At 38.6% G+C, this 72089-nt stretch overlaps 2 protein-coding genes across 12 annotated transcripts; one reads left to right on the forward strand and one right to left on the reverse strand.

Annotated features, from left to right (window-relative positions):
* Positions 1-13040: 13040 nt before the first annotated feature.
* Positions 13041-15595, reverse strand: Spaca5b (sperm acrosome associated 5B). Its single transcript, XM_034635254.2, has 4 exons — positions 15451-15595; positions 14875-15033; positions 13246-13324; positions 13041-13145 (listed from the first exon to the last, which is right to left on the reverse strand). Exons 1-4 carry the CDS (start codon positions 15593-15595, stop codon positions 13046-13048), a joined length of 483 nt encoding a protein of 160 aa, XP_034491145.1. The 3' UTR covers positions 13041-13045.
* A 5038-nt stretch (positions 15596-20633) lies between these two features.
* On the forward strand, positions 20634-56790 carry Znf182 (zinc finger protein 182). Of its 11 annotated transcripts, XM_071606617.1 has the most exons (7): positions 20634-20761; positions 21026-21171; positions 22020-22078; positions 29563-29639; positions 41147-41273; positions 41523-41615; positions 53944-56790. In XM_071606617.1, exons 4-7 carry the CDS (start codon positions 29592-29594, stop codon positions 55569-55571), a joined length of 1896 nt encoding a protein of 631 aa, XP_071462718.1. In that variant the 5' UTR covers positions 20634-20761; positions 21026-21171; positions 22020-22078; positions 29563-29591; the 3' UTR covers positions 55572-56790. The 11 variants fall into 11 exon arrangements, with proteins under 11 accessions (XP_071462718.1, XP_071462721.1, XP_071462722.1 ...); XM_071606620.1 differs by lacking the exon at positions 21026-21171 and having other exon boundaries at positions 20634-20756; XM_071606621.1 differs by lacking the exon at positions 29563-29639 and having other exon boundaries at positions 20635-20761.
* The last annotated feature ends 15299 nt before the right edge of the window (positions 56791-72089 follow it).

Consider the following 72089-nt stretch of genomic DNA (forward strand, 5'->3'; position numbering starts at 1 on the left):
GCCACTTGGTGAGACCCTGTCTCTAAATAAAATACAAAGTACGGCCAAGGATGTGGCTCAGTGGCTGAGTGCCCCTGAGTTAAATTCCTGGTGCCAAAAAAAAAAAAAAAAAAAAAAAAGGTAGAAACAACCCACATCTAATCTAGTAACTGAAGAATGCATAAGCCAAATGTGGTATATTCATATAATGGAGTTTTATTCAGTCATGAAAGGAAGGAAATATTAATACCACATGAATGATCCTTGAAGACTGCTGTGGTTTGAATGTCCTCTCTGAAATTTAATTGCTATCATGACCATATTAAGAGATGGGACTTTCAGGAGTTGGGTGTGTAGGTTAGTTGTGGAGCACCTGCCTGGCATGCTGAGGGCTTTGGGTTCCATCCTTAGCACTGGGGGAGAGAGATAGAGATAGAGATAGAGATATAGAGATAGAGATAGAGATAGAGATAGAGATAGAGAGGTGTGGTGTTTGTGGATCTTTTAAGGGGTGATTAGGTCAGAAGGGCTCTGTCAATGGATTAGTGCCATTATTGAGAAAATGGGTTATTCTTGGGAATGAGTTCCTGATTTTACAAAAAGGATGCATTTTTCTAATTTCTCTAGCTCTGAATTGAGCATGCTTGTTTGTCTTCTTGCCATGTTATAATGCAGCATGAAGGCCCTGGAAAGATTCTGGGGTTTTCCAGTCTCCACAACTGTAAGCCAAATAAAATTCTATTGTTTAAAAATTATCCACGGGTTGGGGATGTGGCTCAAGCGGTAGTACACTTGCCTGGGTTTGATCCTCAGCACCACATAAAAATAAAATAAAGATGTTGTGTCCACCGAAAACTAAAAAATAAATATTAAAAAATTCTCTCTCTCTCTCTCAAAAAAAGTGTCACTCTTCATAAAAAAAATAAAAAAATTATCCAGTCTGTGGTATTCTGTTTTAGCAGCACAACAAGGATTAAAACAATGTGATAAGTAAATGAAGCTAGACATAAAACGTCACATAATATTTTTCAGGTGTTTTTTTTTTTTTTTTTTTTTGGTGATATTGGGGATAGAACACAGGGCTTTGTGAATACTAGGAAAGCATAGTACCATTGAACTACATCCCCAGCCCCAAAGCCACACAGTGTTTGATTCTATTTATGTGAAATATCCCCAATAGGCAAATCCACAGTGACAGCATATTAAGTGGTGGCCAGCACTTCAGAACAGAAGGGAACGGGGAATGATTACTTAATGGCTATGTAGTTTCCTTTAAAGGTGATGAAAATGGTCTGGAACTACATAGTGGTAATAGTTGCACAACATTGTGAATGTAGTAAATGACACTGAATTGTAACTTTAACATGGTTAAAATAGTAACTTTCATACTACATGTGTTTTACTACAATAAAAAAGAAGTCTTAAAATCATAGAATTTGCAGGGAAATGGATGGCATTAGAGCAGATTATGCTAAGTGAAGCTAGCCAATCCCTAAAAAACAAATGCCAAATGTCTTCTTTGATATAAGGAGATCAGAGTAGGGACGAAGAGCAGGAGAAGAAGATTAACATTTAACAGGGATGAGAGGTGGGAGGGAAAGGGGGAGAGAAGGGAAATTGCATGGAAATGGAAGGAGACCCTCAGGGTTATACAGTGGAGGGGGTAGAGAGAGAGGAGGGGAGGGGAGGGGAGAGGTGGGGAGGGGGGAGGGTGGAGGATGGGAAAGGCAGCGGAGCACAACAGACACTAGTATGGCAATATGTAAATCAATGGATGTGTAACTGATGTGATTCTGCAATCTGTGTATGGGGTGAAGGTGGGAGTTCATAACCCACTTGAATAAAAGTGTGGAATATGATATGTCAAGAAATTTGTAATGTTTTGAACAACCCACAATAAAAAATTAAAAAAAAAAAAAAAAGAAGTCTTACCCCCCGCCCAAATCCACAGTGACAGCATATTAAGTGGTGGCCAGCACTTCAGAACAGAAGGGAATGGGGAATGATTACTTGTTGAATTGCTTCTATAATATCCTGGTCCCCTTCCTTGTCTTAGGGATGTTTCTTATTAATGAAAGTTTTCCCAATTGCAATAGCCTGAAAAGAAGCATCTCCTTAGTTGTCTTGTGCATTTTGTCTTTCACATCATCAAGTGATAGAGTGTGACTAATGGCGTAGGGTGTTTGGAAGTCCAGAACCTGAGCACTTTCCGTCTCCTGTTCGTTCCTCCACACCTCAAAGAGATTCTGAGCAGGGCCTGATAGGAGTGGGACCTTGGCATCTTGGCCTTCTCAAATCTCTGTGGCAGGTTCCCAGGAATGTGGGCAGGGCGGGGTTACCGTCAGGGCTGTGTGAATTCTCCTCTAGTCTCCGACTAATATCCCTTCTTGCCCAGTCTCATCTCTCCCTACGCTTCTATCTCCATCTCTCCCTGTACCCGTGTTTATCGGTGTCACTTTCTTAAAAAGTCTTTTTTTCTGGGACCAGAATTGTACCACCCCTAGTCTTCCCCGCATTTGCACTTTGGTATCTTCCACAGAGGACTATACCAACTCGTGTCTTCTTCATAGCTAGCCCAACAGTACCTATTCCCCTAGCGTTACTTCCTCTAGAAGTCTCCTCCACACTTACTCCGCATTTTCACACTGTAGAGGAATGTATCGTTCTCTGCTTCGATTCTCTTCTGACCGGCAATAGTTCCCAGGGAGAACTGTACTATTCCAGGCCCTACCCCTTTTTAGCAGTGGTATCTCCCCGCGGAGGCGCGGTAGCCGCGGGTGCTGTGGTTCTCAGCTCTAAATTTGTAAAAAACATGTATATGATTCACTCATCATTAGCCTGCTTTTGCACAAAGGGCCCCACTCTTATCGCCAAGTTTCCATATTCCTCCCTAAATTCCATCTCTTCCAAACTTTAAGAGGATCCTTTTCCCCGCTGTACGGAACGATAAACGTTGTAAAGATGTCTGCTCCCTTGGCAAACCGGCTCACTGGCGCGGCCATTTTTTTTGCCAGCCAAATAATGATCATTGTGGTAACCAAAATAATTTTGGCTACTAGCGCCGATGGCTTCAGGAAAGGCTACTGCGCATGAGCAAGTATAGTGACTGACAGTAACCAAGGCGGGGTAAAGGACTAAAAAGTGGCTGTCGGAGGAAGTTATGACTGATTTTAGAAACATCAAGGGGACTTTACCAGAATAAGAATTCGAATTTTAAGATCAGAGCAGGGGATGAAGGAGGGCAGAGTTCACTCAGAGCGGAAGTGAAAGGGCTGATAGTCTGCAGGCGGAGTGACACCAGCGAGTGTGGACTCTCTAAAGCCGCGATTTACTCGGTGAGTACTTGGGGAGGGGCTCTGAGATGAGAGATGAGTGTCTGGGGAGGGAGCTGTAAACGGAGTGATGGGAGTCTGTGGAATGAGTGATGGAGTCTGTGGAGTCGGTGACGGAGGGACTGTGGGGTGAATGATGGGTGTATTTGGGGTGTGAGATGAGGGGATCTGTATAATGAGTGATGAGAATTGTAGTGTAAATGTTGGGGGGGTACTGTGAAATGTGTGATGAGGGTCTCGGGTCAGCGATGGGGAATTTGTGGTAGTGAGTGTTGGATGGCCTATGAGATCCATGATAGGGATGTGTTGTTGAGTGATGGGGATCCGTGGGGAAAACAAATGTCCTTTCCCTTTTTTTTTTCTTAGCCATTTCGTGGCCATTTTACCAGCTGGCATTTGTGTATTTCTGATCTGGTGATTTGGTGAACTTTCAATCTGGGTGTTCCTTGCCATCTGCAACTCTTTTCTTTTCTTCTCCTCCCTCTCAACAGCTCTGCCTTTTTAGGCCTTTGCCTTCTCTCCACAACAGTCAGACATGACTAAGTTCCGGGTAAGTTCTTACTTGCTTCTCCCCTCCCCCTCCCCTTGTTAGGATACTTAGAAGCAAGGAAGCACTATTGTACAGTGGTTAAGACTAAAGACTTTGAGATTAAACTCCTCTTAACAGCTTTATGAGCTTAGGCAAGCCATTTAACCTCTCTGTGCCTTAATTTTCCTAAGTATAAAATGGGGGTGATGATGATGCTAACAATAACAATAATAATACTTACCTTGTATGGTTGTTGTGAAGATCAATTGAATTAACATGTGTTTAGAACAATTCCTGGTATATACATAGTATGCATTATATATGAGCTTGATGTTAATTACTGTATTAATATTTATACCATAAAATGGATATGTATAAAAATATACAGTTAGGGTTAGAGAAGTAGAGCAAGTCCAAGGCAAGGTTGAAATGTGTATGCATAGATCATAGGATTCTACACATTTATGTTAAGCTACAGTTACCTTTCTAGCTTCCTAGAAGCCACAACACAGAGGGAAGTAAACACACTTGCTTTATTTATCTCACCCATCAGAGAAAGTGAGCTACTTCCTGAGAAGTAAAGTTTTCCTGATGTTGATCAGATAGTTCTCTGATCAATCATCCAAGTCCCCATCAGCAATCTTTTGATAAATGCAGGGTTGGGATTGCTCTGCTGTGACTTAGAATATATCCCCATGTTAGCCAAATGTGTCCTGCCAGAACAGAAGTAAGGAATGCAATTCTTCAGGAAACCAAAGCCATCTCTGCACAATGAACTCTCTTATGTTCTGGATCAACACTGGATTAAAACTTTGATGGTTAAGAACAATCAATAAACCTCATGCCCTTCAAATTCTTTTCGAATACATTTTCTCTCATCTGTGATTTCAGTACAGCCTGAGAATCCTTGCCCTTTCCCTTTTTAGGCTCAGAAATCATAATGTCCCTGACCATTTTCAGTTCTTTCCTTTCTGCCCTTCTTTAAAAGTCTGAAAATCTGAAATAATTTTGTCATTTTTTTTTTCCTCTTCCTACAGAAGTGAGATAGGAATGGCACCCAAAATTCAAACTCTTGAGGAATGTACAATCCCAAAAGGGGAACTATCTCATGATCTCATATCACCATTCATTTCAGATAACAATTCTATGATGAATTTCGTTAATTTTTGCCTGTATACCCCACTCTCTTCCTTGTCCTTGTTCTTTATATTTACATACATTTAAAACATATAGTTAAGGTATGTCTTCTTTTTATTTATTTATTTTTGGTACTGGGGATTGAACCCAGTGGCACTTTACCACTGAACTACATCCCCAGCCCTTTTTAATTTTTATTTTGAGACAGGGTCTCTTTAAATTGCTGAGATTGGCCTCAAACTTTCAATCCTCCTGCCTTAGTCTCCTGAGTTGCTGAGATTATAGGCTTGTGCCACTGCACCTGGCACATATATTCTTTTGCTGCAATTTGCTCATTAGGTAATACTGTTTTGCAACTTTCTGCTTTCCCTTTACAGAATGATATAATGCAAGTTGAACATCCCTAATCTGAAAATCTGAGATCCACAAAGCTCTAAAATATGAAACTTTTTGTGTTAGAGGTATAATGTCACAAGTGGAAAATTCCACACCTGATCTTGTGTGATGGGTCATAGTCAAAATGCAGGCACAGTAAAAATATTGCATAAAATTGCATCCAGGGTATGATTATAGGGTATTATATGAAACATAAATGGATTTTGTGTTTAGACTTGGATCTCATCTCTAAAATATCTTAAAACAAGAGCCAATTTGTAGTGAGCTTACACTATGCATGATACAGTACTAAGCACTTTATATGCATGGCCATCTTTAATTCACAATAACTGTATGAAGTAGGTACCATTATTATTCACATCCTACAGATGAGGAACTGAGTACCAGAGTGGATAAACAAGTGGCATGGGATTGCACAGTTGATCACTGGCACAGCTGATTACTGCTACAGCTGGGATAGTGCATTGTTGGTAGAGGATGTTTTTGGTGTTGTTGTTTTGTGTTTTTTGCAGTGCTGGGGATAGAACCCAGGGCCTTGTGCATGCTAGGCAAGTGCTCTACCACTGAGCTATCACCCCAGGTCACAGAGATATTTTTAACAGCTACATTTTTCTCTTGAATGCATGTACCATGATTTATTAATCAGCTCCATATTGAAGGACTTCTGTGTAATTTCTGTTTCAGTGTGGCAGTGATCTCTCTTGTCATCTATCTTTGTATTCAGTGATGACCATTTCTAGAATGTCTGGTTCAAAAGGTGGGCACGTTTTGAACTTGCATAGACATTGCCAAGTTGCCTTTTGAAATGTTAGTACAAGTTGATACCTCTACTAACAACGAATGAAAATACCCTTTTGAATTCTCTTGTCATGATTTTAAGCCTTGCCATTTGACAGTTGAAAGTCTCTATTTTTTCATTTATGTTTATTTAATTATCAATGTTTTTGAGCATATTTTAATAATTTTTTCTCTTTTTTACATTTCTTCTGTGAATTGTTCCTTTATATTCACTGCTCTTTTTCCTTTGGAGTTTTTGAATCTTTGTCTTACATTTTTTTTTAAAAAATTATACCTTTATTTTAATTTATTTTTATGTGGTGCTGAGGATCAAACCCAGTGCTTCGAATGTGCTAGGCATGCACTCTACCACTGAGCTACAACCCTAGCACCTTTGTCTTATATTTTTTATTTTTATTTTTCACAGTGCTGGGGATCAAACCCAGGGCCTCATGCATGCTAGGCAAAACCTCTATCACAGAGCTACATATCTCTGGCCCTGTCTTACTATTTTTAAAACATTTTATGGAAATATGACACAGAAAAAATCTTTTGGGGTAGATTTATTAAAGCACAATATTTAGAGGAGATATATATCATACAATTTTAAAAAAAAAATGTCTGCAAATTGAAAACCCCTGTGGAACCAGTACCTGTAACAAAAAGGAGGGAATGACAGGCCTCCCATTAGCCTCCATTCTACTTCCAATCATGGTCTCTTGGCTTACTGGTAATCACTTACTGATTTGTATCACTCTAGATTATTTTGGCCTGTTCTTGGATGTCATATAAATGGAATCATACATTATTACTCTTTTGGGCCCAGCTTCTTTCACTCATCGTAATTTTTTTTAAATTTATTGTTTTGTTTTTGTAGTTCAAAGGATCAAACCCAGGGCCTTACACATGCTAGGCAAGTGTTTTTGACACTGAGGTATACCCCAATCCCATTATAATATTTTTAAGATTAACCCTTGTTATTTTATCAGTAGTGTGTTCTCTTTCTGTTACTGTGTACTATTCCATTGTATAAATAGATCACAATTGTTCATCTATTCTACTGCTAATGGATATGACCATTTTGGATTCTATAAATAATATTTTAGATACTTACAAATAATACTTGTATGAATATTTTTATACATGTCTTGGTGAACATATGTGCATTTCCACTGGATATATATATTTGAGAATGGGGTTGCTAGGTCCTAGGCTAGGGTTATTTTTATCTTTACTACATCTTTTTCTTCTTTTTTAAACTTTTTAATTTGTTCTAATTAGTAGCTTTACTATATTCTATCAAGTTGTTTTCCAAAGTGGCTATACCACTTTACTCCCACCAACAATGTATGAGAGTTTCAGTTGCTCTACATCCCTGCCACCATTTGGGTTGTTGGTCTTTACTTTATCCATTCTGTTTGTATACATTTGTATCTCCTTGTGGTTTCAGTTTGCATTTCTCTGATGACTAATGATATTTACCACCTTTTCATTTGTGTTTTGACCATTGGGAGAGCCTCTTTTGTGAAGTATCTATTCAAATATTTTTTTCTCTAGTTTTTCTGTTGTCTTATTGATTAATAGGAGTTGTTTATAGTTCATATAGTATAAAAGTCCTTAGGTATTGCAGATATCTTGCATAAGATTTTTTTTGGCAGTGCTAGGGATTGAATTCAGGTCTTTTCAGATACTAAGCAAATGTTTTACCACTGACCTACATGGTCAGCCCCCAAGAAGGCTTTTTTGAAATGATTAAATTTTAAACAGTAGCTTCTCTCTGAAGAATATTCCCCTTACCTTAAAAAACCATCTCTCCAATCACCCTGGTCTGATCACTACGTATTGTATACGTATATTGATATATCATACTGTACCCCATAAATATGTACAATTAATATGTGTCAATTAAAAATATTAAAAATAGATTTACTGATATTTTGGGAAAGTACCATCACTTTAATTTTTATCAAACTGATTGAACAAAAGTATGCAATTACAGGGATCAGTGTCATTCGAGGATGTGGCTGTGGACTTCACCCAGGAAGAATGGAATCGACTGGACCCTACTCAGAGGACCCTATACAGAGATGTGATGCTAGAGAATTATAGCCATCTTGTTTCTCTGGGTGAGGATGGCTTCCCTTAGTAATCACAGTGTCCCTAGCAGAATAACTTTCCATCTCTGAATGAAGTACTTCAATTCTTTGAACTCAAGTGGTAGGGGTTAAAGGTTCTTATTCCCTTTAAACTGATCAAGGCGTTTGTATTTTCATCTTCCATGTGAAATTTACCCTCATTAAAATGTACCTTCCTAATTTTTTGAAGCCCTGAAAGCCACACAGAGGCTCCCAAATCTTGTATCATTTCCCATTACAGGGTATCCTATTACCAAACCAGATGTGATTGCCTCTTTGGAGAATGGAGTTCTTGAGATCATAAAGAGAGAAATCCCAAGTTCAAGTTGTACAGGTAAGAAGTGAGAGATAAGATATTGTGAGATAATACTCTTTAGGATCTCTGAATGCTGACCATTTTTGAATGCTCTGAAATATCTTCCTAAAGAATATACACTATTGTTGCTTATTCCATATTATTAGTTTTGTGAGATATTGTCTCAAAATAATCTTGGAATAAGATGGCAAGGAGCTGGATTATACTCTAGCTTAGTCCTTCTGCTTCTCTCAATAACCTCAATTGTTTTTAGCCTTTCTGAAAAGTCCTTTGCAATTAGAGTCTTTTTTCCCCCAAATCCTGGATCTGCTACCTTCCAATATCCATTTTCCTATTCATGACTCCCTAGCCTATTTTTACATTCTCTTCCCATTTTAAGCTATTTTCTTAAACAATCTTGTCACTTATTGTTACTTCTGTCTCAATGTCTATTGAATCAACTTGTTTTTCTTTTTTTTTTACTCCTTGAGCTCTGAGTGTAGCACAGACATATACTTGGAATTTCTTTCTGACTGGTATATAGACTTAAAAGAAATTAAAATTCAACCCCATCAGAGGCCTGCATCTTTCAAAGGTGTATTCACAGAGTATGGTTTATTATTCTTTCTAGAAGATGAACAAGCTGAAGACCAGCTGGAGAACCACCAGGAAAACCAAAACAGACACCTGAGGCAAGCTATATCCATTGATGAGAAAAATGTGTCTAAGGAAAGAGCTCATGAATTTGATGGCTTTGTAAACCCACTTCCTCAGAGCACATGGGTAGTTTCTTCAGGACACACACCCTATATAACTGACTCATATGGGAAAAGTTTTAAAGATAATTTTGGCTTACTCAGTCCTAATAGTCTGAGCTTGACAGCTCAGAAATGTTATGAATGTAATCGATGTGGGAAATTATTAATTCATGGCAGGCATGAAAAAAATAATGGAATGATACCCCTTGACTATAATACATATGAGAAAGGTCATAGTCTTAACTTTGTTCAGCATAATCTGACTCAAGTTGCAGAACCAACCTATGAATGTCCTGAGTGTAGAATACCCCTCAGCACGAATTCACTCCTTATTGTTCATCAGATCACTCACATAGGAGAGAAACCTTATGAATATACAGAATGCAGAGAGGTATTCAACAAGACTGCACACCTCAGTATACATCAGACCATGCACACAGGAGACAAACTTTTTGAGTGTAATGAATGTGGCAAATCCTTCAGAGAGGAATCAACCCTGCATATACATCAAAGAACTCATACAGGTGAAAAACCGTATGTATGCACTGAGTGTGGCAAAGCTTTCCAAGAAAAGACAAAGCTCATCATACATCGACGAACTCACAAAGGAGAGAAACCCTATAAATGTTCAGAATGTGAAAAAACCTTCAACCAGAAGGCACACCTCAGTGTTCATCAGAGAACACACACAGGAGAGAAACCCTTTGAATGCAGTGATTGTGGCAAATACTTCAGAGAGAAATCAACACTGAATATACATCAAAGAACTCATACAGGAGAGAAGCCGTATTTATGCAATGAGTGTGGCAAAGCCTTCCGAGAGAAGACGAAGCTCATCATACATCAGAGAACTCACACAGGAGAGAAACCCTATGAATGTTTAGAATGTGGGAGAGCCTTCAATCAAAAGGCACACCTCAGTGTACATCAGAGGACACACACAGGTGAGAAACCTTTTGAATGTAATGAATGTGGCAAATCTTTCAGAGAGAAATCAACACTGCGTAGACATCAAAGAATCCATACAGGAGAGAAACCTTATGTGTGTTCAGACTGTGGAAGAGCATTCACCCTTAAGCTGAGCCTCAGTGCTCATCAGAGAATTCATACAGGAGAAAAAACTGATGGATGTACTGTATGTGGAAAAGTCTTCTCCCGCAAGTCATATCTTATGCTACATCAGAGAGCTCATACAGGAGAAAAATTTGAGAAATCCTATGAATGCAATGAATGTGATAAAGCATTCTTCCAGAAATCATATCTCATTATTCACCAGAGAGTTCACACAGGGGAGAAACCCTACGAGTGTAATGTATGTGAGAAAGCTTTCTCCCAAAAATCATATCTCATTATACATCAACGAACTCATACAGGAGAGAAACCCTATAAATGTGATAAGTGTAATAGAGCCTTCAGAGAAAAGTCTAAACTCACTGTACATCAGAGAACTCACATAGGAGAGAAGCCCTATGACTGTCCTGAATATGAGAGAAACCTTCTAGAAGTCAAAGATCAGCAAGGATTAGAGAACTCTCAGAGAGGAGAGACCAAAGAACTGAAAATGGAAAATCCTTTGTAGGAAAGTCAAAGAAAAAGTGAGGTGGGGGAATCCTGCTTTAGGGTGATCAGGGATGGCTTTTCTGAGGACATGACATTTGATCTTAGATCTGAAAACAAAGCACCAGCCATACTGGGGGAAGAGCATTCCAGGCAGAAGAAATAGCAAGGGCCAAGGTCCTGAAGCAAAAACTGGGCCTTTCATGATTATATCATGGATGTATATTGAATGACTTTACACCAAAAAGGTTGTTCAACATTAAAATCTTTTGAAGCTTTGAATCTATGAGAGATGTCATTAGGAAGCCAAACCTCACCATAAATCTGGGCAAAGATATCAAGGGAAGCCCAATTTAATTAATTTCAATAATCATAGTCCCTTGGAAATGAAATAAGGGAAACATGTTTCCAAATTTAATATCCAACTCTCACAAAAAATTAAGAAAAGCTATTATTAAGAACACTCATTTTGTCATCTTTCATCATGGGTAATAAAAGCTATCTCCAAGAAAAACAGAGTTCACCAAATGATATGAAATTACATAATTAAAGATAACCACAAAAGGAAAAACAATGAAGAATATACTATAAATGTTCAGATATTAGAAAGGACATTTAAGCAGAACAATGTAAAGAAAACAACACTACAGCATCAAATCCAGTTTCCAAAAGTAGCAACAGTTGATAATGCTTGCATTTTCACCACAGCCTGTTGGGTAAGATTTTTGGCTATGTTTCTCTGTGTGGATCTTCCTCTTCTCTGAGACTCATCCTACAGCCTTCCCCAAAAGACTATAAGCGGCATGACAGGTTTTTAGAAGATCCGTTTTTGACTCAAATTCACCGGCGTTTATTTCTGCTGCTTTTGATGAATAACTATCACATTCAGAAGTCAGTACCCAGAGTAAAAGCACCTTTTATGGACACCCAGGGAAATGTGAACTTTGGTTATCTATGTTGTTTGGGGCTGAGCACAGGGGAAATCCTTTAAAGGAAGGGAGCTTGAGTTTTCTTTGGCATGCAGTGGCCACTAGCTGTTTCAATGATCATCTGCTCTGGATGTAATGAATATTGAAAGCAAGGCTTTGAGTAGTTGAGAATCCACCCTCAACCAAAGAATACAAAGGAAATGATTAACTGCTTCTTCGTGGGAGTGGGTGCTTCCAGTGGGGCTGGCCAATGAAAAGAAAAGAATGGTAAGTTCAAATTCCTAAATGCTCTGCTGAAGACACAGACTGAACCCTGGGCATTGTGTAAAAAGAAATTATTACCTGTGCATTCATTGAATTCCTTCTTAAATTCCCAGTGTGTCATTTGCAATTTAGGTTTTGATTTTGAAAGAGATGATGGGGGGCTGAGAATTAGAATGATGACATGTGGGAGAATGTGAATATTTTAAACTCCCAGTTCCCACTGAGCTTCCTGTGTAAACTGAGTTTAATCCCATTCTCCTCTGATGAGACTGTATCTGTCGAAAATAAAGACCCTGTAGTGACCTCAACTGAGACTGATACTTCTTCGGGGAAGCCAACTTTCATATACTTCCATCCTGGCTCTATCTCTATACCTGTAATTGTCTTTTTAAAAATATTTATTTTTTTAGTTGTAGTTGGACACAATACCTTTATTTATTTACTTTTTATGTGGTGCTGAAGATCGAACCCAGGGCCTTGCATGTGCTAGGTGAGCTCTCTACTGCTGAGCCACAACCACAGTCCCTGTAACTGTCTTTTGCACCAAGCACTTTATATGCTTTACATATGTTAATTCACTTAATCCTCCCAATAACCTCATAGGGTCACTAATATCATTATCATCCTCATTTTCCAGATCAGAAGACTGAGGCACAGAGAAATTAAGTGCCTCGTTTAAGGCAATACATCCAGTAAGTGGTAGAGATGGTATTTGATTCAAGGAGCACCTATGCTCTTAATAACTACACTATCCTTTCTCCTACCCCAAGTCATCTGGTGTCTCTTGATTACAGTTGTGAAGATATGGGGGAAGTGACTGAAAGGTGGTACCTCCAGGGATTGGAAAAATGAAGAATCAGGCAAAGGCTTTTGCACTGCTTGTAGATATCATCTTTATTAAATCCACAAAAGAAAAAAAAGACAGGAAAGGATAATCTCTATCCCTGTGAATTCCAGTCATGATTCAGGTTTCCTTGGGTTCTCTTTTACATATATTTCACACCCCTTGAGCCATTCAGATAAATCATGGCCAGAGCAATGCCGGGTCCAAGAATCCCTGGGAGATGAAGGGAGGGAGGAAGGATGAAGTGGATAACTTGATGAGGCAATACCCCTATCTCTGGCTGTCCAGGGTTCAGACCATCCCATGAACTTACCAGGCCTTCATACTTCCTGGTGCATTCACAACCCGCTTGGCACACAAGATGTCATCCAGAATATGGCGGTTGAGCAGGTCTAGGGGGTGAGAGAGGAACATGATGATCTGGTGCACTTGGCAGAGGGTGACAGCATATGGAGGGCCCAGGGTTTCTGGATTCCTTGGGGCCTGAATTACATCAACCACTACATTGGCTGATTGTGGATGACCTCCACTCTTTTGTTAGCTGGTTATAAATTACCTCAAGTGCCCTGTTGACTGGTTCTGTACAACCTTAACTCTGGTTGGCTTTAAGTATCACATTGGCAGGTTATGAGTAACCTCAGTCACCATTATTGGCTCATCCCAGACTCCCTCAAATTCCATGTTGGTCAAGTCTGGATGACTTCAGCTGTCATTATATTGAGTTAACAATGTTCTCAACTGTAATACTGGCTGGTCTAGCATCACCTGAACCAGCTGATTGGGAAGATAATTAACTGTCATATTGGTCATTCCTAGTGACTTCAAACAGTATGTTTTCAGGTCCTAGATACATCCAATTCCTATTTTGACTGGTTATGAATGACCCCAACCTCCATACTGGCTAATTCTGTTCAACCACAGCCACCATAGTACCTTGTCCTAGATAATCTCAACTTCCATATTGGCTGGACCAGTATGACTTTTAACTGTCATTTAGCTAGTTGTTAATGATCTCAACTGCCACGTTGACCATCCTAAACAATCTCAACTACCATTTTGACTAGTTATAAATAACTTCAACCTGTCTTTTAGTTATCCTAGATTATTGCAATTTCCATGTTGTCACACTGAGCAGCCTTAACCTTAATTTTATTCAGCTTTGAAAAATTTCATTATTCATTTACTCTTAGACAACCTCAAGTTCTATGGTGGCCAGTCCTGGACAATCTCAACCTTCAATCTGGCCAATCATCGGTGACCTCTTCTGCTATGTTGACAGGACTTACACAATCTAAACCTCCATTTGGGTTGGCTCCAAATAAGTTAGTCTCCATTTTGGCCTGTCTTGGACAACCTCATCCATCATTCAGGACAATCCTCAAACAACTTCATTGCTATTCTATTTTGTCTCGACCATCACAACACTCTCATCTGGAAAGTTCTCTCATTTCTATACATAGGTAGTTTTTTTTTTTTTTTTTTTTTTTTTTTGCAGTGCTGGGGATTGAACTCAGGACCTTGTACATGTGAGGCAACCACTCTATCAACTGAGCTACATCCCCAGCCCTGGTAGTTTGTTTTTGTTCCTACTTCCAATCATCTGCTTCTTCCCTTGGGGCCTATACAACCTCAACTCCAAATCAGAACAGTCTCCCCATCTATTTCACATGACACTGAATTGTCTGTTTCCTGAGTCTCAAAAAACTATAGCCTCCACTCTGGGTCAGATTCAAGGGCTCTGCATTCTCTAGACCTAGGCAACATGTCATTGTAGTCTGGTTAAGGATTTAGGATGGTGTCTCAAACAACACAGGCAACTTTCTTCCTTTTCCCCATAATTTTTCTACATTTGTAGGAGATTACAGTTTAGATAATCTTGCCTTTTTGTGTGTGGCATGTAGGGCCAGGCACTAGGGATCTTGTATTCATACTTTTGCCTTACCACGACAATCCATATGGCAGAGGTTCTGGGTGGGTGTGACACCATTGTCACACCACCAGGCGGAGTTCAGCTGGAAAATGCCATATTCACTACTGCCATCGGGATTGTGATCCACGAAAGAGGTGTCAAAGCCGCTCTCGTAGTGTGCCACGCACAACCCTGGGACAGAGAGAGAAAGAGAGAGATACGAAGTAGGAGGCAGACATAGGGTCCAGGAATAAGAATGGCTAGGATGGGTGTGACAATGGGGATGATAGTCATCTTAGTTGTGAGACTGATGATCTTGGTTTGGTGGTGGGGTGTTGATGCTGATGATTCTGGGTGAGATATCAGTGATGGTGGTAGTGATGGTATTCATGGTGATAACAGTGGTGATGATATGGTCAGTAATAATGGTGTTGATGATAGAGACAGAGTTGATGACATTAGAGTTGAGTTAAACCACTCATCACAGTTAGAAAGTAACCAGGGGTCAGGCCCTGACCCAGAGAGGTGAAAAATGACAAGAGAAGCCTGGGTCTGAGTGTGGTTAATGGCTTGGGGTATGGAAGGGACTTGGGGCAAATAGAATCTCACAGTCTCCAATTTGGTAGCCTCTGTAGCCATCAAGGCCTGCCTTCTCCAGCTTCTTTGCCAGCTCGCAACGTTCATAAATCTTGGCATCCACACTGGCAATGATCAGTGTGGCCCAGATCACTAGCACAGTGCCCCAAGCCAACATTATGACACCCGCAAGCCCTTGTAGCTGATGCCTTGCTCCAGATTCACCCTGCAGTGTTCAGAACTAAGGGCATTCTGGAACTCTGAGCTCTATGAGCACTGACTGGTCTAAGTGATATATTCTGGAACATAGAAGCTAGAGGTCTGGGCACCTCACTACTTTCCCCAATGCCAATTCTCCTAGAGACCAAGAGACACACAAAGAAAAATAAAGATACTGACAGAGATGGAAGGAAACAAAAAGACAGAGAAACCCAGTGGTGTCAGAAAGATGCAGGGAGAGAAGGGTTGGCAACACACCAAATACAGACAGTCTAACTTGAATACTAAGCCTCACACTGGACCCACATTCCCCTAAATTTCTTAATGCTGTACCACTCTACTCTCAACACCTATGTATTAGAACTTGGTTACCTCCATTTCCATTCACTCTAGTCCCATTCACCACTATTTCCCAGTCTGCTGACTGATCAGTGGTATTCATCACGTTGTACCTATTACCACCTCTGATTTCTCATCCTCTATAGAATATGACCATCATGCTCTGCCCCCATTACCTCCATTTACTCATTGTCTTAGTCTGTTTGTGCTGCTATAACATAATACTTGAGACTGGAGAATTTAAAAAGAATAGAAATTCACAATTCTGTCAGCTGGGAAATTCTAAGATCAAGGCAATGATATTTTGTGACGGTTTTCTTGCTGTAGTCTCCAGAAAGAGTTCCTGAAAGCCCTTTTCAGAGCTGCATTAATTCATTCATGAGGGCAAAGCCCTTATGACCTAAACACCTCCTCAAATGACCTCCTTTCCAACACTGTTGCATTGGGGATTAAGTTTCTAACACCTGAATTTTGGAGGGGACACATTCAAACCATAACACTCATCCTTGGCACTTCCTATACCTCCCTGTATTCACTGTGTGGTTCTATCTTAATTTACTGGAATCTTCTCCAATTATAATCACACTCTGTCCCACATCACATATTACAAATGATATCTTACACACACATACTCACATTCAACTGTTTTTTCGCCTTCATTCTTGGTCTTTTATTTCCCAGTTCACTTATACTCTCATCTAATTATGTTCATTCACACTGGGCTTCCTTTTACCACAGTTCCCTGACCCATTTATTTATCATTGTCCAAGTGTTCTCAAATCACATTCTTTCTTCACCTACATTCACTCTCACTCATATTCATTTCCTATTTTCACCTCTACTTCCTGGCACTGCACCAACTGACTCCTGTTCACTTTGGTGCCCCATCCTTCAGCTTTGTTCATTGACTCCCGGCCTCATTATCTCCTCCACTCACTCAATCCCTTTCTGCCCTTTCTTTACCTGTATTCTCCAAGATGCTGCCCCCATCGGCCCCCTTTCCTGGAATTCTGTGATGTATTATTCCCAAACACTAGCTCATGTTACCCATATGAACTCACACTATGCTCAGTCATCTCCATTGTTTTTCAATTTCCTCTTCATTAGCTCCCCTTACTTTCATTTTTCCTAAATGCCTCATTCATTTAAATTCACTTCCAATGTAACCCCTATTACCCTCTTCTCACTTCTGCTCCTGATTTATGTCTAGTTGCTCCTTCTCTGCCTCAGTAACCCTATTCAGTCATACTTTGCCTTGAATTCACCACTTTTTGCCCATATTGGGCCTGATGTTACACTGATTCCTTATCCTGGGTGGACCATGTGACTTTTATCTCCTCTTCTTTTTTAAAGAATTTTTTTTTAGTTGCAGATGGACACAATACCTTTATTATTTATTTATTTATTTTTATGTGGTACTGAGGATTGAACCCAGTGCCTCATACATGCTAGGCGAGCACTCTACCACTGAGCCATAACCCCGGCCCTTATCTCCTCTCTTTTTGCCTCACAATATCCACATTTACTTACCTTCTGCTCTTTACTTCCAATCCTTCTCATTCTGCCCACCATTCATGTATATTCACATCTGTTGATTCACACTGGGATCCAGGTATACACATTGACTAGGTCACTACTCTGTATTACCCCTATCCAATTTCAGCCTACCCCACTCACCTCTAGTCACTTTCCTTCTCCCTTATAGTATCTCTGGACTCTAATCACTCTTGTTTTTTCCATTTGTGCATCCCACTCTTCTCTCTGAGTTCCACATTACCCCAATTCTCTCCTACTTTCCCTCTAAATTCACCTCTCCAATCATATTGTGTCTCATAAACCATTAGTCACACTCTAATCCTTAGCATTTCTATCAATTCTATTCGCATTTACCAACTTTCTTTGCCCCATTCACTCAGTCTACATCCACGATTACCTTTCTTTAATTAGATTGTGTTTCACTTTTTCATCACATATTCAGTCTCATCCATAATATCAATGTAATTCAAAATCTAGTGCATGGTCATTTCTTTACTCTGCCCATGCACATCTCTCCTCATGCTCTCTTCTCTGCTGCTCATTCACTTTTATTCCATTACACTTTGCCTCTCTCCTTGACCCAATTCACTCCCAATTTGACTTTCATTCGCCATTATTCATATTTGCTCACCAGTGCCATGTATCCTGTTTACTGACTCACGTTGGCTGAACAGAAAAGTCTGATATATTATTCAGGATTAGGTTTGGCTGCACGAATCAACACCACTAAAAATGTCCTTGACTTCAAGAGGAGGTAAGGGGATTACTTTCTTGGAGGAAAGGCAGTTCAATGCTAATATGTTGACTTCAATGTCACCAGAGACTTGACTCCTTCTGTGCTATTTTTCTGCCAACTTCACTGCTTCCTTTTGGTCCTAAACAACTATTAAAAATTGGCAATAGCAGGCTGTAGCTGTAGCTCAGAGGCAGAGTGCATGCCTAGCATATGTGAGGTAGTGGGTTCGAGCCTTAGCACCACATAAACAAATAAAATAAAGGTATTCTGTCCATCTACAACTACAAAAAATTTAAAAAAATTGGCAACACTTTCATGGTTTTGATAAGATATATCTTAAGAGCTCAACAGCCAGGTGGGGGGCCTTTCCCCTTGTCTTTGGGTGAGGGTGCCACACCATACAGAGCCTGTAGTGGGACCACTTACCTGTCAATCTCCCATACCCTTTCACTTGGCCACCTGCTGCCTAGACTACTGTATGAGGAGGTTGCACCTGTAGGGACTGATGGTAGAGGATGCCCTGAATAGAGAGTGGGAGTTCTGGCTCTGCAGCAGGATATCTGGCCTCACATAGCTTATGGATGTGTACTGTGGACCTTGGGAAAGTTTCTGAGGGGCAATATCACTGGCTCATAAACATTTCTGGAGCCCACAATCAGCACATCTCAATTTCCACCAACCCCAAAGGATTTCCCTGCTTGCATTGGTGTGTGTGTGTGTGTGTGTGTGTGTGTATACACTCTCATGAGTGCAAGGTGGTAAGGGATAAAAGTGCAAGGCTGAAAGAGACCAAACTATGATGATCCTAAAGGTTCAGCCCTTCCTATTTTCCACCCCTGAATGTGTTAAAGAGTGGACAATGTTTATACTGGAGGTGCTGATACTTCAGAGAACAAGAAATCTGAGTTTTACTCCTGCTTCCTCTTTGCCTTGTTTGCTAGGAAGCTTCATTTCCAGGCTGGTTTTACTGAGTGAAGCTCCTCAGATACCTTCTATAAGTTCTGTGAAATATTGAATAAACAAAAGAATAATATTACTAGGTGGAGGTTATAAATCTGACTTTGAGAATTTGTGTGACCTTTGCCTTATCTCACAAGTGGGGGCCATGGGACTGTTGTGATAATTGAGTTCATGTCATGCACGTCACACAGTGCCCACCATGCAAGAGATAATGAGTTAGTCATTTCCTATGCCTATTGCTAGGAGCCTCCTCATTTATCTCACTGTTTCCACCCTTGCTCTTTACAGTCTGCTCACAAAGCAGTTTGCGAATCATCTTATTTTATTTTTTCTTATTAAGAAGTTTATATATATACACATCTGATTTTATTTATATAATAATAATAAACACCAACATAGCACTTGCTATGTGCCAGGTGTTGTTTTAAACCCTTTACAATATCGACTCATTTGTTACCTCAACCCTCATGAGATAGGCACTGTCATTATCCTTATTTTATAGATGAGGACACAGTACAGGGAAGTAAACAGTCGTGCCTTATATCGCACAGCTGGTGGGTGGGGGTTTGAACTCACGGTGTCCACATCATGTTGTTATTTTTTTCCTGGCTTCATTCCCAATATCTAGAACACTATTGGGCACAAAGGAGGTGCTTAGGCATATCCCTGCAGAGGTCACATTCTAATAGGGCAATAAACAAATGAATGAAATATACATGTGTAATTTTAGCCTTAAAATACAAGACTAGATTGCTTAAAAATCTGATCCCTCTTAACAGTTTCCCCATTATCTAGAGAATGAGATTATAAACCCTATTCCTAGCTCCCAACACACTAACGATGCCTCTGCCCATTCAGAGAAAGGAACCTGTCAGTCACTAATACAGCCCATTCTCCAACAGTGTGTGTTTGTTTGCGTCCCACAACACTGTTCATTTTTCAGCTTGTGGTCTGTGTACTTTCCTATCTTCTTCAAAAGCTAATACGTAAACTCCAGCCCTAGCCACTGGATGGAGCCAGTGGCTTTTCCCTACCCTCTTAGTCTTTGTGTACGCAGAACATTCCGCCCCGTATCCTGCAATTACACCGGCAACACCGTTGCTGACTTTGAATTCAAGACACAAAATTCCCGACCGCTAGAATCTTTTCCTTAATTGGGCACTTGTCCTCCCCGCCCTTCCATAAGTGTATTGGTGTCTGAAATCTTAGAATGCTTGTTCCCTCCGCAGAACAAAGTAAACACCTCTGCACAGCGAACCTGGAGGAGAGACGCCGTAGGCATAAATATCTCGCCTTGGAACAGTGACGTCACCTGTACAGCCGCCTTTCCTCTGCGCTTGCGCTGTGACCCCAACACCTTCGCGGCCCCATGTTGACTATTGGCAGATGTGGTCTCAAAGGCATTACTGAGCGTGCGCAGAACCGGTCGCTGTAGATTTTATAGGCTACGGTGCCGGAGAGCTGGTTCAGAAGCGGAAGTGCTTGTCGGGGCCAGTTCTTGTAACGGTCTCTTCAACAGCAAGCGGAAAATCAGTTGACGAGAAAGACAGTGAGGTTGAGCGGACGTTTGCTGGGGGTCTTGGGCTAAGTGATGGGGGATTCTGGGGGACGAGTGAAGGGAGGTTTATGAGGGTCATTGATACGGGGGTTTATAGGTTGAGTGATGGGGAACCGAGAAGTCAGTGTATGAGGGTCTGGGGGCTCATTGGTGGACAAAGTTATGGGGCTAGTTAGGATAGAGTGGGGCCTATTAAACTTTGACATTTACACATTTTCCAGCATAGTGACCTATACTTAGGGTTCTTGCGTATCCCTCAGGCCCCTCGTTACGTGCGCCCTGCCTCTCCCTCTGTCCCTCTCCCCTCGCCCAATCCCTGAGTAGGGGCCTGGTGTGAAAGTGCCAGGAGAAGTGACCTGCACCTGAAGGCCTCTTTTCGGGTCCTGGGCAAGACTATCACAGTGAGGTGAGGAGAAGGAAGAAGAGCCACCTGAGAAGACTTACCTAACAGCTGGCCTTCTCCACAGTTTGGGGGCTGGGAGGGGTGGGTGGGGCCTGGTGCTGCAGGATCTGAGGGAGGGGACTAGGGGTAAAATGTCATTTGGATAATAGGTAGTTCTAAAGTTCAGTGTTTTTTTTTTTGTGACATTTAATAAATAATACTTTTGAATTACAGATTAATTGGGAAATAGAGGAAAGGAAAAAAAAGAACTGATTTGCCCCCCCATCACATTTATGTCCATTCTTAAACATATATGTGTATGCCTTTTTAAACTTTTATAGTTTTAAGATAGGTTTCTGCAGTTTTATAATCTATTTTTATTTAGAAATTTATTGTAATTCAGTTTTAGATTTCTTCTATAACATTCTTTTAAACTTTTGAGATCTGTCTACCACAACATACACAGAAAAGTGTATACTTCCATATAACATTTTAAACAACTGTGTAGAATTTTGTTGCTAATATTTATTTATTATTCTCTTATGGGTCACATGGGATTGTTTTAAGTTTGGCATTATTAAACTCAATGCCCAGATGAAGTTACTTACAGAGAAATTACACATTATGATAAATTATCTCATTAAGTGAATACAAATTCTGGGTTGGGGTACAATTTATTATATGTAATAAAAGCCTTTGTGCTCAATGTTCACACAAAAAGTCAAAAATATACTGGTAATTATTAAAACCATATACTCTTCCACAGAGCAGCTTCATTGCTAGCTTATGTGAGGGGATTTCTAGGAGGATAATTCTGCTACTCCAAGCCTAATGGGGTCCTCATATGTTCTACCCTTCTCTACTTGTTCCAGCTCAATTTTCACATATCTCTGCCTTTTCCCAAGAACAGCAGGAAATGGCCAAACCCCAGGTAAGTATGTTATCTGTTTGTTCCTTTCTCTTTTTAACCATAGATGTGATGAGATTTATAGGAATCTTTACCATGAAATAGAAACTTATTTGTGAATGAGGACTAGGATCAGGGAAAATGAGAGACAGAAGATCAAGGCTAATTAGAATGTACATACTTGGAGGACTTCAGGGTAACAGATACAGACATGTTCCTTGACTTGTGATGGGGTTACATCCTGATAAACTCATAATAAAGCTGAAAATTCATTTAATACTTCTAATCTACTCAGCGTCATAGCTTGGCAACATGGTACACTGTGGAGTATTCGTTGCTTCCCCTTTTGATCACATGACTGGGAGTTATGGCTCACTGCTGCTGCTAAGCATCAGAAGAGAATATTGTTTTACATATTGTTAGCCCAGGAAATTATTAAAATTAAAAATTCTAAGTATGGTTTCTACTGATTTTGTATTGATTTAGCATCACTGTAAAGTTGAAAAATCATAAGTCAGACCATGTTTAGTCAGGGGCCATCTGTATTAATGTTGAGCTGCTGGTTTCTCTTTGAGTCTTCAGGCAGCCAAAGGGAAATATAACTAGTTCCTTGACTCACCTTATTCATCAGGAGAGAGCATAGAAAGGCCTCAGGAGAAGCCAGGGTTTCCTGGAGTTGCTTTTCAGGGCATTTTTTGGTTCAGTTGTCATGTGGAATTATCTTTAACCACAACTTGGTGATAAATAACGTTCCTGATTTCCTGTAGATATTTCCCATTTCTAAGTGAGCTGGAGATATGGTCATATTATAAATTAGGAATGAAATCTCTTAAGGAACCTGCCTGTCTTTCAAATGACTTTCCTGAAGTAATTTTCTCAGTTGGACTTTCAGTTCTCTTTTGGCCAAGACACAAAGTCTACAGATAGCCATAGTCTACCATCTTTTTTCTTTCATTTTTTTATCTTTTAAATTAACTTAAAATTGATTTTGCATTTGTGTCAGTTGATAAGTGTTAATACGTGCAGATTGGTGTAACTAATCTACAGGTTCTAGTTTCTTCACCACAAAAACGGCCTCATGCTACTTATTTATAGTCATATCCTCCCCCTGCCTATAACCTTAGCCAACCACAGATCCATTCTGTGTACTATAGTTTTGTCTTTTCAAGAGTGTCATTTAAATGGGGCCATATGCTCTGTAACCTTTCTTTCTTTCCTTTTTTTTTTTTTGAGGTGGATACCACTATATTGTCCAGGCTGGTCTTGAACACCTAAACTCAAATGATTGTCTTCCATCATCTTCTGGATTAGCTGGGATGAAAGTTGTATGCCACCATGCCCAGCTTAGTGCAACCTTTTTTTAAAAATTAAACTTTTCCTTTTGAGGTGATTTATTTACATATAATTTGAAGAATAATATAGATAGGTCCCGTGTACCTTTTCCCATTTTCCCCAATGACAACATATTTCAAAACAAGTCTAATATTACAATCAGGATATTATATTAATATGATTAGGCATGGGCTGGGGTTGTGGTTTAGTGGCAGAGCACTTGCCTAGCATGTGGGAGGCACTGGGTTCGATCCTCAGCACCACATAAAAATAAATAAAATAAAGGTTTATCAACAGCTAAAAAAAATTTAAAAATATGATCAGGCACAGAATAGTTCATTACTTCAAGGCTCCCTCAAGGCTACATTCACAGCTTTTCTCCTCACACCCATTCTTAATCTCCTGGCAACTACTAGTATGTTTTCTATTTCAGAAGCTTTGTTATTTCAAGAACATGATTTAAAGGGAATCATACAAGCCAGGTGCAGTGGCTTATTCCTGTAATTCCAGCAACTTGGCAGCTGAGGCAGGAGAATTGTGAGATTGAGGCCAAAGTCAATTTAGCAAGACCCTCAGCAACTTACTGAGACCCTGTCTCAAAATAAAAAAAAATGAAAAAGACTGGGGATGTAGCTCAGTGGTAAAACTTCCTTGGGTTCTATCCCCAGTAACATAAAAAGAAAGAAAAAGAATTAAATGGAATCATATAGTACATAATATTTTGGGATTGGACTTTTTTTTTTTTTTTACTCAACACAGTTCTCTGGAGATTCACCCAAATTGTTGTGTGTGTTATTAATTGTTCTTTTTTTATTATTGCTGAATTCATGGTATAGATGTTCTATGGCTTACTTATCTGTTCATCTTTTGAAATACATTTGGACTATTTCCAGATTGGGGCAGTTATAAGTAGAGCTACTTAAACATTCAGATTTTGTGTAAACATGTTTTCATTTCTCTAGAGTAAATATAAATTGCTGGGTCATATAGTAAGTGTATGTTTAGCTTTTGAGAATCTGCCAAAGGGGTTTCTGGAGCCATTGACCCATTTTTCATTTCCATAAGCAGTATGCAAGAATTTCAGTTGGCACATTTTTGTCAGCAGTTGGTATATTCAGTATTTTAAAAAAGTTTTCATCATTCTAGAATGCATGTAGTAGTATCTTATTATGGTTTTAATTTGCATTTCCCTAATAGCCAAGTATATTGAACATTTTATATATGCTTATTTACTTTTTTGTATGTCCTCTTTGATAATGTGTTTGTTCAAAAGGTTTTGTCCTTTTGAAAATTGGATTGTTTTCTTACTGTTGAGGTTTGAGAGTTCTTTATATATTCCTTATGCAAGCCCTTTGTCAGTCCCATGGTTTGTAAATCTTTTCTCCAAATGTGTGGCCTGTCCTTTCAATTCTCTTAAGAGTGTTATTTGCAGAGCAAGATTTTTTTTTATTTTGAAAGTATCCAGTGTATAAATTATTTATTATATAGAGTGTGCTTTTGGTATCAGATCTAAGAACACTTTTTCCTTACTTGATGTCATGAAGATTTTCTCATATTCTGTAAGTTTACTAGTTTTTGGTTTTATATTTTGTTCTATGATCCATTTTGCATTAATATATACCTTTATACTTTATGTATATATATATATATATATATATATATATATATATATACATATGTGTGTATACTTTATATGTCTGTATATACACACACATACGTATACACACTTATATATGTTTTTATGATTTATCCATTTATCTATTGGCAGATACCTAGGCTAATTCTATTATCTTGGCTATTTTTTAATATTTATTTTTTAAGTTTTAGGTGGACACAATATCTTTATTTTACATTTATGTGGTGCTGAGGATTGAACCCATGCTAGGCGAGTACTCTACCGCTGAGTCACAACTCCAGCCCATATATCTTGGCTACTTTATTGGTTTAAAACTTTTCTCAATGCATGCATTTAATGCTGTAAGATTTTCTCTAAGCAGTGTTTTAACTGTGTCCCACAAAGTTTTGTATATTTTCATTTTTGTTCAGTTCAGATTACTTTCAAATTTTCAATAATACTTCCTCTTTGATTATATGTGTTATTTGGAAGAATAATTAAAAAAAAAAATTTTAGTTGTAGATGGACACAACATTATTTATTTATTTATTTATTTAATGTGGTGCTGAGGATCAAACCCAATGCCCCACACATGCCAGGTGAGCACTCTACCACTAAGCCACAACCCCAGCCTGGAAGAATGATGTTTAATTTCCAAGTGTGTAGTCTTCCTGTTATCTTTCTGTTACTATATATGTAGTCCTTTGTCCTTAGTTTTTAGCAGTTTGATGATGTGTCTGGTTGTGCATTTTTTGTGGGTTTTTTCTGTTTGGGGATTGCTGAGCCTCTTGAACCTACAGATGCAGGTCTTTGCCAAATATGGAAAGTGGTCAGGGATTTTTTTTTCCAAGTATTTTTCTGAACTTTCCTTTCTCTTCTTCTGGAACTCTAATAACCTAAATTTGGTGTTATCTCACAGGTCTTAGAAGCACTGTTCATTTTTTTTCAGTATTTTTGTTTTCCAGATTGGTTAAATTGTATTGATTACTTTGAGGCTTATTCACTCTTTTATCTGTTATCTCTATTAAGCCCTTTCTAGTAGGAGGTTATTTTGGTTATTATCTTTTTCAGTTTCAAAATTTCCATTTGGTTCTTCTTTAGATCTTCTGTGTTTTTGATGAGACTTTCTAGTTTTCTTGTGGTTCCTAGAAGGTTGGTCTAACTTCTTGGGTTGTGTGTGTGTGTGTGTGTGTGTGTGTGTATGTATGTATGTTACTGGGGATCAAATCCAGGGCCTCATGCAGGGTAGGAAACTGCTCGACCATTGAGCTATATCCCCAGCCTGGGTGTTTTTTTGTAATAGCTGCTTTAAAGACTTTCTCAAATGATTCCAGCACTTGTATCTGCTTGATGTTGGTATCTGTTGTTTTTTTCTCGTGACTGTTGAGATTTTCTTGTGTACCATGTAATTTTGGAATATGTCCTACATATTTTAATGTGATATTATGAGACACTGGGTTTGTTTAAATCATATGGAGAATGTTGATATTTTGATTTGCCATAGGCAGTTGACCCAGTTGAGTTCAGGCTACAAGTTCTAATCAGTCTTCTGTAGTTTGTGGTTTCCATGTTTGTTTAGTTTTTAAACCTCATAACAGACATTCTGGGATGTAGGCAGTGGTTTGTCCCTTAGTTCAGTTCTCAAAAGTGTTTACTTTTTTGTTTTAGATTAGATCCACAAATGCACAGTTAGAGAATGAGCCCAGGAGTTGATATATGATGTTATGGGGTTTCTTTCCTGAATTCTTCCTCCCCATGATTTCCTGTGAATTTTCTAGTTCCCTGTTCTTCCCCCTTTTGTCCATCTTATAGAGAAGCGTTTTTTGTTTTTGTTTTTTTGTTTTTTACTAGACTGTACACTTACCCCAGCTATGCCCATGGATGGACACAAGTTGCAGATACAGAAGACAAAAAATAATGAAGTTTCTCTTGGGACTAAGAGCTTCAAATCAGAGTCTGGGTTTTAGATGATGGCCAGAGTCTACTGGTACTGCAGGTCCTGTTGTAGCTATTACTGCTGCTGCTACTGCTGGATTTTCTGCTGCCTAGGGTGTGAGAGAAAAGGAGGAAAAAGAAAAATGGATTTCCCTCTCACTCTTTGAGCATTAGGCGCTCCCTTACCACTCTTCAAGCCGATCTAGAGAGTTGCTTCATGAGCTTTCTTTGCTTTTCTTTTGTTTTCTTTTCTTTCTACCAGAGGTTGAACCCAGGGGTGCTTAACTACGGAGCCACATCCCCAGCACTTTTATGTTTTATTTTGAGACAGAGTCTCACTGGGTTCCTCAGAGCCTTGCTAAGTTGCTGAGGCTGGCTTTGAACTCGTGATCCTCCTGCCTCAGTCTCCCAAGTCACTGGGATTATAGGAGTGCACCACCATGCCTGGTTCTTGAGCTCTTTCTGTATCTGTACTATCTTCTTGGCTCCATGCTGACTTTATCTTGGGCCAGGGAAAACCACAGAATCAGTGGCAAACTCGCAATGAATTTGGTGGCACTTCAAAGTCTAGGCTTTTCCCTTAATCGAGTCTGGCCTTGAACTTGTGATCCTCCTGCTTCCACCTCCTGAGTCTCTGGGATTACAGATGTACATCACCACATATGGCACATATGGCTTCTTTCCTCTACTTTGTGTTTTTGTTTTTACTTTTCAGAATTACCAGATTGCCACTTAATGCATTCTGTCCAGGTTTTATGCTTGTATTCAGTGAGAGAGAGACAGTGTGGAATGTACTTACTTCATCTTACTTGGGACCACATACCCCAATGCTGTGCTGTACTTTGCTGCCCACTGTCCCTATGTATATGCCTGTATGTTCCAGATCAACTAGACAGCACTGTACTATGCTGTTACCTCAGCTGCTCCTTACTTCTGCAGTTGCCAATCTCTGAGCTGCCAGGCAGATGTGGCAAGCAGTGGGTGGGTTGGCCATGTGCTCAGGAATCTTTTTAAATTCTATTTTCATTGTGAAATGTCACTGATCCCAAGCATTTTCTCTTCTGCTGCTCTTTGTAAAAGAAATATAAATTTTCTGTTTGACAATGGAACAGATGTACTCTACAAAAATCTAAAATAGTGAAGAATATAAAAAGGATGCGAATAGCAAAATGTTGATTGATTTAATTCCCCTCTACTCCATTTTTGCCTCTGATTCCCTTTCTCCTCTGCATGTATTTATATCCAATCAATCATCTTTCTGCTCTTTCTATTATTCTTCCTACCTAATGCTCAGAAATTCATTCTTTTATCACTTCTTTTATGTTTGGACAACTTCCTTTAGGTTTCTTCTTCTTTTATTTATTTATTTTTTGAGACAGGGTTTTGGTAAGTTACCTAGGCCTCCCCAATTGCTAGGATTATAGGCACATGCTATCATGCCTGTTATAGGTAGTTTTTTTTTTTTTAAATAGGTCTGTCAGTGACAAATTCTTTGTTTTCCTTCTTCTGAGTATGTCTTGATTTCTCCTTATTTCCTGAAGGATAACTTTGCCAGATACAAAACTGGTTAACTGTGCTTTTGTTTTCAGCACTTGAAAATTATTAAGCCATTTCTTTCTGACCTCCTTGGTTTCCTGTGAGAAATCTATCATTCACATTTTTTTAACCTCTACAGGGTTGTTTCTCTCTGGCTGTCTTCAAGATTCTTTATTCTTTGTACTTAGTTTTCAGAAATTTAGTTTGGACATATGTTGGCAAGGATTTCTCCTAAACCCATAGGTTTTCTCATTTTTTTAAATCTGTAGGTTTATGACTTTTGTCAAATTTGGAAAGTTTTCAATCATTATTGCTTTGAATACCCTTTTAGTCACATTCTAGTCTCCTTCTAGGACGTCAACAATATGAATATTAGATATTTTGTTATAATCCTGTGGGCCTCTGAGATTCTGCTCATTGTTTTCATTCTATTTATTTTTTTGTGGTCCTGAGGTTTAAACTATGGGGGCATTTTACCATTAAGCTACATTCCAGTTCTTTTCATTTTTTTTTAAATTTAGGGACAGGGTTTCACTCAGATGCTGAGGCTGCCTTAAACTAGAGATCCTTCTACTTCAGCCTCCTGAGTCACTGAGATTATAGGAGGTGTGTACCACTGCACCTTGCTCAATCTGTTTCAGTGGTAGAGTGCTTGCTTGCCTAGTACATGTGAGGCACTGGGTTCAATCCTCAGTACCACATAAAAGCAAATAAATAAAATAAAGGTATTGTGTCCATATACAACTAAAAATATTTAAAAAAAAATAAACTGGCTGGGCATGGTGGTACTAGCCTCTAATCCCTGTGGCTTGGGAGGCCGAGGCAGGAGGATTGCAAATTCAAGGCTAGCTTAGGCAACTTAATGAGACCCTAAGCAACTTTGTAAGAACTTGTCTCAAAATTAAAAAAAAAAAAATTAAAAAGACTGGGGATGTGACACAGTGGTTAAGTGTCCCTGGGCTCAATCCCCATTACAAAAAAAAAAAAAAAATAGATTGAGTAAATTTTATTGATATTCATCCTCAGATTCACAGATTCTGTCCTTTTTCATCTCCATCTTCACTAAACAGTTTTTTTGACTTTTTTTCAGGTGCTGGGGATTGAACCCAGGGCCTGTGAATGATAGGCAAGTGCCCTCCCACTGAGCTACACCCCCAACCCTATTTAGTGAGTTTGTAATTTGCTTATTGTGTTTTTCAGCTCTATAATCTCTGGTTCTCTCTTTTGTAACTTCTATTTATTTGTTGAGATTTCCTGTTTTTATTTGTTGCAGGAGAAATTTTAATTGTTGAAGCATTTTTTGTTAGCTGCTTTAAATCTTGTTAAGGTGTTATGGGCTAAATTATGTCTACCCAAAACTCATATGTATGCACCAGCATTAGTGTAGGCCCCATAAGTTATGGTCTTAGTCCCATAAAACTGCCCCAACTTAGATGCCAACCATAAGTGGGGTGCCTAGGCTACCTGCCCTTCTGCTCAGCTAACTACAAATTTGGGGGTTCCCATATACTATTCTCTATAGGTTTAGTAATTTACTAGAACAATTCACAAAACTCAGGAAATCACTATAATTATGATTACTGGTTTGTTATAAAGTATACAACTCAGGAACCAAATGGAAGAGTTATATAAGAGCTAGTTAGGAGGAGGTACAGAGCTTCCTTCCTGGTGTGCCACTCTCCTAGCAACTCAGTGTGTTTACCAACTCAGAAGTTCTGCTAACTCCGTCATTCAGAAATTTTCATGGAAGTTTTATTACATAGACATGAAAGATTAAATCATTGGCTGTTGGAGACCAACTGAATCTCTAGCTTATCTTTTCTTCCCAGAGATTTGAGGGTGGGGCTGAAAGTTTCAACCTTCCTGACATGTGCTTAGTTTTTCTGGTGACTGTCATGAAGCTTTCTAGGGCCACTTATGAGTCATCTCACTAGCTACAAAGGACAGTAAATTCTAAGAGTTTGGGGAGTCCTTTGCAACTGTGGGAAATGTTTACTTTTATTATGTCATGGGGTATTGTATTTTTGCTTATTTTAAAAATTTGTTTTGTTTTTGGTGCTGGGGATTGAACCCAGGGCCTTGTGCATGCAAGGCAAGCACTCTACCTATTGAACTATATACTTAGCTCTCTAATTTGGTTTTAAGATCTCTTACAAGAGTGGTTATAAACTCTGGCCCTCTAGTGAGGGGGGTCTGGGGAATATTGTGGTAGATGTTTACAGTGTGCCTTTCCTGGGATTTTTCTTTATGCTGGTGGATGGCTTAATGCCAGTCCTGGCGTTTGTGCTGTGACCAGGTGACCCTCTTAGAGGAAACTTTATACTGCAGATTCCCTTTAGTTCTTATCTGTCCTATGTCCAGTTTATTTCTGCTAAGATAGTCACTCTTAGGAGAGTGGGAAAGTAGTAATGTTCAAGTATCTCAGTTGATACAGAAAGGACAACTTGACAAAACCCACAAAATATCAGAAGTGGTTTACTACTTACAGACCCCAGAGAGGAGTGCAGCATGCCTCTCAGGAAGGGATGAGCCATCTATGATGCAACATGCTCAACTAGGATGAGGGGTAAAATAAAGAGGGAATAAACTGTGAGCTGAAGCCTTTACTAGGGTCTAGTACATCACCTAAGTGGGTTTTCTTCAGGAGAGTTCTAAGTAGGGGGTTTAAAGTAAGTAGGCATGGTTCCCCGCAGTCACACTGTAACAGAGAGGTGGTCATTGTGGCATATGTGCAGTCTGTGTAGGGTGTGGAGGTTGTATCTAGCTGTCCCACAGGGAGTGGTCACTAGCAGGTGGTTGTATAAGGTAGATATCTGAATTGACTACTTTGAAGAACCTGGAGGAGGTGGAAAACTGGAAACAGCATCAAAGGTGCTTGTGATTAGAGTAGTTCCACCTTATATTTAAAATGGTGCCTCTTGTGTCAGTTTCCCCTTTGCTGAATTTGCATGGTACCTGATCTCCTGGAGGGAGAAGGAGTACTTGGCCAGCAGGGATGAAGAGCTTTTCCAGGCTGAGTGATTGCTATATGGGGATTCCCCCGTCAGTGCTTTCTGACTCCTAGAAAGTCTCTGTGGCTCAGTGGAGAACAAGACTACTTTCCATCCTGCTTATTGTCAGCACAGTTCCCAGTTCCTGACTAATCTTCTTTGCTGGTGTTCCAGGCTTGTCTGGTATTGTTAGAGGGACCCTTGTTGATTTGGGGGCAGGCTGAGACCACCTAGGCTGCTTTCTGTTGCTAGGTTATGAGTTTAGAGAGACATCATCTGTGTGGCTCTCTGTTGTTGGGTTGTAAGATGCTCTGCTATTATTTTTTAACCTTTATTTTATTTATTTTTATGTGGTGCTGAGGATTGAACCCAGTACCTCAAACGTACTAGGTGAGTACTCTGCCATTGGGCCATAACCCCGACCCCCTCTACTATTATTTTTAAGTCCTCAGGACCCTAATCAGAGTTCTTGCCTTTTTCCTCCTTTCAGGATCCTCTTTTGGTCATCTCTTGTGTTAATTCCAGGGCTTCCAGTTGTACTTAGTGGGGAAGAACAGGGACAGAGGAGTCTATGCCATTATTGGTATCTAATATCTTTAAAAAAATTGTTTTTGTGGTACTGGGGATCAAACCTAGGCCCTCACACATGCTAGGCCAGCACTGTACCACTGAGCTGTATTCCCAGCCCTTTTTCTTTCTTTTGAAACAAAGTAAGCATGTAATATACAGATTGCCAGTTTTTGGTTTTCACTTATTGTGATGATTTACAAATACTTTTTTTTTAAAGAGGGAGAGAGAGAGAGAGAGAGAGAGAGAGAGAGAGAGAGAGAGAGAGAGAATTTTAATATTTATTTTTTAGTTATCGGCAGACACAACATCTTTGTATGTGGTGCTGAGGATCAAACCCGGGATGCACGCATGCCAGGCGAGCGCGCTACCGCTTGAGCCACATCCCAGCCCTACAAATACTTCTTGAATGAGTAACTAAAGTGATTTTTTTTTCACATCAGATTAGAAAACTACCATTTTCTTCCCTAATCCAAAAATCTGAACTCTGAAAATGTTCTAGAATGTAAAACTTTTTTGAGTGCAGCATTGTTGCCACAAATGGAAAATTCCACACCTGACCTCATTTGCAGTCAAAATGCAGATGAACTAACATTATTATTTAAAATCACCTTCAGGCTGGTATATAAGGTATTTATGAAACATAAATATTTCATGGTTAAACTAGGGTCCTGTCCCCAAGATATCATTTCAAATATTCCAAAATCTGAAAAAAAATCTAAAATCTGAAGCACTTCTTGTCATAAGCATTTTGGAGAAGGGTATTCAGCCTGTATTAGTCATTTCAGGCTGCCATAACAGAATATGACAGGCTGGATGGCTTAACCAGTGAAACTTATTTTCTCACAGTTCTAAAGGCTGGAAGTCTAAGATCAAGGTGCCAGCAAGGTTGTTCTCTGGTGAAGACTTTCTCTTTGCCTTGCTAATGGCTGGCATTAACATGTGAAGACATGACCTTTAGTTTGTGTATTTACCTAGAAAGTGGGAGGGGGAAATTGCTGGTTTCTGGGGACTCTTCCTCTTCTTTTTAAGGACACTAGTCCTATTGGATTAGGGTCCTACTCTTATAAGATCTCGCTTAATTTTAATTACCTTTAAAGGCCCTGTCAATACCTTGGGGATTAAGGCTTCAATATATGAATTAGGAGGACATTTAGCCTATAACAATTAATATTCAATATGTACCTTAATTTTGTGTTACTTCCAATTTTATCCTATCCAGAAAGTTAGGAAGTGAATGAATATTTGTAATGCTTATATTCTTTTTTTAATATTTATTTTTTTTAGTTTTAGGTGGACACTAACTATATCTTTATTTTATTTTTATATGGTGCTGAGGATCAAACCCAGTGCCTCATGCATGCTAGGTGAGCACTCTACTACCGAGCCACAACCCCAGCCCCATAATGCCTGTATTCTTTTTAAAAAAAATATTTATTTTTTAGTTTTAAGGAGACACAGTATCTTTATTTTGCATTTTATATGGTGCTGAGGAATGAACTCAGTGCCTCAAGCATGCTAAGTGAGTGCTCTACCCCTGAGCCACAACCCCAGCCCCATAATGCCTGTATTCTTGAGGGGACATTCCTGTAGGACAGATTTCTATAACTGACATTTCTGAAATAATGATATTGTTTTAATTTTAGTGATATATGGTAATTATGCAGAATAGTGGGTTTCATTATAGCATATTCATACATACACATAACATACTTTGCTCAGTTTCATTCCACAGCACCTCCCCTTGCCCTCCCTTTCTCACTCCCCTGGTCCTCTTCCTCTATGCTACTGTTCTCCCTTCTATGTTTATGAACTCCATTTCCTGCTTTTTTCTTTCTATCTTAGATAAAACATATAACCTTTGACTTTCATTTGCGGAAAACAGAATTGAAGAGCATCATTTTCAGTGAAATAACCAGACTAAAAAAATATTTTAATTTTTGAGGAATTGCCAAATTCCCTTCTAAAAATGTTAACAAGGTCACCTTCTCATCGAGAGTGCAACAGAATATCAGTGTCTGAATATAGTCAGCCTTTGGTATGCATGGATTTCATATCTGTGGATTCAACAAACCATAGATAGATGACTGGTTTCAATATGTTGAAAATTTCCCATCAATATCTAAGGGAAACCTACAGGGGATGGGGGTTTTAAGCTTTGATGTAATAGTTACAATGAATTGGAGTCACTTAAATGACAGTGCCTCAGTGCTCTGTGCATGCTTAGAAGTTGGAAAGTTTCTTAAGCTGGTTATACCCAATTCTTTTAATTTAAGAAGGTAGTATCTGACTGTGAGGGAAGTGAGTTTATGGACAGTGTTTCTGTTATCTAAGGTGGAATGAATTTTCATCACTTAAGATGGAATGAGCCTTGTTATCCCTCTTCCTCCCCCCGCTCACATCTACCTACCTACCTACCTACTCTAACAGATTTATGTAGAGAATTTGGAAGTTTTTCATTTTGTGTCTTCAAGAAGAATTTTTAAAAAAAATATTTATTTTTTAGTTATAGGTGGGTACAATATCTTTATTTTATTTTTATGTGGTGGTGAGGATCAAACCCAGTGCCTCACACATGCAAAGCAAGTGCTCTACCTCTGAGCCACAACCCAGCCCAGAAGAATTTTTATAGTGTTCGGATTGTCTGCTCCTTGATGGTTTAATAAAATTTCCATGTGAAACTTTTAGAGATTAGTTCTTTGATTACTTTGTATGTAATCAGAGCTGCTTAAGCTTACTGTCTTTGCTGGGGTAAGTTGTGTTCAGTTATAACAGAAATTATTCATTTCTGTTACTAATTTCTTGTTTCATCACACTGTTATTGGAAGAGAAGGGCAAATAAAAGTGCCACAAAGCCTTTTTACCATCTTCAAATTGCCTTTTTCTTTATTCCATCTTTGCTTGGTTACTACAAATCTTTGGCTGTTTTCCAGAGTTCTGGCAAAGATGATTCTGATAGTTTCTTTTTGTTTTTATATTTCCGTGAGAGGATGAGAGCTTGAAGCTGCTTAGCCTCCCTGTGCTCTCATTGTGGAGTGAATTTTTTGTCACCTGGATTTTTTGGTTTTGTTGCACTGGGGACAGAACTCTGGGCCTCACACATGCTAGTCTAGTGCTCTGTTACTAAGCTGCACCCCAGTCCCAGTCACCTGAAATGTTTTCTCATTTTCCTTTGTTCTTAAAGAAGCTTTGAATTGATGCAGACTGTTTCGTCTATTTGTTCTGAGGACAGGTTTAGGGGTTGAGGTTGCTTGAGATTTTTAGTTCAAGAGCACTTAGGTTTTCACAGTGAGATGGAGTGCAGCACCCCCAATGGATGACTTTTTCTTTTGGCATGTGGAGAGGGATTGTGTGTGGTTTGATTTTGTTTTAGCCATTTTTTGTCTTACATGATCCTAAATTTCCCTCTCTCTTTTTTTTTTTTAGATCACCACCCAATCTCGGAATAATATTTCCTTATTCCTTTTTATCCTTTTCTCCCTTAGATGCATGCTCTGTGACTGCCTCCTTGGGTCCCACCTACCTTTCTTGTAGCTGGTACTCTCATATCTCTGGCCAGCTTTTCTGCATTTTCCTACTTACAGTGGATTTTCTCTAAGCACGATTTCAGCTCACCCTTAGTCTCTCCATTCCCTTCCTCTGTTCCATTTTGTTCAGATCCTCCTCACACTACAGGAATGGTTTGATACTTGTTTTTCTGATTTTTTTTTTTTTTTACTTATAGGCAATGAAAACTCTGTAGTAGTCTCTATTTTGTAACTATAAGTTATACTGAAGGTATTGATTATGTGTGGTTTTATATAGTCTTTGGGTTGATTTATATAGTCTTTTGAAGGATATATAGAGAGATTTGGATTTATACAGAGGTGTTATTCTAGATTACCTGGAGGCTCCTTATTTTTAAAATTAAAAAATTAAGGTATGACTTATGTATAATAAAATGAGCCCTTTTAAAAAGTATACAGTTCTATGAATTTTTAAAAACCCATAGTTATGTTACCAACACCATCAGTGGTAGACTGAAGACAGAAGAGTTCTGTCACCTCCCAATGTATCATCTTTGTAGTCAGCCCCTTCCTGCACCCTGTCTCCTAGTCAATAATGTATTTCCATTCTGCACTTTCACTTTTACCCCATATATAAATGGAATCATTCAAAGTGTCATTTTGAGTTTGGCTTCTTTGATGTAGCAGAATACATTGAGGTTCATCCATGTTGTTGACTGTTATTAGTTCTTTTGTGTGTTTGTGTGTGGTACTGAAGATTGAACCCAGGAGCGCTCTACCACTGAGCTATGTCCCCAGCCCTTTTTATTTTTTTATTTTGGGCAGGGTTTTGCTAAGCTGCCCAGACTGGCCTCAAACATGGGATCCTCCTGCCTCAGCCTCCTGAGGTGCTGGGATTACAGGTGTGTACCACCATGCCTGGTAGTTCTTTCATTTTTATTGCTGAGTAATATTACATTGTGTGTAATCCAGGTTGTTTATCCATTGGTTGAAGAACATTTAGGTTATTTCCATGTTTTGGTGATTAAAAATAAAAAATATAGCTGCTAGGGGCTAGCAGGTATAGCTCAGTGGTAGAGCACTTGCCTAGCATGCACAAGGCCCTGAGTTCAATCTCTCTCTCTCTCTCTCTCTCTCTCTCTATATATATATATATATATATATACACACACACACACACACACACACACACACACACACGTATATATACACATACATGTGTACATATGTATGTTCCTTTATAGGGTTTGAGATTTATATAGTTTTCATTTCACCCAGGTAAATATACCTGGGAGTGGGATTGCCAGATTATGTAGTAGTACACGCTTAACTTCATGAACAACTGGAAAACCATTTCCAAAGGGGCTATGCCATTTTACATTCCTGCCAGTAGAAGTCTGGTTGCTCCATATCCTTACCAGCCCTATGTATTGTTATCCCCCACATTATAATAAGTGTACAGTGGTGTATCATGGTTGTTTTAATTTGCAGTTCCCTTATGATTAATGGTGTTGAGAAAATTTTTATGTATTTATTTGCTAACTATATTTCTTCTTTGGTGAGGCATCTAGCTTTTGCTTCACTTTTTAGGTTTTTCCCCATTTTATTGGTGCATTATGATTATTCATAATGGTGGGATTCATTGTGTCATATTTATACATGCAAATAATATAATTTGATAAATTCTCCAGTAACGCCCCTCACTTTTTAAAAAAAATATTTATTTTTTAGTTGTAGTTGGACACAATACCTTTATTTTGTTTACTTATTTTTATGTGTGCTGAGGATCAAACCTAGGGCCTCTCACGTGCTAGGTGAGTGTGCCACTGCTGAGCCACAACCCCAGCCCTCCCCTCACGTTTTGATAGTTCTTGTTTGTATTCTCAATACAAGTTCTTTGCCAGATGTTTGATCTATAAATAATTTCTTTCATTCTCTGACTTTTCAATCTCTTTAACAATGTCTTTTGAATTTTGGTGTCACATCTAAGAAATTTTTGGCTAACTAAAGGTTCAAAAGAATTTCTCTTGTATTTTCTTCTAAGAAATATTATAGGTTTAGATTTTACATTTACATCTATAATGCACTTTGAGTTAATTTTATGTTGGAGTTATTGAGGTTTTTAAAGACTATCCGGGGGTTGGGATTGTGGCTCAGTGGTAGAGCACTCGCCTCGCATGTGTGAGATCTGGGTTCAATCCTCAGTACCACATAAAAGTAAATAAGTGAAATAAAGGTATTATGTCCAACTACAACTCAAAAATAAACATTTTTTTTTAAAGAAGAATATCCGGTTGTTTCAGAATAATTTGTTGACATAGAAACTCCCATTTTCCCATTGATTTGCCTCTTTTTGTTGAAAATATTTTTTGTATCTGATGCTGGGGATTGAACCCAGGACCTCACACATGCTAGACAAAATGCTCTACCACTGAGTCACATTCCCAGCTCTATTAAAAGCAGTTCTTTTAAAAAATATTTTTAGTTGTAGATGGACACAATACCTTTATTTATTTATTTTTTTATATGGTGCTGAGGATTGAACCCAGGGCCAGTGTTCTACCACTAAGCCACAACCCCAACCCTGCAAATAATTCTTACAAATAAAGATATAAAGTGCATATAAAGTGCACAGTTTTTAAGTATACAGTTGGATGTATTATCACAAGCATGAAAACACACTCTGTAGCTACCACCTAGGCTAAAATGTAGAAAGAACATAATTAGGACCTCAGCACCCTTCTCATTCCCTTCTCTAAATTTTTGCCATATGTAGAAGTAATTATTATCCTCACTGCTAACATCATGGATTAACTAGCCTAGCTTGTTCTCTTACAATTTATAAATAGAAATATGGAGTATATTCGGGGCTTCTTTTTCTCATTAGTACATTTATTATATTTATCTGTGTTGGATATGTGCAGGAAGGTCCTCTGGGTGGCCTTGGACTAGTTTTCACCTCTTTGTTATTTGTAGTTCTTTTTTTTCCCCCTTGTACTGGGAATTGAACCCAGGGGTACTTAACCACTGAGTTGCATCCCCAGCCTTTCATATTTTTTGAAGCAGGGTCTCACTAAATTGCTGAGGCTGACCTCCAACTTGCAGTTATCCTGTCTCAGCCTCCTGAGCCGCTGGGATTATAGGTGTGCACCACCACACTGACTCTTATTTATATTTCTTAAGAATAACTGTAGAATGTGCTGGGAATGTAATATCTGAGATAAGTGGGGAGCTAGCCAGAATAACCTGAACCCTGATCCAGTCCCCTCCTAGAAACAGGATGTCTTTCAATGGTTCATTTGCCCCTAACATATAAAACACAGGACTGGCTGTTTTCTGAGGTCAGTTCACTATGGTGCAAGTGAGGCATATTCAGAAAACTTTATCTGCCCTGATCAACTTTCCTGACACTTGGGGTACCAACTCACAATGAATCCTAGGATTCTGTTGTCCCTTGATGCCTATCTAAAGAATAATCCCACTCCATATAACTTGTGTGAATGGTTGCACATGATTCAAATTGGTAACAAGTGAACAGTGAACCTGCATTACAACAAGCAGGTGTAGTTCATTACTTTTGGTCACCATACAGCATTTCATTGAATGATTGTGCCACAGTTTACTCATTCTACTGGTAATGGACATTTGGATTTTTTCCATGAATTAGTATTAGAAGCAGTGCTTCTTTGAGTATCCCTGGACTTGTTTCCTAGAGCACATGTGCATAATTTTCTGTGAGTACCTAGGGAAGGAGCTTCTGGGTCATAGCGTATACAAATCATTAACTTTAGTAAATCATGCCATGTATTTTTCAAGTGATTATACCAGGTTACATTCCTACTAATGGGACCTGAGAATTCCCATTTCAGTGCAACATTATGGTGCATTAGTCTGCTTAATTATACCTTTTCTGGCAAGTACATACAGGTGTCTCAGTGTAGCTTAAATTTTCATTTCCCGAGTGCTAATAAGATTGAATACATTGCAATGTATCTGAGTGCCAAGGACAAGTACATTTTCTTCTGTTCATAGGTCACTTGGTTCTCATTTTTAAGGAAGTACCTATTCACTTCTATTGTCCACTGTTTTGTGTTGTGTATTTCTTACAGATAGGACAGTGGTTGTTCTCTTCATGAATATTGCAGGTGATCTCCCTTAATGGCTTGCCTTTTCACTGTTACCCTTTCAATCTTGTAACACTCCAAGTCTCTCCTTTTATGAGTGCTTTTCATGTCTTGATTTAGAATTTGTCACCTAGACTTATGAACATATTTTCTATATTATTGTTTTATTTTGCTGAATCCAGTCTGATGTTGTCCCCAAAGAGGCAGCATGTGCTGGGATGTGGCTCAGTAGCAGAGTGCTTGCTTAGCATGTGCAAGGAAGGGGGTTCAATGTTCAGCACCACAAAAAAAAAAAGGCAGCAGGGGAATTCCTACAAGGGGAGTGCCCCAATTGTCTTGCTATGGGGCCTGTTGGGATTGTAATGAAAGAAGCACTAAAAAGCCAGATGATCATTCCTGAGCATCTATTAAAACTTACAGAGTGGGCTTCAGCATCATGACAATGAGAGACAGGGATGTCCTACCTAGCTAGATTTGTCTGCAGTGAGGGGGACATGAGGATTTAAGGATTTGGGCAACCACCTAAACCAGTTTATCAGTGACTGGGAATGTTCAAGGCACCAGTTTGGGCTCAAACCTGCAGGGAAATACCTACAGCTGTCTGGGTCACAAAGTAGTCAAGACACAGAAAGGGGAGGGGTGATTAGGTGACCCTACAGTTATTTTATGGACACTTTATTGTGTCACTTTTTACATTAGATTTATAGTTTACCTGCAGGTGATCTGCATGTATTAGGGGATAAATTTCATTTTCCCTCATATAGACATCTAATAATCCATTTACATTTATTGAAAAGATCATACTCTCCGGCTGGGGTTGTTGTTCAGAGGTAGAGTGCTCAGCTAGCATACGTGAGGCCCTGGGTTCCATCCTTAGCACCACATAAAAATAAAATAAAGGTGTTGTGTCCACTTACAATTAAAAAAATTAAATATTAAAAAAAGAAAAGATCATACTCTCTCCATTGTTTTGCTATGCCAAATGTCATAAGTCAGCTGTCTATACATGTTTGGATTCTTTTTTTTCCCACTAGACTGTCTATCCTTGTGCTAATATTGCATCATCCTAAATACTCTATTGCCAGATGTGGTGGTGCATGCCTGTAATCTCAGTGGCTCAGGAGGCTGAGGCAGGAGGATCTCAAGTTCACAGCCAGCCTCAGCAACTTAGCAAGGCCTTAACCAACTTAATGAGACTATCTCAAAATAAAGAAAAGGGGCTGGGGATGTAGCTCAGTGGTTAAGCTACATTCCTGGTGCCAAATCCCTAGTACAAAAAAAAACAAAAAAGCCCTCTATTTCTTAATGGAATAGTTTTTCTCTCATGATTTGTGATTTTCATACAAAGTATTTCACTAACTTGATATGAAGTAGATATTGTGTATTGTCATCATGAGGACTGGGGAACCCAATTAGAAGTTCTCCTGTGTTCTATCCTTATTACCTGGTGGTCAGCATTTTAGAATAAAAGGAATGTGCCATTACAGGGACTAGTGACATTTGAGGATGTGGCTGTGGATTTCACCCAGGAGGAGTGGCAGTACCTGAACTCTCTGCAGAGGACCTTATACCGAGATGTGATGCTAGAGACCTACAGCAACCTGGTCTCCGTGGGTAAGAATGGCTTCCTCAGGTAATTTTGCTGTTTATGATTACTGCATTAAATGGAGGATATTTTGTTTCTCAATTTCCCACTTTTCTTTCCTGAAAAGGTATTTGAGAACTAAAAATCCAAGTTAAATGGTTTGACATTACCATTGTATCAAACAACAGGTTCCCTTGTGCTGTCACCAAACTGAAACTTCTTTTGCCTTGGCTCTGAAGAATTATACCAAGAAGCTATCTGTTATTTGTCATTAACAGGGCAACAGGTTTGTAAACCAGACCTCATCCTCAAGTTGGAGGTGGAAGAGCTATGCCCAGCAGAAGACAGAATTCCAATTTGGAGCTTTCCAGGTAAATAGGATTGACTCAGACTCTGAGCACGAGGCCCTAGCCTATAAATTCCTGTGAAAGGGCTTCCAAGAATGTCCTAGGATAATATTGTGACCATTTGATGCTGTTGGATGGGGATAGGAACACCACAGATATAAGATTGATAGCCTAACCCTGTTCCCACATGCCACATTGCTCTTGTTAAGTTGATACTCCCCAGCAAGTTTCTGCACAATTCCTTTTATATGTAAGTGTCTTTTAAATGCTGTCACTCCCTGGCACTACCTTTTCTATGATTCTCGCCCATCACTGACTTATCTGCCAGGCCCACATTAGTCACAGGCCTGGATACTAATGCTAATTCCATATTGGATTCTCCAGTTCATACTTCTTGTTTGACTTAGGTATTTCCTGTCAGACTTGATATCCTAAAATATCTTGATTTTTTTTGTGGTATTTAGGGTTTGAACCAAGGGCCTTGTGCATGCTAGATAAGTGCTTTACCACTGAGCTCCTTGATTATCTGTTTGTTAAAATAATAAGATATAATTCACTATTACAAAATTTAGCCTTTTCAAATGTTCAGTGGTTTTTAGTATATTCAGAATTGTGCAACCATCACTAGTAATGCTAGAACATTTTCATTGTCTCCAAAAAAACCCCCCTATTCTTTCTTTTTTCATGTGTGGTACATGGGGATTGAACCCCAGGGCCTTGTGCATGTGAGGCAAGCACTCTACCAACTGAGCTATATCCTCAGCCCATGAAACCCCTATTCTTAACACTCACTCTCCATTCCCTCTTTTCCCCATTTGCTGGTAACCACTAATCTACTTTCTGCCTCTATGGTTCTGCCTACTCTGGATATTTCATATAAATGGAATCATATAAAATATGGCCTTTTATGTCTGGTTTCTTTCATGTGACCTGTTTTTAAGGTTCATTCACATTACAGCATGAACCAGCACTTTATTTTTTACACAAGAATAATATTCCATTGTATGTATGGACCACATTATTTATTCATTTGTTGAACATTTTTGTGGTTTCTACTTTTTGGCTATTATGAAAAATGCTTATAACATTTATTTGCACTTTTTTTTTTGTGTGGTGACGTATGTTCTCATTTGAGCAGATACATAGCAATGGAACTGTTGTACCCTGTGATAATTGTATGTTTTCTCAAAACTTTTGCCCATTAGCTTTAATATTCACTGATGATTCTTGCCTGAAGCAGTTATTAATGTTTATTTTTTTCACTATTACCATCCATTACTGTCATTATTCATTTTTGTGTTCAAACTGTGCTCAGTTTGGCTAGCAGAATTCTTTTCAGGGTAGTTCCCCTGTCCTTTCCCCATGTCCCTATCATTCTTGGAGCACTTGCTTACATTCTAGCACAAATACACATTCTACATCACCTTTCTGTTTTAGACCTGGAATCAGCAACTTCTGCAAGGATCTTTTGTTCCTCTTAATGGGATTGGTACTTAAAAATCAGCACCGGGAGCTGGGTATGCTTATAGTTACTCATTCTCTTACCTATAGATTCCCCTTCATCTCTTTTTCCATTTGTTGTTATAAGCAACTAGGTGATTTGTCCTTTAGTATTATGGATTCTGGATTTTTCTGTTAAATACCCCATGGTGGTATTTGACACAATCTACTCTCCCCAGTTATTCCTTTAAGTTGGTAGATCTAGAAGCTGGATCATATTTGGAATATTTAAAAATTTCTGCTAGGAGGCATGTTATGCATGGTTATCTGTAACTACCAGTTATTGGTGATTACTGCTCAGACCCATTAGTTCATTAATGGCTGCAAAATGGTGATGTTTTCATTCTGTCATTTTCTTGATGGAATGCTTATATTGAGAATTTGCCCTGCATATATTATTTGGATACCACGAGCTATATATTATACAGAAAAGATGGGCTAAGTGACTTTTTAAAGTTTGAAATGAGTTGATTTTATAGCTTAATTCAAAGGTAAACAATAATTTGCCCTTTTTAATGTATCATTCTCAGACTTAAGGATTTAAATATTTTTATTTCTTAATCAATTGCCTTATTATCCTTATTAGGAGTCAAAACTATCCTGTATTTGGCTGGTAGAAACTCTTTCAACTTGGCCCCCAAGCCTTTGGTATTGTCCTTCCTTTCTGGTGCTACAAGTTCATGGCTCATTCTGTATATTCCCTGTCTCTGATTTGGAATTGACCATTTCCTCTAGGGAGCCCTGGATCTTTTTAGTTTTTAATACCACAGCATGGATGTTAGGGAATCATTTCTAGGCCTTTTCACTGACAGAGTTAAGAACTATTTATAAGTTTTTTTAAAAGAAAAAAATACCTCATGTATTCAAAATGATACTTCCAAATGAAATTCTGGACTTAAGTTTTTAATTTATTCATTTTATATCTGATGGTTAATATTGTAGTATTAGTCTGAGACTGTTGTATGTGTATACTGAGTCAAATTAATTCATGTTGATGCACTGAGAATCAAGACATTTCTGTCTGGTCTTTAGGAAAGGCAGACAAAAAGGATGTTTACTGTTATTAGGAATTATTGTATATTGTTTTTCTTTAAGATTCTATAAAACATTTTAAAATATTTACTTAGTTCCAAGGTCAAATCTAGAAAACACAATATATTCAGAGTAGTCTAGCTTCTTTCTTCATCTTACGTCCTCCCTTCCTCCTTCCATTTCCTTTAGTGAAATTTAAAGGTTTATCCTTCCATAATTTTTTAACAATATGAGCATATATTAATATATATTCATATTCATTTCTTTCCTTAAAAAATGGTAGCATACTGGGCTGGGGATGTGGCTCAAGCGGTAGCGTGCTCGCCTGGCATATGTGCAGCCTGGGTTCGATTCTCAGCACCACATACAAAGAAAGATGTTGTGTCTGCTGAAAACTAAAAAATAAATATTAAAAAAATTTTTTTTCTCTCTCTCTCTTTAAAAATATGGTAGCATACTATGCAGTTTTGTCTACCTTCTTTTTCACACATTCAAGAACATGATAAATATATAAAGATACTCCTTATTTCTTTTTATAGTAATGTAATGGCTCTTTATAATCACAACAGTTGTCAGGCTAATTTTTTTTTTTTTTTTTGTACCAGAGATTGAACTCAAGGCCACTCGACCACTGATCCCAAGCCCTGTTTTCTATTTTATTTAGAGACAGGGTCTCACTGAGTTGCTTAGTGCCTTGCTTTTGCTGAGGCTGGCTTTGAACTTGGGATCCTCCTGCCTCAGCCCCCCAGCCGCTGGGATTACAGGCATGTGCCACTGTGCCCGGCTGGAGTAAAACTTTTAAAACAGTTCCTTTGTGCAGTGCAAGATTTCACATGTAATTGGATCCTCCCAGTATTCATTTGAGTATGTACTGTTACAATTTGTAATAGGTGGAAAAGTGATAGAAATAGATTAGGTCACTTGCCTAAGGCCACTCATTAAGTGAAAGTCTGAGCTAGGATTTGTTCATTGACTAGAGAGCTTATTACTATCAGGGATAAGAAGCGAGGCTTAACATGCAGAATTAAGTTGGCAGGAAAATAGGCCAGCTCTCAAGGAAGTTAGAGGAGACTTCCCATCTCAAATATCCATGTTCAGAAAGCTCAAGGGCGAGGGAAGCTCTTATAAGAAGAGGCAAAGAAAAAGGCAGGAAATGTATATAAGCAGATTTAGTTAGCCATAGAACCTGTCAGTCTCAACTTCCTTGGCATCTTTCCTCTGTGGGAGGAAGTTCAGAAGTTAAAACAGTTTGTAGCTGTTTTAACAGCTATTTCAGGGGGCTGTTTCAGCTGGGTGTGGTGGCACATGCCTGCAATCCTAGGTGCTGGAAGCTGAGGTAGGAGGATCAAGAGTTCAAAGCTAGCCTCAGCAACAATAAGGCGCTGAGCAACTCAGTGAGACCCTGTCTCTAAATAAAATACAAAATAGGGCTGGGGATATTGCTCCGTTGTCGAGTGACCCTGGGTTCAATCCCTAGTACCCTGCAGGCAAAGCAAGTTATCAGGAAGTTTCCCTTAATTTCAGAAGGAGTCTATTTCAAATCTCCCATTAAGTTCATCCCCTTAATCTTGAGAGAATTGGGGCTCCATGCCATCTGGCTGGCAGTCCATTGTTGGATTGGTGTGCAAATCACATCAAGGGACTTGAACATAAGGAGTTAGATGCTTATTTCTGAAATAGTCTGAAATATTTAATAGTTCTACTTGGGGGAAGGGTTTTAGTGTTAGCTCACATAAGAGTGTAAGAACTCCCTTTCCATAACCTCCCCCATTTATTTTTGGTAGGGTTTGACAAGTAGCTCCATGTGATCCACCCTCCCCCTGCCACCATCTCTGAACAATTTTCTCTGAAGACATTGTGGATTACTTGCAAAGCATCTTTGTCCCACGCTGCAGGAGCCTTGTCTCATTTGATCTGAGTGGTCTCATGTAGGAGGGGAAATGACAGTTTATGAGTCAGTGTCACAAGACCCCTTTTTGCCAATTTTAAGCAATGGAAGGTTTTTGAAAAGATTAGCTCTTAGGCTGGAAAAATACCAAACATTAATAATCCAGTTTATATAATTTGGACTAATAAACACAATTTCTTTAGTTCTAAAATTTTTATCCAATCAAAGAAAACCAACTTGTCTGTAGAAAAACAAAAGCAGTCCAGTCAGATCTGCACTGAAAAATGCCTATTAGATAGTCTTTTTTATCTAAATAAAGGATAATCGTTATCTAGGTAAAGTTTAACATTACATTTCATAACATCTCTAGAATTTAGATACATTCCATAGAACCCTAGGAATGTTGAACATAGTCTACAAGAATTCATGTCATTACTTCAAAATACATATATGTTTAAATGTTATTTGCAAAATAATTCACAATGTGAACAGTACAACTGAAAAAAATTAAAATAATCAGAAGTCATACTTACTCTGTATCAAAATATTCAACCTTAAATTTGTTTTAAAATGAAGGATGAATAAAGCAGGATTGCCCCTTATCAACTTTAGAGATCATGGCTCACTATGACTACAGGCAATCTATAAGGTGTTATTAGAGTACTTAGCAAAATAATTTAATTTTATTTATAACATGTTAAGATATCATGATTTATAACATCCCATCATTATAAAAATACTAGTTCATTTAAACAAGAAGAGACTGGGAGCCAGGCAAAGTGGTGCATGCCTATAATCTCAGTGGCTCAGGAGGCTGAGGCAGGAGGATGGCAAGTTCAAAGCCAGCTTCAGCAACTTAGTGAGGCCCTAAGCAAATTAGCAAAACTCTGTCTCAAAATAAAAATAATAAAAAGGAATGGGGATGTGGCTCAGTGGTTACGTGCCGCTGGGTTCAATTTCTGGTACGAAAAACAAAACAACAGCAATAACAAAAAACTCAACTAGGAAAAAAAGATTTGATTAAATTCAAATTATTGTAAGACTTAATTTTTTTTTTCTTTTAAGCAATCAGAAATCTAACAAAATCAGCTGAAAACCTTGGAAATTATCCAAGGTTATTTGGATATTTGTTTTTTAAGCCAGTTCTTTGTAAACTTTGCTAAGAGTGGACTATTATTCTAAGAAATACTTGAAGTTCCTCTAGAATTTAAACATTAATCAAGCAAACAAGAAAGTGAACAATATTTTTTAAAAAATTTTCATATCAAATATTCTCATTTGTAACAAAATAGGTGTGCTCTGACCGCTGGTACTATCAGAGTGCAAGTTCTCATCTAGTGAACATTACTTTGGAAAAAATAGCAGACATTTTAATCTAATATTCATTTTGTTTTTGTTTTGTTTTGAGTACCAGGGATGAGCCCAGGGGTGCTTAGCCACTAAGCTATATCCCCAGCCCTTTTTACATTTTATTTAGAGACAGGGTCCCCCACTGACCACCCCTTCCCAGCCATAGGGCCTTGCTTGTTGCTGAGGCTAGCTTTGAACTCATAATCCTCCTGCTTCAGCCTCACAAGCCATTGGGATTACAGGCATGCACTACTTCATTCAGCTATTTATTGTTTTAAAAATTTTGTAACTGATAGAAGAGATATACATCAAACCTAAAACATCTTCCAAGTTAAAATTCTGACTTAAAAAGTAAAATTATTATCCTGTGTCTTTAGATAATTAATAGTGGAGAAAATAAAATACATTCAAATAATGGAGATCCTGAAGAAAAGAGGTATGATGACATATTAGAAATATAGATCTAAATTTATTGTTATATATATTTTTAGTGAAAATTTCTATAACATTTAATAATACAAACTAGATTTTCAACATAAAATATGGTGTAAAATCCACTTCACAGCTTTGAGGGACACTTTTGAAGAAGGCAGTAAAAAAAATCTTGCTGATGAGAACTATAAAACTCAGGCAGTTTGTACAGAAAATACAGAAACACAAATGGAAATTACCTGAGGTGTTCTATATGCAACACCATACAAACTCATTTTTTACTCTAGGTTAGCGAAGAGACTAATGTTAGTTCAGAGAATTGTAAATAGGCTTTTAGTCTGTTTTTACTGAAGGCTAATTAACATCAGTTTTATTTTTAATAATCTTGAATTTAGGGCCTGGATATCAACATGAATTTTTAGAAGGAAGTTGTAAAAAGAAACTGAAAAGAGACAAACAGGTTTTAAAAGCAAATGTCTAAAAACTGATAAACATTAAATGTTTCATATCCAATATAAATAATATAATAAATTATGGAAATGTATATAACATTTAGGTTACTGAATGAAGGTACAGACAGACCAATAGTTAATTTTTTTTTTTTTTTAATTTTTTATTGTTGGCTGTTCAAAACATTACATAGTTCTTGATATATCATATTTCACAATTTGATTCCACTTGAATAGTTAATTTTTAAGAGTACTGCTAAAGGGCTGTGGAAGAGTGCTTGCCTAGTATGAGTAAAGCACTGGGTTCAATCCTTAGCACAGCATAAAAATAAACAATTAAAATAAAGACATCCTGTTCATCTACAACTAGGAAGAAACTTTTTAAGGAGTGCTGCTAAAATTTATGATCAATTTACAACAACAAATATCCCATGATTTATAAACACCCATGATTTATTTATCCTTATAAAATGATATTATTCCAGAAATTAGAAAAACCATGCATAGATAATTAGCATTTTAGGTCATGTGTTACCAAATAAAATTAAATTCCTTAATTTTAAGAATTCTGTCAATATATTTTTATTTAAAATTATTTATGCTTAATTTTAAACCTTTTAGGTCTCTGTTCAAACTCTATCTAGACATTTTTAGTGCTTAGGCTCACTTGTGAAGTTTCAAATCTATTGAACAATATTTTAGATAAACAATGGATATCATACAGAGATAAAGGGATTCCATATTTAGCAAAAGAAAACAAAATTTCTGAGGTATGAAAACCCTAAGATTCCAAATTCTTAATTCAGGGTTTCCTTATAAAAAGAAAACTATTTAAAAAGCTGCATTTTTAAAGAATTCAATCTAAGCAAAGGATAGAAAAATAGCGTAGCTCATTTATTACAAAGAAGCAGATAAGCTCTTCCAGTTTTTGTCAGAGTGATGACATTAGGTCACTAAACATTTTTTGTCAGTCATCAATTCTATTTAGAAAAGCTTTCATTAATGTTTTTACAGCAAAACAAAGGATTAAAAAAAAACCCTTAGACAAATATCCCAACTGATTAGGAGGCCAGAAAAAAATGATTTATCATATTTTAAAGATATCTATGTTAGTTAGCTTTTTGTCACTGTGACTTAAATACTTGTCAGTAATAACTTTTGTTTTGGTTCACAGTTTCATGGTCAGTCCACTCCATGCTCTGGGCGATGTAAGGCAGAACGTCATAGCAGAAGGGGCCAGCCAGAGGAAAGCTGTTTGGCTCATGGCAGCTAGGAAGCAGAGAAGCAAGGGGATGAGGCTTCAGGGAAGATAAACTCTTCCAGGGCATAATCCCACTGACCACCCCATCCCAGCCACACACCATCTGCCCATAGTTTCCAAGCAGTTGGTCCATTCAAAAGCTCTCAGCTGTGAGCCTCTGTAAAAAGCAAAAGCAAGTTACATATGTCTAATATATAATGTAAGAGTAAACATTCTCAAGCCTGCATCTCCAAATGTTTCTAAATTTATTCTACAAACCAGTTCCAAAGGCTTTTGAATCACATGGTCATGTTACTTACAGCAACAACCCCACTTTTTGGTATGCACTTATGTGTGTGTTAGGTTTTCATTGTTATAACCAAAATACCTGGCTCATAGTATCAGAGGTTCAGTTCATAGTGGACTGACTCCATTGCTCTGAGACCATGATGAGGCAAAACATCATGGTTGAAGAGATTGGTTGAGGAGCACTGCTCTTTTCATGATGGCCAGAATACAGAGAGAGCAAAGGAAGGGGCTTAAGGGAAGATGAACTCTTCCAGGGCATGCCCTCACTAATGCACCCACTCCAGCCATGCCCCACTTTCCCACCGTTACCAGGAAGTTAGTCCATTCAAATTAGGATGGACTTATCAGGTTACAGCTATTATAATCTAAACATTTCTCCTCTGAATATTCCTGCATTAACAGAGGACCTTTTGGAAGACAACTCATATCCAAATCTTAACAAAAGCCTTACTATCAATAAGTTCAAATTAACTTGTCACAGATTTACTAAAGTGTCAATCAAAAGGATTTGGGGTAACTTATAGGTTATAAATTATGTTACTTATCTATAAGCCACTTCAGTATCATGCAAATAAATAATATATAAGCAGGTGCACACAAGAAAATCTCAAAATTTAAAATTTATATTTGCCATTTTAAAAGTCTGACTGTTATCTGATATAGCTTTAAGCAATCTGCAAATCTTAACTTTGCATTTTCAGTTGAGGCCAGATAGAAAATTTACATCTCAAAGACTCAGACCAACAAACTGGAATAACCAATTTCTTACTGGGGTGGAAGGACCCTTAGATAAAATTAAAAAGCCTTTAATCAAACAAAACAAAAATTTATAACTTAAGCATGCAGAATTTTAAAAAGTAAACTCATGAGTTCAAATTAAAGTGGATCTTTTTTTGGGTGGGGGGTACCAGGGATTGAATTCTGGGCACTAGACCAATGAGCCACATCCCCAGCTCTACTTTGTATTTAGAGACAGGGTCTCATTGAATTGCTTAGCACCTTGCTTCTGCTGAGGCTGGCTTTGAACTTGTGATCCTCCTGCCTCAGCTTCTCCAGCTGCTGGGATTACAGGCATGTGCCACCATGCCCGGTTTGGATAGATTTTGATAGAGGCTTATCTGGTGAATGATACAAGGAGCTTGGGAAATGTTTTGGGTCAATAAAGTGTACTTGGAAAAAAGCTCCCAAACACCTAGGGGTGAATGGGGCAGTTAAAGGTACAGATGTTCTTGCTGTCTAGGGGTGCTGGGTTCATTGTCTCCATTCAGCAAAGAACAGGACACAGAAGAAGCAAGCAAGAAGTATAGGTTTATAGTAGAGGAGACAGAGATACAGATAGACTTCTCTGAAGAAAAGTGGCCCCAGAACTGGGAATCTGGTGGGGGAGTTTTGGCCAGTTCTTTTTATAGTCTCTCGAATTTCCTCCTTTCCCTGTCTCTTCCCCTGTCCATGCACTCCTCACTATTTCTGATTACTGCCCCCTCTGTCCACATGTCTGTTTTATTTTTTTTTCTATTGGATCTCCTGCTTAGGAGCATGAGTACAGAAGTATCTGTCTGAATGGATCCCCCACTTGTGTCCAGGAGCACTTTCGTCAAGCAGGAAGTTGACCTCATTGGAAGACTCTCTTCCTGCTCTTTTTTTCTGGCCCTGCCCCCAGTCTTCTCACTCACCATCTTGCTCTGGCTGCCTATGCCCTTCTACACATCCCTTAAGGTGATCAGGACCTTCGTTATATGCACCTTCCAAAAGAGCTGCCCATAATTCCTTCCAACCCAGGAATTGCATATGCTCTTCTGAAATGGAATTCCCTATTTTAGTAGATTAATATGTTGCTGCAGACATCAGTGTTAGCCTGTTAAGCCAATCACCAAGTAACCAATATATAAAATAGTTACATTAACTCAGCATGCATTTTTAGATATATAAGCAATGTTATAATCTTTTTCCAAACCAAAACCCAACCTAAAAGAGCTCTCCAAACAAACCAGTAGAATTACTAAGAAATTTTCATCCTTCAAATTTAACCTCGTCAACCAATACCCTGCAACCAAATGGCTTATCTAAGCGCCAACACAGAATGACCCACTCAAGGTCCAAAGACTCAAAGAGCGAAAATAAAATTCTCCGTGTGCACTCTGATGAGGACAACCAGTGGGAACCTGGCATTTGCCAAACTAACCTTTTTCCCCCTTACCAACAAATAATTTTTAGTGCTTGAGGCTATAGCAAGAAATTGGGGGGTTGTGGGGGGCATGAATCCCAGGATATAAAAGTGTCTCTAGGTGGCTTCTGGGATTTTCCTTGAAATTCTAACTGTAGGTTTGGCAAGTCTTGAGTGGTCGAGCTCCCTCCTCCTTATGGATCCTTATGGATCACTACAAGCTTGAGCTATGTTGCTCAAGGGATGATCCTTGCTGGCAGTTCACTGCTCCACAAATGCTTAGAGTCATGCTGGCGAGTAAATAGCCAACGTTGAAGGAAGAGACATTTTCTATCTCAAATCTCCATTTTCAGAAAACTCAAGGGTAAAGAAAGCTTTTATAAGAGGCAAAGTGGGACAAAAGGCAGGAAACATACATCTGCAGATTTAGTTAGCCAGAGAATCTGACATCAGCTGGAGGGAGTTTTTATTTTCTGTATGAGGAAGTTCAGAAGTTATAACAATTTGGAGCTTTAATATCAAAGGAGACTGTTTTGAATCTTGGAGACAAATAAGTTAGCAGGAAGTTGCCTTTAATTTCAGAGGAAATCTGTTTTTTTAAACACTTTTGTTTTTATTTATTTATTTTTATGTGGTGCTGAAAATCGAACCCAGTGCCTCATGCATGCTAGCCAAGGGCTCCACCACTGAGCCACAACCCCAGCCCCTCAGAGAAAGTCTGTTTTAAGCCCATGATGGCATTCTGCTTCTGAACGCATAAGGAGATTCAGATTCTGCAGACCTTGGGTGAAGCTTGGGTCCTTCTGAGTACATTTTACAAAGGGCTCTTCTGTGATTTTGTATTAATCCCTGGCTAAAAACTAGTGCTTTGCTATCCAAAGAAAGGAAGTCATAGGAAGGAGAACCACAGCTACATGAACCATTTTAAAATCCATGACTATTATGACAAAATGTTAGCATTATGGAATCTGGGCAGTAATATGAGCAGTTATAGTACTCTTTCAACTTTTTTCCATGCTTGAAAATTTTCATGTTTTTGGGGAAAAGTGTAAAGAAAAAAATAGGTTACAAAACATGATTTTAAAATATATAGGTATGCAAAAATCACCATATTTTAGTGATTTCAAGATACCACTAATGTTAAGACATCCGACTAAGAAAGAAATATTGCCAGTAATTAATTATTGCTTGCAAGCTTGGGTTATCTGAGTTCAGACACGTTAAAATATGAAATACTGTGCATCTTGCAGTCGATGAAATATGAAAATATAGGCAAGGCTTTGAAGTTTTAATTACCTAAATGAGTGGTACAGATAACCAAATACATTAGAAATTATTAAAAATTTATGTTATATAGAAGAATCGGAGTAAAATTTTTGAAAAGACAGAATTGCCTCTTGAAAGTTATCTAGATTCTGAATAGTGCAAAATATGGAGGACAGCAGGGCTGTGTGGGTATGGAACATGAGAAAGGATTTGGCATTAATAGTAAGTATTTTTAGAGGCAGTAGCTCACACAGGAGTAGAGATAATTGTGTTGAAGGACTGTGAATACAAGCTTGGATGGATATACTGGCAAACCCAGATTGGGCAATGATTTTTTAGAGTTTTGTTTTTTTCAGGCTAATTATTCAAGATTTTTCTGTCATTCACTGAGAATGTGAATTCAGTGTTGTTGTAAGACTTGAGTCTAGGAATTGCACTGTTGCATTTCTTCCTAGGTGGAAACAGGATAAGTCAGGTACAGTCCACATGACCATAATGTCTCCAGAGCTGATGTAAAAGTTGAGGCAAGAAACTGAGGTGTCAGGGTTAAGATGGATATTGGCAACAAAAAAGATAGTAGGTAGAAGTTTAGTAAAAGATTTTTTTTCTAGGCTAGGGACTTTGCTAAAATGAGGTAAGAGTGTCATATAGCAGGGCATTTCTAAAGAAGATCCATTCCCTAATTTCAGTGTATCAAGATGATTTATTGTACTTCTTTCTAGAAGTCTGCCAAGTTGGTGAAAAGATTGAGAGCCAGCATCAGGATGACCAAGATCAATGTCTCTTGATGCAAGTTGGATTCCCTGACAAGAAAATAATGACTACCAAGAATGGCCACGACTGTAATGAATTTGGAAACACTCTTCATCTGAGTACAAGCCTTGGTATTCCAATACAAAGACCTCATAAACTTGAAACATTTGGAAATGATATGGTAGATAATGTAGACTTATTTAGAAGTGCTGTGGAAAAGAAACACGATAATGGGTGTGCAAAATTATTCTTCCATACTGAGTTTGAGAAATCAAATCCTGTAGTGAAGCCCTATGGATATAAAGAATGCGGGAAAGTCCTCAGGCGAAAGAAAGGTCTTAGTCTTCATCAGAGAATTAAAAATGGAGAGAAACCATTTGAATGTACTGCATGTCGGAAAACCTTCAGCAAGAAGTCACACCTCATTGTCCACTGGAGGACTCATACAGGGGAGAAACCATTTGCATGCACCGAATGTGGAAAAGCTTTTAGCCAAAAATCTCAGCTAATTATACACCTCAGAACTCATACAGGAGAGAGACCCTTTGAGTGTCCTGAGTGTGGGAAAGCCTTCAGAGAAAAGTCAACTGTCATTATACACTACAGGACTCATACAGGAGAGAAACCTTATGAATGCAATGAATGTGGAAAAGCCTTCACTCAGAAGTCAAACCTTATCGTTCATCAGAAAACCCACACAGGAGAGAAAACCTATGAATGCACTAAATGTGGGGAATCTTTCATCCAGAAGCTTGATCTGATTATACACCACAGCACTCACACAGGGAAAAAACCCCATGAATGCCATGAATGCAAGAAAACGTTCAGTGACAAGTCCACCCTCATTACGCACCAGAGAACTCACACAGGAGAGAAGCCCCATAAATGTACGGAATGTGGGAAGTCTTTCAATGAGAAGTCGACCCTCATTGTACATCAGAGGACACATACAGGAGAGAAGCCCTATGAATGTGACGTGTGTGGAAAAACCTTTACCCAAAAGTCAAATCTGGGTGTGCATCAGAGAACTCACTCTGGAGAGAAACCCTTTGAGTGTAATGAATGTGAGAAAGCCTTCTCCCAGAAGTCCTATCTCATGCTACATCAGAGAGGTCACACAGGGGAGAAGCCCTATGAATGCAATGAATGTGAAAAGGCATTTTCCCAGAAGTCCTATCTTATTATACACCAACGAACTCATACAGAAGAAAAACCCTATAAATGTAATGAGTGTGGCAAAGCCTTTCGAGAAAAGTCAAAGCTCATTATACACCAAAGAATTCATACAGGAGAAAAACCCTATGAATGTCCTGTATGTTGGAAAGCTTTTAGCCAGAAGTCCCAGCTCATAATCCATCAGCGAACACACACAGGAGAGAAACCCTATGCATGCACAGAGTGCGGCAAAGCCTTCAGGGAAAAGTCCACGTTCACTGTCCATCAAAGGACTCACACTGGAGAGAAGCCCTATAAGTGTACAGAGTGTGGGAAAGCCTTTACCCAAAAATCCAACCTTATTGTACATCAGAGAACCCATACAGGAAAAAAGGCCCATGGGAGAGGCCAGACCCGGAAGTCAAAGCTCACGGCACACTAAGGAGTAAAGTGAGTGTCTGTTAGGTACCCCAAAGGAAAGTTGTGTCAATTTACTATTTTAAATGTACGTTCTGACTTCTGGTTTAAACACAGGGAGTAAAGTTGGCCTTTCTTCTTTTCGTCTCAGTTTTCACCCAAGAGCAGCAGGAGAAAAAGAAGCAAAAGTGTGAGCTCCATATGTGATAAAATTAGGAGACAACTGCTACCAGAGGCCTCCAGAGGCAGAGGAAACCAAGACCCAGTGCAGGGCCACAGATGAGAGGCAGCATGGGTTAGGACTCTAAGCAGAGGGTCCTGATACACTCCAAGGTACAGCATCACAGGCAGCTGTAACCATGGTAACAGAGTGCATGAGCAGGTAGGAGGCTTCCTAGACTATTTGGCATCTGAGGAGAAACAGGCAGGGGCCTCAACAAGGAGATACGCAGACAAGCCTTATTTACAGAAAGTAGCCTGTACTGATAGGAGGAATAGTTGTGGGCACCTTGGAGAAAAGAAGGGACTTTTCCTTGTGAAGAACCCATAGTATCTCCTGTTTAGTGACTTGGGAAAAGTAAAGTGAAAGAACTAACAAATGTGTGTGTGTGGAGCTCATTTGTTAGAAAAACTGATCTTCCTAGAATATATTCCTGGTATCTTCCCAACATGAACCTCCAGCGAATAGCAAGTCCAGGAAAAACTTTTCATTCAAAGAGAATATTTCACAGAAAATCAAAACCACAAATGTTTTCCAAGACATCAACTCAACTTCAAGATTGTCAAAATGATGAACACACAGAGGTGTTTGTTGATGCACTGTTTGCGAAAATATTGGAAGCTGTCCAAATGAAATCCCCAGATTCTGCTTCCTGAAATTGTGATGTATTTGTACAACAGATTCCTAAGTAGAAAAAAATGATAAAGAAACTTGGATATCATTTATGTTACTGATGTGGAGCAACCTCCAAATTATTAGGGAAGAAAAGCAAGATACAGCATAGTATGTCACGATGTGTATATAAAGAGGGAAAATGGTAAGTACATAATTGTATATACACAAACCATTTCTGAAAAGAGATACAAGATGCTGATAACCTTGATTCCCTTGGGGAAGGGGCAGTGGGTGCTGAGGGCAGGGAACTGGGAGGGAGATAGCTGTGTATCCTTTCATAGTTTTAGAAAACTGTATTATGTGGATGTACTGCCTTTTCAATGAACAAATAAAATTTTAAAAAGCATAATTTTGTTCTGTTGTAATGAAGTTGGAGTCAAGACATAGCTTATTGACATTTAATATCAATAAGCTCAATATGGAATTTCTTTTTGTGACATTGCAGGTGAAACCTAGGGCCACAAGCATGATGTGACAAGTGCTCTAACTGATCTATGCTCCCAGCCATGAAATTCAGTTTTTTTGAGTGGATAAACAGAATAATCAGACAGAACAATATTAAATTCCTAAAGCACATAAGCATTATTTTCCTGAGGGTGCAAATAATTGATTCTCACGCCAGCTGAGACCATACTACCTAAACCTAAAGTAACTGAGATTGGAAAACATTTCTTCTTTAGTATGCACAGTGACATCTGTGAAAAGATTCTGTGTTGGGCTGGGGATGTGGCTCAAGCAGTAGCGCGTTCGCCTGGCATGCGTGCGGCCCGGGTTCGATCCTCAGCACCACATACAAACAAAGATGTTGTGTCCGCCGAGAACTAAAAAATAAATATTAAAATTGTCTCTCTCTCTAAAAAAAAAAAAAGATTCTGTGTTAATGCTCACCACAGCCTTTCCATATCTTGAAATGATTTAAATTGCCCCCCACACATACTTTTTTTTTATTTTGGGGTACCAGGTATTAAACTCAGGGGCATTCAACCACTGAGCCACATCCCAAGTCCTATTTTGTATTTTATTTAGCTTAGCGCCTCACTTTTTGCTGAGGCTGGCTTTGAACTTGTGATCCTCCTGCCTCAGCCTCCTGAGCCCCTGGGATTACAGACAAGCACCCCCATGCCTGACACACACACACACACACACACACACACACACACTACTTTAACAAGAGGTATAAAAGATCTACAGAGGGCTGGGGCTGTAGCTCAGTGGCAGAGCACTTGCCTAGCATGCGTGAGGCACTGGGTTCAATCCTCAGCACCATATAAAAATAAACAAAGGCATGTTGTCCATCTACAACTACAAAAAATTTTTTTAAAAAAAGATCCACAGAGATGTTGTGTAACTGCTCCTGTGGTCACACTGCTGCTAGTGGCACATATTTCCTGGGGTGAAAGACAGATTGAGTCCCACGGTCTGAATGACCATGACCAAACCCACATCACAGGATATTTGCTCTAGAACAAGAGGTCCTGCTTGTGAATTACAGTAGTTGTGTCCTCATGACAATGTAGTTACTCACAAGGGCCATCTTTGGTGGAAGTGGGCGAGCTAAGGTATGTAAAATCTGGGGATGGGCAAGGTTTGAGTTTGTTAATATAGGTGGGTAAGTTAGACCTGAGACAGTCTATGCCCTCCTGGTCTTCTTTTTCCCATGAAGTATATTGTAAGAAAATAAACCTTGGACTCCCCCACTTTTTTCCCCATTGAACTCTAAGTTAGACATAACCCATTCAGTGCCTTGCAGGGAGAGGAAATATAGGGCTGACTGGCTTGCGCCTGATGAAGTCTGCTAGAAGATTCCCAAAGGCCCTGGAAACAAAGGCATCTTCCTAATGGTGGAGTATCTTCCTGGGGTTTTACTAAAGAGATGGAGGAGAGTTGGATCTCACCATTTCCCATGAATATTGGATTCCTGTTTCCTGGGATACAAATAACTGATGAATCGAGGTAAATGAGACACAGGCCTAGAGGGAAAGGGATGGGGATGGACTGCAGTATGTGAATAAATGGGCTGAAATGAGGGGAAAGAGAGAGAGAAGGATAATAAAGGACCAAGTGTGGTTGAATGGGGTATAATGAGGGGCTTGGTCTTGGTCAATATGAAATAATGGGGCAGGGAGGGGGAAATACCCAGTGGAGGGAGGTACTAGAGAAGGAACAGCAAGTGCCAGTGCACATGGGTCATGTTTTGGAGATAAGACTGAGTGGACAGAATGAATGTTGGTGATGCAAACAAAGTGGAATAAGTGGAGTGGTGTGAGGCACTGTGAGAAAGAGGGTGGTGGATATAGTGGAGTGAAAGGCAGTTCAGGCAAGTGACAAAATGTGGTGTGACACTACCTATGTATAGCACTTCTTATGAGTCTCTTCCAACATTGGTTTCATTTTCTTTTCTTTCTTTTGTTTATTTGTACTGGGGGTATTGTGAACACAAAGGTGCTTTACTACTGAGATATACTCCAGCCATTTTTATTTTGAGACAGGGTCTTGCTAAGTTATGAGGGTCTTGCTGAGTTGCTGAGGCTGGCCTCAAATTTATGATCCTCCTGCCTCAGCCTCCTGAGTTGCTGGAATTACAGGTGTGTGTCACCATACGCAGTCCATCTTATTTGTTTTCATTTCCCCTAGTAGATAAATAATAGAGAAAAATCAAAGCTAGTTCTTTGAAGAGATTAATAAAATCCCAAATTCCAGTCAGGAAAAAAAAAGGAAACAAATTTTCAAATGTACTTGATACAGTGGACTTTACTATAGTATAAACATTTAAAGGGATTCAAGAGGCTGAGAAAGAATGATTGCAAGTTCAAAGCCAGCCTCAGAAAAATTGTGAGGCCCTAAGCAACTGAGTGAGACCCTGTTATAAAATACAAACTTAAAAAGGGATGGGGAGGGTTGGGAATATAGCTCAGTTGATAGAGTGCTTGCCTCGCATGCACAAGGCCCTGGGTTCAATCCCCAGCACTACACACACAAACATACAAAGGGCTGGGGATGTAACTCAGTGGTAAAGCACTCCTAGGTTCAATCCCTAGTACACCCTCCAAAAAAGGGATAATATGGGAATTATGAAAAAAGATTTATGGCAATAAATTTGATAACATAGTCAATGTAATCATATAGTAAAGGTCCATAAAGAAAAAAGGGATTTCATAAAATTTGAAACCCATTCACAATATAAACATTTTAGCAAACTAGGTACAGAATTAGTCTGGTGGTAGTATTTTTTCTGTTTTAAAAATATTTTATGTTTTGCCAGGCATGGGGTGGTGCACACCTCTAATCCCAGCATCTCGGGAGGCTGAGGCTGGAGGATTATGAGTTCAAAACCAGTCTCAGCAAAAAGTGAGGCGCTAAGCAACTCAGTGAGACCCTGTCTCTAAATAAAATACAAAATAGGGCTGGGATGGGGTTCAGTGGTTCAGTGCCCCTGAGTTCAATCCTCAGTACCCCCTAAAAATATTTTTACTGGTGCATTACAATTATGCATAATAGTGGGACTCCTTATGCCACCTAAGTAACTTGATATTTTCTTTCCTTCATCCAAAACTCCTCTTTCATTCATAAAGAGTATTTTTTAAAAATGTAGTCATGCCTGGGTGTGGTGGAACATGCCTGTAATCCTAGCTACTTGGAAAGATGAGACAGAGGGATCATAATTTGTGGGCCAGCCTCATCAACTTAGTGAGACCCTGTCTCAAAATAAAAAATAAAAAGGGCTGGGGATATAGCTCACTGGTAGAACACCCTGGGTTCAAATTCCAATGCAAACAATCAAAAAACTATAGTAATACTTAATGGTGGGGCTGGGGTTGTGGCTCAGCAGTATAGCACTCGCCTCGCACACGAGAGACCCTGGGTTCAATCCTCAGCACCACATAAAAATAAATAAACAAAATAAAGATATTGTGTCCATGTATAACTAAAAAAAATTAAAAAAACCTTAATGGTGACATGGGAAAATCTTCACTGCTGTGACTATGAAAGAGACAAGCATGCTTGTTAGGCCCACATCTGTTCAACATAATACTGAACATGTGAGGCAGTGTGATAAAGCAAGAAAAAGCAAAAGGAGCAATGGCTGGAAATGAATGAATAACTTTCAATCTCTGTAGATAGGATATACATAGCCAATCCAAAGGATCCATAGATAAATTATTAGAATAATTTATCAAGGTTGTTAAATACAGCTCAAACTATATAAATTGTTTTTCCTCTAACAACAACAATCAGAACAAATACTCTATCCCTTTGACAAGGAAGAACAAAGAGAAGAAAATGATGGGGCCATTTAATGGTGAGCCTTGAAAGAAGTTGAAATTTGGGGAAGGTGGTATCAGATTGTAAAACACAAGGCGAAAATAGTTTGGGGGTTTTCTCAAGATGAAACAAGGATGTAGTAGAAACAGAAGTCACAAATTGAAAAAGCATCCATCTATAAATGTTTGAATGCCTAAGGAGGGGAGTTGATGACAACTGGAGGGAGGGAAAGTTGAAAGGCCTGGGAAGGAGAGGGCATCCTAGAATGCTCATTCCAGCTGAAGGGGGCAACAATCAGTTCCTGAGGAAAAGGAAGGGAGACAGGGCTAGTTCTCAAAAGTTGGCCATGAAAAGCAGCTGTGGAAAAGTCCTTTAATGGGAGAAATTCTCATCTGTTGTAATAACCACCAGAGGCCTACATCCTTAACAGAAGACATGGCAAAAGAGCTGACCTCCCACTCACCAATTGAAATCTTCTACTTCTTCCTCTTAACAGTGCCCACTCACCTAAGTGACTTGAGATTTTCCTCCCTGCATCCAAAGCTCCTCTTTCTCACACATGAAGATCAGGTCTGATATGGGATTTTAACAACCTGAAAGAAGATAAGTTTCAAGATTTCAGGTCATCTGCTTAGGGTAGGGGCCTCTGATGCTGAGAAAGGGGCAGCTTCAGGGACTGCACTATAGCTGCCCACTTCCATGTTGGCCAGGTCTGATCATTCTACTGGGGAGGCAACAAAGAGGAATATGCCATCCCTGAGCATTGCTAGTACTTCAGAAACAAGAAGTTCCCAGATAACTTTTCCTTAGCACCCAGGCTAACCTTATGGGTGGGACCATCATGTTGCTGCAGGTCAAGTGACACTGGAGGATGACACTGAAGACTTGATTTGACAGGAGTGGTAGCACCTGGACCCTGCTCAGAGGACTGTGTATGGAGAAGTGCTATAGAGAATCAGCCACCTAATCTCTGGGGAAGGCAGGCCTATATAGGGAATTTGATGAAATTGTGTCTAGGTTTTGAAAGCCACCTTCCTCCCTCATCCTTCAATGCCACTGATCCTGCAACAACACATGCTGGCTCCATCTGAAGTGACAGAAGTGGCTCCTTTAATAAGAAAATAATTGTATGTTGAGGTTGCTAAAATCTACAAAAAGAATGAATCTTCTCTCAGAAATTGTGAAGAAGGAAAAAGAAATCTGCTAGTTTTGCTGTTACATCTCAAACTGCAAAAGCTATGGCCACAGTATATGAAAGTACTTAGTAAAAGAGTAAAAGGCATCAAATTAAAATGCCTCAGTACATTCTGTTGTTTCAGGCATCCACTGGGGGGTCTTGGAACTTATCCCCTGCAGAGAAGGAAGGGACTCTTGTACCATAGGCTTGGGACCTAAACAACAAACATTTATTGCTCACAGTTCTGGAGACTTGGAAGTCCAAGATCAGGGCACCAGCAGATCTGAAAGCTATTGATGGCAGATTGGTTGGCAGATGGCATCTTCTTGTGTCTTCACATGACTGAAGGAACCAGTTCTAGTCTTTTTCTTTTCTTATAAAGATATTAATCCCATCATGAGGACTCCACCATTAGGATGTCCCTCTAACACCATCCCATTAGGGGGCAGGGGTTCCATATAAATGGAAGGAGGTGAAGCAAATTTGCAGTTCACAACAATACCCAAGTATTTTTCCTCTATACATTTTGGACTGTTCAAAGTATTTAATAATATTGAAAAATAATTTAAAAAATAAACTAAAAATTTAGGCAAATGCTAACAAAATAATGAGAAATGGTCATAACATTTTCCTCATTATTTATTGGTCCATTATAGTTGTACATATTGATGGGATTTGTTGTTACATATTCATATATGCACACAATATAATAATATAATTTGGCTAATATCTCTCTCCAGCATTTCTCCCCTTCCTCCCTGTCTCCTATCCCTTGGTCCATTTCCTCTACCAATCTCCCTTTTAGGATATCTACGGCAACATTTGTCTTCCTTTTTCCTCTCTAGCTTCTGCATGAGAGAAAACATGACCCTTGACATTCTGAGTTTGATTTATTGCACTTAACATAATGGTCTCTAGTTCCATCTATCTTCCTGCAAATGCCATAATTTCATTTTTCTTTATGGCTGAATAAAACTCCATTGTGTATATATACAACACGTTCGTGGTCTATTCTTCCACTGATGGACACCTAGGCTGGTTCCATAGTTTGGCTACTGTGTTGCTTGAAGACAAAAACATTAAGCAGCACAAAAAAGGATATTTTATATTAACAAAAGGTAATATTCATCAAAAGACATGATGGTAATGCATGTTTATGCACCCACTAGCATAGATTTAAAGGTCAGGGGCTGTGGTTGTGGCTCAGTGGTAGAGCACTCACCTAGCACATGTGAGGCCCTGGGTTCGATCGTCAGCACCACATAAAAATAAATAAAATAAAGGTATTGTGTCCAACTACTTCTAAGAAATAAAATACTTAAAGGCCATAAAGCTGTTAAAAATGGTGATGAATCTGCAATTACAGACAGAAATTAACACTCCTCTCAGAGCAAATGAATAAAGTGCAATGACTCACTTGAATAATGCTGCCCACACCCCGCCCGCCGAGGGCAGCTGAACTTAAGGTCACTCGTGTGAATTTCCAAGGACACCAAATAAAACACAGACACACTTTACCTTTAAACAAGCTTCAGGACGGCTCTGCTCTCAGCCTCAAGCTCCCCAAATGTGAGAGCGAGGGATAGTCACAAGAGGCTGGAGGGGGAAGGGAGAGAGAGAACTTCGGAAGTGGGCTTTTATTGGGAGGACACTCGTTCTTAGAAAGTTCATCCAAAAAAGGTAAGAAGGGGCAGAGTTACAAAGGACCTGTAAGACCAAAGGGCGGGGCTGTAGGGTGATGTCTGAAAACTGTCCTCAAAACTTCTGGGACCCGGCCAATGTCCAAGTCACTACGAGATGTAGTGACCATCAAAGCCTCTCCGCTCCAAGACAGAAATCGCAAATCATTCAGAGTAGCTCTCCACAGAATAACACAATTATTAAGTTTGATATATATGTGATATGTGGATGTAAGTGAACATGCACATATTTAAATCCAATAATGCATATACAGAAGAAATATTTACAAACATACATGACTAAATAGAAGGTCATAAAGAAAGTCCCCAATGATCATAGGAACATTTTGTCTAGGCACAATGCAATAAAATTAGAAACACAAAAATTCTGCACTCTTAAATTATTACTGTATTAAAGACAAATATTGAAGTCATGAACATATTAGAAATGAACAGCGAGTATACATTAAATATGAAAACAGTAGAATGTAGCAAAAGTTTAAAGGAAAATGCACATATTTACTGTATAAATTACAAGTGGAATTTAGAAAGAAACAAACCAAACATTTATTAACATAAAGGTGGTAAAATAAGTCCCAATAATGTAAAAAGTAGTAATAAATAAAAACATTATCAAGTTGGGCTGGCCACAGTGGCACACACCTGTAATTCCAGTGACTGTGTCAGGAGGATGGCACGTTTGAGGCCAGCCTCAGTAACTTAGTGAAGTTCTAATCAACTTATTAAGACCCTGTTTCAAAATGAAAAATAAAAAGAGCTAGCAGGGGTGGGGGGTGCTGGGTTGTGGCTTAGCAGTAGAGTGCTCGCCTAGCATGTGCAAGGCCCTGGGTTCAATCCTCAGCACCACATTAAACAAATAAACAAATAAATAAATAAATAAATAAATAAAGGTATTATGTCCAACTACAACTAAAAAATAATTTTAATTTTTTAATTCTTATTAGTTATATATGACAGCAGAATGCAATTCAATTCATAGTACACAAATAGAGCACAATTTTTCATGTCTCTGTTTGAACACAAAGTAGAGTCACACCATTTGTGTTTTCATACATGTACTTAGGGTAATGATGTCCATCTCATTCCACTGTCTTTCCTACCCCCTTGTACCCCTTCTCCTCCCCCTCCTTTGCCCTATTTAAAGCTCATCTGTTCCTCTCATGCTCCCACCCATCCCCATTATGAATCAGCATCCTTGGAAAAGACATTCGGCATTTGTTTTTTTGGGATTGGCTAACTTCACTTAGCATTATATTCTCCAACTCCATGCATTTACCTCAAATGCCATGACTTTATTCGCTTTTTTAAACTTTATTTTTATTTATTTATATGTGGTGCTGAGGATCAAACTCGGGTCTTCTACATGCGAGGTGAGCACTCTACCGCTGAGTTATAACGCCAGTCCCTTTATTCGCTTTTAATGCTGAGTAATATTCCATTGTGTATATATATCACATTTTCTTTATCCATTCATCTACTGAAGGGCATCTAGGTTGGATCCACAATTTAGCTATTGTGAATTGTGCTGCTATAAACATTGATGTGGCTGTGTCCCTATAGTATGCTGTTTTTAAGTCCTTTGGGTATAAACCGATGAGTGAGACAGCTGGGTCAAATGGTGGCTCCTTTCCCAGTTTTCCAAGGAATTTCCATACTGCTTTCCAGAATGGTTACATCAATTTTCAGTCCCACCAGCAATGTGGTATTATGTCCAACTACAATTAAAAAAATAAATATTTAAAAAAGTGCTAGGGATGTGACTCAGTGATGAGGTCCCTCTGAGCTCAATTCCAAGTACTAAAAAATAAATAAATAAATGAATAACAAATAAATAAATAAAAAGGACTGGGGATATAACTCAGTCCTGGAATTCCTGGAATGAATTCCCATCATCCCACATACAAAAAAAATTTTGAAAGAGATGTACGGTTTCATGAACAAAATAAGTAGAATATGTTAAATTATATACAGATGAAAGGCATCTAATTAAACAAAAAAACAGCATTAGGAATTTTTAGAATGGGAACATTATTACACATACAGGAAAGATTTTAAAGAAATAAGAATACATCTAAGTTTTTCAGCTAAAAGTATATTTGCTACAAGCACTTCTTAGCCTTCTTTCTCCTGAGACATAAAAACACTACACTTAAAATACTATTTTTTTAAAAAAGCATATACCCACCAGAATGAAGAGAATGGGAAGAATGTTTTATTCATGTTAAAACCTTAGCAAACTAAAAACAGGGAAGAATTTTTGTAGTCTAACAAAGGACTTCTACATAAACCCTACAGCAGATATCACAGTTAATGGCAAATGAGCAAGGCTCTCCTTAGATCAAGAGCAAGAAAAGTGTATCTATTACCACTATTCTCATTGCTACTTGGGATTGATTGAGAGGTACCAGCCAGTACAATAATGAAAGAAAAAAAATATTCAGTGGAATAGGTAAAGGGGAATGAAGGAAACGGAGGGGGGATGGGAAAAAGAAAGGCATGGGAATGAATTTGATGTAACTTTCCTATGAACATATATGAATATTACACAGTGAATATCACCATCATGTACATCCACAAGAAATTAATTTTAAAAAACTATGAAAAATATAAAGTGTAAAGGATAGAAAAAATAAAAGGGTCATAATTTGCAGATGATGTTTTTATGAATGTAAAAAGATCTAAAGTCTCTTCAGATGACCTATTAGAATTTATAAGTAAATTTAGCAAATTATTAGATAAAATATCAATACATGAAACTATATGTACAACTGTATTTATATATATCAGGGACTCTAGAAAATGAAACTTTAGAATAATGCTACTTAATATAGCATCAAGAAATGTAATAAGTCAAAAACTAAGGGTCAAGCTTAAAATACGTGTAACACTTCTGTAGAGAAAATTACAAATGCTAGTAAATAATGTAAATGCAAAGACCTAAATAAGATAGTGAAGTACTGGCACAGGAAAGACAAGGAAATAAGCAGAACAAATTTAAAAAAAAATTATAAACAGATCCTCACAAAGATTGTCAGTTGATTAACCACAAAGACCAGAATTCAGTGGGGGAAAGACAGTATTTTGAAATATATATCCACCTGGAAAAAATAATCTTGGTATCTTCTTCACATTATAAAAATTAAAGACTGTTAGATTAACAAGCCAAAGATGGTCCTGTATTTTTTAATATGTATTTTTTTAGTTATAGGTGGATATAATACCTTTACCTTATTTTTATGTGGTGCTAAGGATCAAACCCAGTGCCTCACGTGTGTCAGGCAAGCATTTACCACTGAGCCCCAGCCCCAGCCCTGGTCCTGTATTTTAATGGCAGGCTGGAACAAGTAACTCAAAATCTGCTGGTGCCAAACTCAGCCTTTACACTTGCAACTGTTTAAAGATAGCCAAATACTAGTTTTAGCCATTTAGAGCTTGTCTGTTTTGCATACCCTGCAAAACTGTGCCCAACATCTGCCATCCACAGAAAAAAACACAAACCCTTGGGGCTACATAAGACCCCAAAATGCTGACACAGATTTGTCATCTTGCTGCTGAGCAACTGATCACCTAGACTTGTAACCCCTTCTCTAACCCCCCTCTCCTCTGCAGTTTCCATTCCCTCCTTTACTTCCTGGGTAGTGGCCCCATGCCATTGTCTCATGAGGCACAGCTGTGAGGGCTTGCCCTCTCATGCAACCTGTCCTAGCACTGACAAAATGACAGCTTTCACACTAACATCATGTTTTCAAGTCTTTTCTTTGAGCAATTTGAAATCCTCAAACACACTACACACAATTCTTGCTAAGACAGTATCCCATCAAGGAAGGGGATTTGGTGATGATCAAGGAAGTAGAATGGGGTCTACCCAGTCAGTAGGACAATCAGTTGGCTAACTGATCCTGGAAGGCTTCATGTAGTAGGACTCAGAATATGTAATCCCACCTCGATAGCCAGACCTGGCATTACACTCTATTTTTTGTGGTCTCCCTCCCTCTGTGCCTTATAAACCTGACCAAGTGGTACTACCAGTACTTGAGTGAATCCAACTTGCTAGCACTAACTTCTGGGGGTCAGAGGTACCTAGCTGCCCAAGGAAGAAAGTGAATCAACCACTGGGGTCCCCACTATGCAGGTGCTGGACACTGTGAGACCTGTGGGTCTGAACACAAAATGAGGAGCCACACATGCCTCTGGACCAGGGGTGAGCTACACTGACCCCAAACAGACTATAGTGGGAGGAACTTCAGTAGGTCACTGACTTGGGGGACTCTGAGAGGACAGGATATCCTTATCCTAGGGACCACTATGGCAGGTAAACAAGATGAAAAGAGAGGCATTGGGCCGAGACCAGATTCCGCCACACATTGAGGGGAGCTGCCTTTACAAGTAGCTAATATGCCACATCAAAAGTGACATTCATTTATACTGTTGTGGATAATCACTGTTGTAGCTCTTTCCCGGGGGGATGTGAAGAGTCCAAACCTTGGGTTGACAATGTAACAATGGTCCACTTCATGCTTTGAATAAAGCCTTTGCTACTCTAAATCAGACATTTTTTTTCCTCTTCTAGCTAATCTTCCCCTCAGTGATCTATTCCTTCTAATCATCCCCTCCCTTATCTCAGAGGAAACAGGATGCCTTTGGATTACCTCTTCCCTGTTCCCCCTGATGGGCAGAACCACAGCCTTTGGATAGGAGTCTCCTGTGTTTCTCCTTTATAGGCAAAACAAAAATTTCTTATTCCTTTTTTTTTTTTTCAAAACCATGTTCTCATTATTGGATTGGCTTTGAGTACAAGGACTGAGGATTTGGTAACTAATGGGACCCAAAGCAGCTCCTGCTCTGGCTTTCCTGGATAGCCCTGTCACTCCAAGCAAACCCATTTCCATGCTGAGGATGCAAAGTAGGTGGCGAGCTTATTGAGAGTCAACTGCTATAGAGTTAGGAGATAAGTGAGTTTGCCTCTGGTTGACCTAAAAAAAGCTGTTCCTGTGAGTAAAGAAAGGGACCGAGGGACTGTCTCAGCAGCTGCCAAAGCTCCTTTTGCTTTGGGAAACTCTCACCTTCTCTCTCTGAACTATATAGGTTGCTATATCACTCAGTCTACTTTAAGAAAAAGGAAACTGAATACAGTAAATTTGTGAAACCCTTGGTCATCTGGTAAGTCCCCCAGTGTGCACATTAAGATCCTTGATTCCACACATCTGGTTCTCCTTTGTAGGGACACCTGTGGCAACAATGGTGTAGGAGTCACAGTTAAGTGGGACTTAATTCCTTCCGGTCTGTTTTAGGTTCTCATCTTTTTGTTGGCCTTGGGCTTGGGAATTCCCTCTGGTTGTCTGTCCCTCTGTGTGTTTTTTGATTGTCTCTGTTACTGGTCCTTTAAAACCTGGGAAATACAACGTTGATCCTATAGGTAGTCTCTTGGGAAAGAACTTGGTTGGCCAGGCCACCTGTCGGTAAAAGCCTGTCTAAGAAATTAATGATGTTTGACTGTAACAATCTGGCCTTTTAATGGATTCCTGAATTATTATAAAATCTTGCAGCTGGAGTTGATTTGTCAGAGGTTAATAAATGGAAGAAGGTCTGTAGGTGTAGGCATTTTGCAATTGCATGATAAGGAGTTGACCAGCTAGAAACTAATTTGAGGATGTAAAAAGGCACTGAATCTGGTATACAAGCACAGAAGGACACTAGAAGAAAGGGCTAAAAAGATTTAAATCCTTTCAACCCAGTGCTGGCACTCTCAGTACTGTTTTTCAGACTGACTCCAGGCAGCTGCAGATCATCTCCCTGTGGGTCAAGGACACCAGCCCTAGGCTGGAAAAAATGTCAGGAAAACTGCCAGGACTGTAGAAAAATGGCCAAAGAGAACCTGGCCTCTGCCTTGCCTTCCAGCCCGCTTTGCCCATGGTAGGTGGAAGCTGGTGGCCATAAAGGACTTGGCAGTAGGTTCTAGCCCTTTAATTTATGACCCAGGGACAGGAATAGTCTCCTCTTTTAAGACGTAACAGGACACCCTATTTGACTAGGGAATATCTATCACTGGGGCAGAGCAATTCTTGCTAAGACAGTATCCCATCAAATGAAGTGCCTGGGGAAACTGGCAAGATACCCAACTGTACCCAGAAAAGAAAAAAAAAAAAACAACCCAGAAACTAAGGACAACCCTGTTTTGTTGGCAGCCTCTGCAAAATGATCTTCAAGGAAACCTAAAGAAAACGATGGAAAGGGCCTCCTCCAATACACATCAATGTGCCTAGTATAAGAAAAAGGTCCAGGGGCTGGGGTTGTGGCTCAGTGGTAGAGTGCTTACCTAGCACATGTGGGGCACTGGGTTCGATCCTCAGCACCACATAAAAATAAAATAAAGGCATTGTGTCCAAATACAAGTAAAACAAAATATCAAAAAAGAAAAAGGCCTAAAAGGAGACTCTGGGTACAATTGATGTTGGGAAATTCACTTAAAGTTAATGGCATTGTGATTATATGGGAGATAGGTCAGGTGCAAAAATATCCTATGCTCCAACCCCTTGAATGCAACCTGGGAGGAAAAAAGAAGATTGAGGTACAGTTTTTCTATATGTAGATTATCTGATCCCTCTCTTGGGATGAAATTTGTTTTGTAAATTAAATGCACAGATAATATTCATATGAATTTAAGAAAAGGTCTGAGACTAGAAAGGAGATGTAAAAAAGTTATATGTATAGAAACAGTTTGGATAGAAGGTAAAAGAAAAGTTTCTGGATGAGAAAATGTTTTGTATGGTAAAGTAATATTCTTGTCCAAGATTAAAGAGAAGACAAAATTAAGGATATAAACAAGCTATAGAATGTCTAAGTATGTTGCAAAAAAGTTTGTGGAAGGTAAATCTTAAAAAAATATTGTGTGATTAAATTAGCTAAGTTTACAAAGTTATTCAAATTTTAATGTACTGATACAAAGCAAAGTCTGAAATATTGATCTGCTCTTATCTATGAAAATAGTTTTCTGTATCTGTTAGGTTATATTACTTAGGGAAATTAAGTCTTAAAGGAATTAGGGTTTGTTCCTGTTTTAAAGTCTTTTAAATGATTACTTTATAACTTGTTAAACAACAACTATTTCGGGTTATAACAATATAGTTGATACTTTAAATATATGTGATTAGAGATATGTATACATCTGAGAACTATGTTTGTCTGAGCCTTGTTTAAGTGTTATGTAAAAATTTGTAAAATGAAAGTTAATGTAGGTTTACCAGAAAGGTAATCAATAAGTGCTCTTTTATATGTTGTATATGATATGGAAGGACCATGCTGTCATTTGAAGACCTGTCTTATATCTGTTTGCTTTTACTAAGTATATTTCTGATAATTAACATTGTTTCCTAAATGTTTTGAGATATTTAAATCTATCCTTTGATTTTTGCTAGTATAGCTAACCCATGGAGACCTGTGACCATGGTTACTGTACACTATAGATTCTAAATTTTACTTTAAAAGTTGAACAAAGTTAATGTAAGAACATCTGTGTAATTGTGACACTAACCATCACTGGCTTCTTTGTGTGTTAGATGTAGTCATGTTTTTCACGTATACAAGCTTTTTAAAATGTAAAGCTTATGAAAGCAATTTACCAAGTTGGTGCTTCCCAATTAAAACTCTCTGTAGCAATAGGTTCCTTCAGCTTTATATAGAAATAATAAATTTGGTTAGCATTTATATCATTTAATGATTTGTAACTAGATGAAGGTAACTTGTCAATAAATTGTATATAAATTTTGTGTTACTCTTTACACTGAAGTGGGAATTTAAAAGTATTTTTGGAAGGTAATAAGGAGAACCTGATTTGTTTAAAGGTTGACAATATGGAACTTGAGAACATTTTGCTACTGTATTCACAAAAAGAAGTTAAGAGCATTCTAAGCCTTTCTGTTTGATTCATATATCAGATGTAATGTTGTCGTATGTTAACTGATATTTATATATTCAGGAAATAATACATGAGAACTCTGTAGAATGACACTGTTAAAAACAAAGAGGCATCAGGTGCACTGTGTACACCTGTAATCACAGAGGCTTGGGAGGCTAAGGTAGGATCGTGAGTTCAAAGCCAGCCTCAGCAAAAGCAAGGCACTAAGTAACTCAGTGAGACCCTGTCTCTAAATAAAAATAGGGATGGAAATGTGGCTCAGTGGTCAAGTGCCCCTGAGTTCAATCCCTAGTACCAAAAAAGAGGAAAATATTAATATTTATCAAGCAGTCAGCCTCATGTGAGTTAAAGTTCTGTCTCTTGTCCTTCTCCACATTAGGATGGCTTCAAAGTAGGCTAAAATTAAGCTTTTTCAAATTTTTGTTCAAAGGATAGATATTTTTCCAAAAAGATATATATATATATATATATATATATATATATATATATATATATATATATATTTTTTTTTTTTTTTTTCGTTGTTGTTGTTGTAAAGATAACTATGATCTCAGGCTGGAGCTGGAGCTCAGCAGTAGAGCACTTGCCTCGCA

The sequence above is a fragment of the Marmota flaviventris genome, chromosome X (assembly GCF_047511675.1).
Source record: "Marmota flaviventris isolate mMarFla1 chromosome X, mMarFla1.hap1, whole genome shotgun sequence".
Lineage (NCBI taxonomy): Eukaryota > Metazoa > Chordata > Mammalia > Rodentia > Sciuridae > Marmota > Marmota flaviventris.

Bases quoted from the DNA above. Each gene is read 5' to 3' on its own strand.
- Spaca5b (XM_034635254.2), bottom strand. From the start codon at position 15,595: ATGTTGGCTTGGGGCACTGTGCTAGTGATCTGGGCCACACTGATCATT. The intron at 15,034-15,450 runs GTGAGATTCTAT...TCTCTGTCCCAG, and splicing joins AGGCTACCAAATTGGAGACT to GGTTGTGCGTGGCACACTAC. The intron at 13,146-13,245 runs GTAAGTTCATGG...TTCATCTCCCAG, and splicing joins CCAGGAAGTATGAAGGCCTG to GGATTCTTGGACCCGGCATT.
- Znf182 (XM_034635255.2), top strand. From the start codon at position 21,992: ATGTTCTACCCTTCTCTACTTGTTCCAGCTCAATTTTCACATATCTCT. The intron at 22,079-41,146 runs GTAAGTATGTTA...GTGCCATTACAG, and splicing joins AGGAAATGGCCAAACCCCAG to GGACTAGTGACATTTGAGGA. The intron at 41,274-41,522 runs GTAAGAATGGCT...TGTCATTAACAG, and splicing joins CAGCAACCTGGTCTCCGTGG to GGCAACAGGTTTGTAAACCA.